Genomic DNA, 70784 nt, shown 5'->3' with positions numbered 1-70784 from the left:
GACTAATGAGACAATCTTAAACTTATCTCTATACCTAATTACCTAATGATGTACATTGTTTAAATTTTTTAGAAAGTTAGATAACTAATAATATATTTATTTAAATTAGTAATGATATAAAAATTATCTTTAACTATTTAATATATTTATTTCATGATAAAATTATTTTATACGAGTCAAATTAATCATTTGTTTAATGATGAAATCTTTTTTTACATATCTTAATTATTAAGTATTTATTTATTTATTTTACATTTGAAATTAGTATTATATATTTAATATAAAAGCTATATGTAGATAATTATATTTTTTTATTAGCTATCTTCTAATCCTTTACTCTCTACTTGTATAATTGTATAATGATTCTGATCTACTATTAAATTATTGACAAAATAAACTAATACTCGTGATAGCTCTATGTTTCAAATTGAAAAGGTATCCGGATCCGAATCCGGATTCGAACTACACTACGGGAAACAGTGGGTTTGCCGTGTGCCAAAGCACACGGCAAAGACCCAAAAACACTCGGCAAAGGATTTGCCGTGTGTTACACATGGTAAACAGCGCACGGCAAAACTCGACCGGCAAAGACAAGTTTGCCGTGGGTCATTGTGCGGGCACTTGGCAGAGTGTTTGCCGTGTGCCAACTGACACTCGGCAAAGAATTTTCGGAATAATGAAAAAAACTAGCCACCAGCCGCCCTGCAGCAGCCCCGGCTGCACCCCGCTGCGCCGCCTGCAGGCTATCGAGGGAAGGCCAGAGCCGTGCCATTGCCGCTGCTCTCTGGGAGAGGCGGTGGCGCGCCGCCGCAGGCCAAGGAGGGGCGGGGCCGCCACCTCAGATCGGGGCCAGGAGGCCGCACTACAGGGAGGGGGAGACGGCGGCGGCACACAGAGAGGGGCGAGGGCGTGTCAGTGCTGCTTAAGGAGGGCAGGAGGGAGGGAGGGGCGACGCCAGGAGAGCCTTGCCGACTGCCGGTCGTGGCCCCCGCCGGCCGGTGCTCGAGGATGCGCCGCCGTCGGGGCCGATGCTCGAGGCCGAGCCTCCGCCGGGGCTGGCCGTCCGCTCCCCTCCAGGGCCGGTCGCCGCTCGAGGACCCTGCCGGCCGGCGCTCGAAGACGCGCCACCGCCAGCGCCGGCCATCCGCTCCTGGCGGCGGCGGAGCGCAGGGAGGACGGCGGGGGAGATGGCGCGCGTGGAGCTGGCCATCCGCTCCCGGCGACGCGGCGGGGCCCCCGAGCCCGACCCCGGCGTCCGCACCGAAGGGCGGGGACGGCGGCTGACCCCCTGGGCGGCGGAGGCTGCTGCGCCGACGTGAGAGAGAGAGAGGGAAGGGGGGTGAGAGGCTTTGTCCGATGGGGGAGGTAGAGAGATGATCTGAGGTATTAATTGGACCAATAGGAGAACACCGTTTGAGGAGTTTGGATCGATGACGTGGCAAATATTCTTTGCCGAGTGCCACGAAAAAAGCACTCCGCAAATAGCTTCTTTGCCGTGTGTCAGACAAGTAGCACTCGGCAAATTATTTTTTTTCATTTTTCTTGTTCTCTTCTTCTTCCTTTTTTGTTCTTCTAAATATATTATGATGCACTTTGAAAATACTAGATCAAATTCACTCAACAATATGTATTTAATTTGCTACTTCTATTATTATATTATTTATGCAGTTATATCTCAAATTAAATTATTCTATAATTGCATTTGACACATTAAAATTATCAAATGGTTTCAAAAAATTACCAAAATTTCACATGAAATAACCTATGTTCTCTATTGTCTATACAAAAGGTTTTGTAGTCAAACCACAATTTAACTGCCACGTTGTCTCAAAATTTGATTAAATCATTCTTAACGCTACTAGTCTTCCTTTGAGATGCTTCGATTTGTAAACATTGTACGTGACAAAATGTGCGAAACTTTCTCAAGTTTTTACCATAGCTTCCACATATGATATCATGATATATTGGTAAATTTCATAATTTTTAGCCTTTATTTGACTTTTCTAGAATTTTAAAATCATTCACACACACGTTCGTGGTCATGTTTTCTGAATAGGATGTTCGAAATTTCATTTCTTTTCATGGATATGGCCTCAAAATAGGTTATATAACATGAATATTATTTTTCTACTAATTTTATTCTATTATTTGAATCACTTGTAGTTCAAATTTGACTTAATTGAAAAAATTGCTAGAAATGAAATTAATTAGTTAAATATAGCAAGTAATAATAAAAATATACCAAATTTTAACATAAAGTATCATATGTCGTATGTGAAGAGTAGAAAAAATTTCGAGGTGGGAGGAAATTTTTTTTATTATTTTACCGTGTGCAAAAAAAAGCACACGGCAAATTTAATACTTTGCCGTGTGCTAAAAAAAGCACACGGCAAACATATGTCTTTGCCGTGTGCCAAAGTAAGGCACACGCCGTGTGTTTATTTGTAGACACTCGGTAAAGTTGCTTTTTGCCGTGTGCCCGAGAAATTGCACACGGCAAACTCGTTGGCACACGGCAAATGCAGAGTTTCCCGTAGTGCTATCCGTTTTGTATTCATATCCAATAAGATCCGCATTCACATTCGTATTCGGATTAAAATATGGTAAAAGATGATATTCGAATCCGATTTCATTCGTATCCGATCCGAATCCATCCTTACAGCCAATGGAATCGTGGCACAGACGCACACTGCTCTTCGCCCGCTTTTTGCCGGCGTCTAGCGAGTCACTCTCTCCATGGGACATAACATCTCGCCAACTCTGCGCTGATCATAATACTTGCTCGTAGTGGCAGCGGTGGTCTCTCTGCAGATGCATATGCTGCCTCGTGAAGTAATCCGGCACGTGCATGACCGGGTCAACCACCTAGTGCGTGACCACATGGCCGCCGGCTAGCCGCTGCAGCAACAGGCAACTGCCGGGAAAGCACGCGCTGCTGCTGCTCCGACCTCTAGGCTGCCGACCTAATCAATGCGATCCGTTGGGGAGGAGCGAGCGAGCGAGGCCCATCTGCGATCTGCCCAAGGAATGAATACTTGAATAGAGAGAGAGAGATCTCGGCAGCCATGCAGCGCGCGCGGCAGGCTGGCCCGGCCTCCCGTCCCCATCCGGCGGCCATGTGGTCCGCAACACGGAGGCGAGCGCAGGCATCGCGCGGTAGCGGAACAGGCGGCGGCGGCGGACTCGGAAGCGGCGGCCACACGACGACGACGCTCTCCGATCCCCTTCGGCATCCATCACCTCCGGCAGCCTTATCGCCAGTAATAATGCCGGACGTCCTCATTTGCCTTTCCCTTTGCTCTCGCGATCTTACGAATATTGGTTCGGGTGTCAATTCTTGATTTCAAATAGTAGTGATTGTCCCCACCGGCTGTATCAGCGCCGAGCTCGTCCACCTCAAGTCCGGCTCATCTCCGACGCCATGGCTGCCTCCACACGAAGCGGTGATGCCTCCGCTCTCAAGTCTCAAGTGCCAATGGCAGCACTGCATCCATGCCCCCTGCTGGTTGAAATTCTGAAATCTAGGTGTCCAGGTGCGATTGGTTCTGATTAGATTTCTTGATTCGTTTGTCGCGGAGGCTAGTGTGAGGCTGAATCTTGTTTGCTTGCTAGTCGTAGCAGGTGGCATATCTGGGACTGGAACTGGGGTTACGGTTCAGTTCCAATAAACTCTCTATTAGTTTATTTGTGCGTTGCCTTCCTATTCATGTGGCGTGAATAAACTGAATAGCATATAAGGGTGGGAATGTGGAAATGGTTAACAGAATTTTTTGCATCCGTATCCGTATCCGCATCTAATATGGATATCCGTATCCGTATCCGATTATAATGTGGTACTAAAATAGATATATCCGAATTCTTTTTTCCTCATTTTTCTCTATCCGATTCCACATCCGTATTCGACAATATCCGCAACATCCGTATTCGAATAAGAATGAGCACATAGAAAACTATTAAAAATTATATATATAACTAATGATTAGTGATCTTTTAGTTTTAGTATTAATAATAATGTATTTTGTGGAACTATTTAAGAGTGATCATGAATAAATGACATGTGCTACTAGGTTTAATATTACTAATGATATATAAAGATTAAGTTTAATTAATTTCAATTTAATTAACTATATTTTGATATGGATAATCATATTGATTTTAATTTACTTTGGTTTATTCACTTATTGATAAAATTATAAATATACTTTATTCCATTTATTCTTTATAACTAATGATATTTCCATTAAAATATTTATTCATTTGCATTTTATATCTTTATATTATTAACTATTTAAATATTTATGGATAAATATGTTTTGATGAGATGTTTTTTTTCTTAACTACAGCGGTTACATACTTTAATCCTTATTATAGAATGACTTAGTGATACATTCCAAATATGTTTATAATGAATAAAACAAACGAATATAACTATGATCCAAATCAAGTAAATATCCGAATCCGTATCCAAATTCGAGACATCCATTTTGCATCGTATCCGACAACATCCGAATCGTATCCGTATCCGTATCCGTGTTAACATGTGGTAAAAAGTGCTATCCGAATCCGATTTCATGCGTATCCGATCCGATTCCATCCTTAATAGCATGCATCTTAAACACACGCAATAGTTTCATCTTGCTATTCTTGTGATGTTATCCAATCATTGTTGATGTCTTTTGGGATCAACACAAGAACGCACTCAAACGTGCGGCGCGAAGAGGAGCTCGCTGCAGCGCCTCCTGCGTAGACCGGTCAGACCGGTTGTAGCGAACGGTCAGACCGGTCACCGCCGGCGAAAACAGTAACAAACCTACGAACATTAGCCCGGGAAGACCCGTCGGGGCAGGCGCACGCAGGGTTGTTCTAGGGTCGGCAGGCCACCTAGAACGCCCTCAATCGACGTAGAGACGAAGGAGGAACAATAAGTAGTAGATTGAAAAGGCTAGGGCAAGAGAAAATAAAAAGATAAAAACTATATTGATTGATCGATTGGATACACTCAATCGGCCGTGACCCTTTATATTTATAGGGTGGGGTGGACTTATCTCGCAAGGAATCCTTTTACAGATCTAAATCTACAAGAGTCCTAATTGTACTCAGATTCTAGGTAGATCGGTCTGACCGGTCAGACCGGTCGGTGTTGCCAGACCGGCTACACGGTCCAGACCTGTCAGACCGCTCGCAGGCACCGGTCAGACCGGTCTGTTCGACATGTGCCAATTTTGGTCGTCAACATATAACCCCCTGTTTTTTGGTAATACTAGCATGTCAAAAAAAACAAGCCTCTGGACCAAAATTGTCTAAGGGCGATGATAAACATGCATCGGCCATATTTTGTTCTAAGGGCGATAAATTCTATCGGCCGTATCTCGCTTCTTCTTCATGCTGATGATGAAACAACTTGATTAGGCCTCCATACTTGCTTCATAGTCGTCGACTTTGCTGGTACAACCTCCGCTTGCTGTTTCATGGACTCTTTCTTGCGCATCCGTTGCAGCCTTCTTTTTTGGGTGTGAGACAAGCCTGAGGGACACCACCTCAGCTGTAAATACTGGTTATCTTGCTTCACGTTCTGCTCTCTACCTTGGCTACAATTAGGCTTGCTTTTGACCAGATTATTGCTAGCAACAATCGGTCTTTGAGATGCATCATAACTTGGATATGTAGAAGAATATTGAATAAAGTATGGATGCATATACATTCTACTATAATCCAAAGGTGTGTAATAGCAAGGATATGACCAGAACCATGGAGCAACCGGCCCACCAAATGAATATGGCACAAAAGTATTATTACCTTGTTGCAAATAAGAAGCCGATTGCTCACGATGCTCCAATGATGGATTTGTATCTTTAGCTTGGTTTGGTCGCTTCTCCTGTTTCTGAGTAGCTCCTTTCTCCTCATACTTGGCCAAGAGTTGCTTGAAACTCGGCCTTTTCTTTTTGGCGTTTCTGGAATTGTTTCCAGAGCTCTCAGGATGACCGGTTAGACCGGTCTCCAGACCGGTCTGTGCAGATCCATCCTTTTTATAAGCTTCAAAAAGCCTTGTATGGTTTGAAACAAACACCTAGAGCCTGGTATGCGCATTTGAAAAACTTTTTGCTTGAAAAGGATTTCAAAATGGGATCTATTGATAAAACTTTGTTTCTCCTCAAGCAAGGCAGTGGCACTCTTTTGGTTCAGACTTACGTGGATGACATTATCTTTGGTGGCTCGTCTCATGCACTTGTATCCAAGTTTGCAGATCTTATGAGCAGGGAGTTCGAAATGAGCATGATGGGAGAGATGACTTTCTTTCTGGGGTTGCAAATCATCGAAATGAGCATGATGGGAGAGATGAGTTTCTTTCTGGGGTTGCAAATCAAGCAAACCCAGCAAGGAACATTTGTGCACCAAGGCAAGTACACAAAGGACATACTGAAGAAGTTCAACATGGGCGAGGCCAAGCCTCTCTCGACGCCCATGTCGACCACGACAGCTCTTGATGCTGATGAAGAAGGAGAAGCCGTGGATCAGAAGGAGTACCGCAGCATGATCGGGTCTTTGCTGTATCTAACGGCGACAAGACCGGACATTCAATTTGTTGTTTGTCTCTGCGCCCGCTTTCAAGCTTCTCCGCGCACCTCTCATCGTCAAGCAGTGAAGATGATCATGAGGTATCTCAAATATACTCCTGAATTTGGACTTTGGTTCTCTGCTTCTTCTTCGCTGTCTCTTTGCGGTTACTCTGATACGGATTTTGGTGGGTGTCGTTTGGATCGAAAATCCACATCGGGGACTTGCCAGTTTCTTGGTTCTTCTTTAGTTTCTTGGTCCTCTCGCAAGCAATCCAGCGTAGCCCAATCCACAACAGAAGTAGAATATGTTGTCGTTGCCGCTTGCTGCTCTCAATTGCTTTGGATGCTAGCCACTTTGAGAGATTATGGCTTAGACTACAGCAGAGTGCCATTACTGTGTGACAGCACCAGCGCCATTAGTGTAGCCAAGAACCCTGTCCTTCACTCAAAGACCAAACATATTGATGTGCGCTTTCACTTCTTGCGTGATCATGTTGAGAAAAGTGACATTGACCTGCGTCATGTCGACACCCAAAACCAGCTTGCAGATATCCTTACCAAACATCTTAATCAAGCTACCTTCTCCCGCTTGCGAGGGGAATTGGGTGTTTACTTTCCTTTCTAACTTGTAAAGGTTTTCTTGTAGTGTACAGTAGTTTTAGTCTCTTGCTTGGATTCAGTTTGCTTCTTTTTCTATTTTTGTATCATATTGCATTGCATCTCATCATGTACACCAGACACTTTTGAGCTTCATGTGTATAGTGGTTCAAATGAAGTTATGCTTTTTGTAGTATGTTCTATGTGATCAGATTGATGCTTGTGCTAGCTCTTGGCTTATTATGTTCATATCGTACAAACTTGTTGAGCTACACCTATTTTCTAAATTGTGAACATTCTAAATACTTCCTAACTATGAAAATCTGTTCACCGCTGAGATTGGCAACTAGCATGTGTAGGATGTGTGTATCGTCTATGTGCTTTCACTAGTATGCTAGGTTGTTCTATCTCATGCTTTGAGTTGCTTACTGTCTTGATAAAAATAATATCCTGCTAAAATTTGATTCTAGATAAGTGAAAAGAAAAGATCGAGATGGCTTTGCACTTGCCACCACATCATTGTATCAAGACTGTTTCTCTTTGCACTTTGAGTTGAACTTGAGCAATGTAGTGGATGATCGAAACCGTTGCCTTCAGCTTCTGATTACTTTGATGTATAGGCTGCGCACGGTTGAAAAATTAGACTTGGCTGTGCTTACAACCTCTCGCACTCACATGTTATGACAAAATCTTGTGCAAAACTGAAATTTTGGTTACATAATCTTGCTCAAACACAAGTTTTAGGTTCATCTTTGACATGTTGAGTGATTCTTGTTTGGGGTAGTTCACCTTGCTTACTCTTGTTAGCACTAGTTTGTACTCATGCTTACATTTGCTATGTGCTAATTTGGTGGTGAACCCCTGTTTTGAGAAATGCTTAAATCTGACCTTGCTACTTCGCTCACATTTTTGTGCATATGATCGTCTTGAGCATTTGCTAGTACCTGCATTTTTGTTGCTCACCTAGCACTGCATCACTCAGAGCATCTTTTCATTTTGATTGCTATACTCCTGAACCTCCTGCCCCTAGTTGCAATCCTGTGCATCCATGCATTTTCTGAGGGGGAGTTGCAGTTCTTTGGCTTTTACCTTGATTTGTGCATGTATCAACAAGGGGGAGAGTGACACAAGGAGAGTGGAAGTGTGCATTCATTGGTATGCATTTTTTCGCATTTTGCACTTATTTTGGCTAGCGGTGTTGAGCCCGTTTTCTACCTGTTCTTGAGGGCTAGCCGGTTTGCACTTATTTTGGATCTTTTGGCTAGCGGTGTTGAGCCCGTTTCTGCTTCTTCTTGAGGGCTAGCCGGTGTGGTTATTCTTCTTTGTTTCTTCTAATTCGGTGTTCGTGTCTTGGTGTTGACAATGTACTCGTCAAGGGGGAGATTGCGAACACAAGGTTGATATGTGCCCTTGTGGTTCGAACTTGATGATGAGTGATTGTCAACGGACTGCGTGAGTTGTGTCGTGCAATGTGTTTCTTGGCTTGAGGTGTGCAGGCGTGGAAGTCGGAGGCGGTGGTCAGCGGCGAAGGTGAAGGTCATGCGGGTTCGTGCTGACGGACCGGGAGCGGTGAAGGATGGATGCTGGGCTTGGACTGAGGGACCAGGTGGCCGGGCGACTAGCTGTGGTGACTGATGTCTGGGGGCATTGACAAGCGCAAGAATACATGGGGTGACCGTGTTGACCAAGTCAAGACGGCGATCGTGCAAGTCGAACGAGGCTCGGGAAGACTTGGCATCCGGGCGGTCGAGGACGGTGGTGACACGCGTCGAGGATCGGAAGATCGGTGGACGGTTTTCGGGTTTGGCCCTCAAAACCTGGGAAGGATTCCGGCAGGAATCGGGGCGGAGTGCCCGAGGAGGTCGGAGGACAGGTGGCGGGATCACGAAGCTTGCATCGAGGCGAAGGAAAGTCGTGAAGTCGCCGGGTCTGTTCGATGCTCAGAGAAAAAGTTGGACGAAAATGCCCTCATGCGTGTAATAGACCTAATTATTGTTGTAGGGGTATTTTAGTCATTAGGATGGAGACTTGGAGAATAAGAAGAAGGGGTGGGGAGAGATGGCAATGGGTACCCGATACCCGAGTACCCAATGGGTTTTACTCGATACAATCGCGGGTATGGGATGATTTCTCTACCCGTGGGTACGTTAATGGGTAAAATTTTATACCCGACGGGTAGACGGGTACGAGTACGGGTATACCCATAGACCCGTGGGTAATTTTTACCCGCATCGCACCCGCATTATCTATACTAGGTCATATTCAATTAAACCTATATAAATATATATTTACACGAAATAATACTAGGATTTGTTATTAGTATATTATTTTTATTGTCTTTCTTTTACTTAATTATATTTGAGGTAATTTGTGGTTTTTATTATGCCATATACTCAATAATTAGTGCTTTAAAGAGAGTGTTATATCGGGTGCGGGTTACCCGATGGGTTTTTTTACCCGCGCGGGTACGAGTATGGGTAGAATTTCATACCCGTGAGCAGGTATGGGTATTTTCGCGGATACAAATAATTTTCGCAGGTATAGATATGGAATAGAACTACCCGACGGGTTTTTACCCGTTGCCATCCCTACGTGGGGGTGCTGGTTCAGCTCTCTTTTCCTCTCCCGTGCTTTTGTTTTCCTCTTCCCCTTCTTCTCCACCAGGGTTAGGATCTTAGGATTAGAGAATTATGTTGGAGATTTTCTGAAATTGGATCGGGAAAGGAGGCCCTTCCTCCTTGTGCCCTCCGTGGTTTTGATTTGACTCGTTTTCGTGTCTTGTTCATCTCTTTTGCTGGTGATTTTTGGAGCTCCTGTTTCTTGGTGCTGTGTAGTTCAACAGGGAGCAGAGAGGCCCAGCGCTGGTGGTGTTTGGCCCTTTGGGGTGCGCACGCAGGGAAGCGGGCAGGAGGCCCCAGGCTTGCTCGAGTCAGGGCGGCAGCGGCAAGGGGTGCTCAGCACCTTGGTGCAGGGACGCCCAGCCCCCAACCCAGGCAAGCTGCGGCCTGCAGCAGCTGCTGCACTTTCGGCCGGCAAAGCGGCGCCTTGCAGCAGGCCCGTGCGCCGCAGCCCAAGCAGCAGCGGCCTGCAGCAGGCTTGCAGCAGCAGCGGCCTGCAGCAGCAGCTGCGCCTGCTGCCGGCTGAGGGCGGCGGCCGGCAATTGGTCCTGCGCAGGGCCGGCTCGGCCAGCAGGCGCGCAGCAAGAGGCAGAGAAGCGAGCGGTGGTCAGCAGGGGCAGGGAAGTTGCTAGCAAATTAATTCTAGTGCTCACTGTTGTGTAATTGCTGTGAATTGGCCTTCGAGTCATCGCTTGGTTCTTGATTGTTTTGCAGGCGCTTGAAATCGAGTGTGTGTAGGAAATTCCGGCTTTGATCGAGTTCGTTCTTCAACAACAACACTGCGGCCGCAAGGTGTTCGATGGAAAGCTTCACTAGATTTGTCTTTTCCGGTTGGTTTTGCTAGAATTGTTTTAGATCCTAATTGAGTAGCTAATCATGTTCTAGGGCTGTCTTCTTGTCATTGTATCTTTGTTCTATCTCTAGATTTATTTTCTTGCTCTAGAGTCAATTAATTTCTCGCTTAATTAAATCCGGAAAAAGCAAAACAAAAATTAGTTAATTAGTGTTTTTGCTAGTTAGTTCTTTTCAAGCCTTTCTAGCTTATTGATTTTACTGTGCACTAACCCCTCTGCTGAGTCCTTGGAGTGGTTTCTTCTCGATGGTTCAACCTTGATCGGTTTTCGCGAATTTGCTCAACGGAGTCTTTATTCTAGTTTTTTCACTACTCTGCTTCTGCGAGTGAGTTTTGGATTTCGGAGAGTGAGTATTCCTAGTGCCGATAGCCGTTCTGAGCTATGCGGTACTAATACTCATTGTTCGAGGCGTGTCGGGTGTAATCGAGACTTTTTCTCTCCGGTTTTTCGAAATTGGGTTTGAGACTCCCATTCACCCCCCTATTTGTCGTCTAGGTCCTTCATCATCCCTTCACCACTCGTGCGCAGCAGCCCCGGCGTCCCCGGCTGCGCTGACCGTCGGTCCGATCCGGGGAACGCACGCATCGAGGGCAGGCCGCCGAGGCTTCAACCCCGGTGCCGTGCGTGCTCAGGTTGCGACACTACTGCGCGCGCGCGTCACCTACTGCTCCTACTGCAGCCGCGGCCGCCAGAGTGCTCCTGTAGCTGTTCCTAGCAAGTGAAGCTAGCAGCACACGGGGCCGCAGGAGGCAACTGTGTGCAAGTCACCAGCTCGGCCGGGCCATACGTCACCGGTCTTTTCTTTTTTTTTTTTCCTTTGAACGCTGCTGGCTGCTGCTCTACATAGGGACGAGAGACGTGACGAACATGGTGGGAGCCCTCCGTTTCGTCTCGACGTCTCCGGCCGGCCGTTTTCTTGCGGGCGCGGTTGTCCGCCGCAAGCACGCCGCCGGCTGTTTTGTTCGCGGCAGGTACGGTAGTAGGAGGGGATGGATGACCGGCCCCGCGCGCACGTATCAGCCTCCTACCAGGCGGCAGGCAGGCAGGAGCGCTACGTACCCAACGTCGCCGACGACCGGCGGCGGCCTTGGGTCGCCTCCACGGCTTTCATCAGCACGACCGCGGCGCCGGCGCCGCGCCGGCCCCGGACGTGTACGTACGTGGCGCAATGTCTGGAAAGACGTGCGGTACACCGTCAGGAGAGGGAGCGTGGGGCACGCATGCATACACGGGAGGTTGCTCGTCGTGGCATGATGGCGGCTGCCGCGGTGACGTCGTCTCCGGTTAAGCGCGCAAGCGATTGGCGACCCCCGGTCGGGGTCGGCGCCATTACAGTTTCGGCCTTCCGCTGTTACATCCATGGCCAGAGTGAAGTGAGCAGGCTGATCAAGTTCAAGGGAAGCAACCCTTCCGAAGAGCTAGCAGTACTAGTATGTGACGACACCGATGTGGCGTCGAGTAGTACGGGTAAATTCACGGTAACAGTACGATACAACGACGAGATCGTCGCTCAGTTCATCCGGCAAGCCGGCCAATGGCTATCCTATTACACAGTTCTGTCCTTTGCTTGGTGAGGAAGAAGTTCCTTTATCGCGAGAGAGACGTGCAGGATCATGACGCCGGTCGATCAACGCTTCCAGTCTGGGCCGAAAAGCTTGAGGTTGGGCCTCCGAGTGCGCTTCGACTTGGGCCTTGCGTGAGTTGATGTCCTGGATAGTGGGTCCGCTTGGTTAGGAGCTGTGACATAGTACTGATTGAACACACACACACACAGAAGAAGAAGAAAAAAACACTGAAACGGGTCACCATCTTCCTTTGCTCACACGCAACGGCGGGTTTAGAAGCACAAGCAAATGTAATGTACGGCCTCTCGTGTTCTTCTACAATCATACGGTTTCTCGCATTGTGTAGCTGTAGGTCCTATAACTTGTCTGTATCATTATATGAGTCGATCAGCTGTTATAGGCAAAGAAATATGATAGAATTGTCTATTAGTGTTGCTGATCTATCTTAAGCCATGTCATAACAGTTTCGTACGATTGATGATCTCTCGGGTTGCTTTAGACTGTCCACAACGGCAAGAGCAAATTTGCTCCTCTCCCTCCTCGATTCCCACACCCCCTCACATATTTACTGTCTACAGTGTGTCTACAGTGTCAAACAGTGCATCTACAGTACAAATGCTCCTCCATTTGCTCCATCCGCTGTGGATAGCCTTAACACACCAAATTCAAACTAAAATCCTCTTTAACACGGCAAAACCGTGAACCGTCCTCCAACACCTACTCCAAACGCCGTGGCAGGAAAAAAACGAAATATTACTACTAAGTACTACCTTTAGAAGGTAGTACGTGTGCTCGCCGAGTTGTCAACAAGCTCTGTTTGGCACCTCTGTTTTGCACCCTCTGGCAGTGCAGCACGGCAAGCCCAAGAACGGTTCAACAGCCACACTGTTCGTGTCGCAACTCACGGAAAGGAACGTCGTCCTTCCTTTGGGTATGTAACGAAAGGCGCCCATGCATCCGCCTGCCAACCCGTGAAGCTGGACAGGAAAACCGACGTGCACACCGGAGTGCAACCAAACGATTCAGGGTTGTTTAGTTGGTGAAAAAGTTTGGGTTTGGACACTGTAGCACATTTTGTTGTTATTTGATAATTAATATCTAATCATGGATTAATTGGACTTAAAAAATTCTTCTCATCTTAATCAGTTAAACTATGCAATTAGTTATTTTTTCTAACTGTATTTAATGTTTCATGCGTGTGTCCGAAGATTCGATGTGATGGGTATTGTAGTAAGTTTTTTTTTTTTGATCTAAACTGCCACGCCCAGCCCGGCACTAGAGCATGGCAGCGGTAAGCCGGCAAGACCACGACAGCCCAGCGCACGTCGGCGCCGTAGGCCGCAGCACCGCCGCGCCAGCGCGCGGCAGCTTCGCGGCCAGGCCCGTGCCAAGACCCCGCGGGCGCACGGCGGGCGCCGCGCGTCGATCGTCGGCAGGCCGGCGGCCAACTCGCCGCCTGCCCCCACTGCCACGCGCATTTACTACTTGCTCGGGGCGGTCGAACTGAACCCCCCTCCGCCGCCACCACCGTCTTAGGGTGTGTTTGGTTGGAGAGCCGAATGGATGGAGCAGCTCGATGCTTCGTTTGGTTTGCGGACAGCTGAACGGAGCCAACCCCGCTATGTGGGATAAGCTCGCTCCATCAAAATCATCGAACGAGTTCGCTCCAGTTCAACTCCGTCCCAGCTCCGGCTCCCACTGGCGGCACTTGCGAAAGCTGCCTGCGACGGTGGATCGAGCAGCGCTGCTTCGATTCGGGTAGCGGTGCAAAGAATTAGGCGGCGCGCACGAATAATCAGGCGGTAACAAATCAATTTGGCCACCGGCTGGTCGATTTGGGCAAGAGCGCTGCGAATCGAATGAGGCGGACCGATTTAGGTGGCAGCAGCCAGCAGATCGATTTGTCTAGCCGATTTGGGTGGCTAGCGTATTGATTTGGCTAGCGGTAGTTCAAGTTCAATTTGGGCAGCATCTCCTCGATTTGGATTGGAGTGGTCTGCAAGGGAGCAGCCCCTTGCTGCGGGGAGCACTCGCCGAGCATGCGGCGGTGGCGGCAGACAGCTGCAGTCCGGAGGAGAGGGGAAGAAGAAGGATAGTATGCATGACAGGTAGGCTCTACAAAACGGGCGTTAACGGCATAAGAGCCGTTTGACAAAAAAAAAATAGATCCATTCTATCCCTCTAACCAAACGCTACTTTAATGGTCGCTCCGGTGGTTGCACCCACCCAAACCCTTCGCCACGCCCGGCCCGGCGGCTCACCGTCTTCCCTTCTTCCCCATCCTCCCCGGCGACCACTATATATACGCGTCCAACCTCCCCGCCCCACCTTCCAAGCCCACACCGTCCCTCCCCTTCCTTCCCTCCTCGACTCCACCCGGCAGCTCAGCTAGGAAGCCTTGCCCTTGCCTATCTGGCCGCCTCGCCACGCTAGGCCGGGCACCATGAGCGGCGCCGCCCAGCAGCAAGCGGAGCCCGCCGCCGCGGCTTCCCTCGCCGGCGCCACTGCCGCCGGGAGCACTCCGCCAGCGGCGGTGATCCGCAACGCGCGCCACCGACCCAGCACCCTCAAGCTGTGCTACCACCTCGCGGTCTCCAACTCCCTCTACCTCCTCCTGGCGCCCTTCGCCGCCGCCCTGGCCCACCGCCTCTCCCGCCACCCGCTCCCCGCCCTCGCCGCCGCCGCCCGCTCCGCGCTCGCCGCGAACCCGCCCCTCGCCGCCGCGCTCCTCGCCCTCGCCGCCGTCCTCGCCACAGTCTACCTCGCGCGCCGCCCGCGCGCCGTCTACCTGCTCGACTTCGCGTGCTACAAGCCGGGGCCCGAGCACGTGGTCACCCGCGAGAGGTTCATGCGGCAGTCGGCGGCGGCGGGGGTGTTCACCGACGAGAACCTGGCGTTCCAGCGCAAGATCCTGGAGCGGTCGGGGCTGGGGCAGGAGACCTTCTTCCCCCGCGCCGTGCTCGCCGCGCCGCCCAACCCCTGCATGGCGGAGGCCCGCGCCGAGGCGGAGGCCGTCATGTTCGGCGCCATCGACCAGGTGCTCGCCAAGACCGGCGTCCGGCCGCGCGACATCGGGGTCGTCGTCGTCAACTGCAGCCTCTTCAACCCGACGCCGTCGCTCTCCGCCATGATCGTCAACCACTACAAGCTCCGCGGGAACGTCGCCAGCTACAACCTCGGCGGCATGGGATGCAGCGCCGGCCTCATCTCCATCGACCTCGCCAAGCAGCTGCTCCAGGTAACCGCCGGCCAGCCTCATCCATCACCCCTTGCTTCGATTGGTTAGGATTTTTTTTTCTTTTTGGGCCTCTTCTGCGATCGAGAGGCTTCGAGAGACGAGAGGTGAGTGGGTTTTGGTGGGTTTGTTCAGCGACCGCCGAGCCAGAGGTGGGTTTGGAACTCGATCGATCTCCACTGGTGATCCGGGAACGGACGGTGGGGATGGGGCCGGGGTGCTTTTGACTAGCGTTGACTCTGCATGCGTTTGCACGGGTGCACGATCTATGTCAGGCGTCTCGCTCGTGCAGTGGTCACGCATGGAACTGTGACGAGCCCTGGAATTAATTACGTAGTTAGTACCAACTAATCATTCTTGTTTTTTTATTCATGTTGCACTGATGACTGCCTCAACGTGCCACAAACCTAGAAGGATATATGTAGTTTTTTTCGTGTGACTATCGATTACTACTCGTTATCGCTATCATGCATTTTTCGTGCAAGTTTTGGAAGTTCAGTACTCCCACAGTTCCAAATTGCAAATCATTCCAACTTCGTAGAGAGTTAAAATATTTCGAGTTTGATCAAATTTATATAATAATAAAGTACTAACTTTTAGGATACCAATATTTACTAGGATACTAAATAAGTATCAATAAATACGCTTTTATAGTGTATGTATATCTATTTGGTGCTATAAATTTCCATAATTTTGATCAACCATATAAAATAGTTTGACACTAGTTCGATCGGAATAACTTACAATTTGAAGAAGCAGAGGGAGTAACTCATGAAGAATGGCAAAGTTTAGAGCAGCTCCAACAGATTCTTTATCTTGATGAATTAGCTAAAAGAAATAGAAAAACCAGAAGAATGGACATCCAACAGCTTAGCTAACCAACCCGGTTATCCATCCTCGTCGCCATATCATCCTTCCCGGGAGGCAAAAATGCCGAAGCGAACCGGGTCGGTATCCTTCCGAGGCCTGTGGGCCCCACCACTTTGCTGAGTCCCCGCGCCGCCCCCGCCGTCGCGGGCCGCCCCACCGTCGCGTGCCGTCGCCGCCCTGCCGTCCCGCCGTCGAGCGCCGTGGCCACCCGCCCGCCCTCGTCGTCGCGCGCCCACCCCGCCTTCGAGCGCCATCTCTCGGCGAGCTGGAGGCCGCGGCCGACGCCCGGCGGAGCTCACCCTCGCAGCCGGCGGCGCACCCCCCACAGCCGGCGGAGCTCACCCTCGCAGCCGGCGGAGCTCACCCCCGCAGCTGACGACGCTCCCCCTCACGACCGTCGGAGCTCGCCCGCACGCGGACGCGGTTGAGCCTAGGGCGGCGGCGGGCCAGATCTCCCCGCCTCCCCTGCGTCCGCGTCCCTGTCTCCGGACATGTGGGCGCCTACGCCGATGAGGATCTTTCGCTGGTCGCGCGCGAGGGTGGCGCCGCGCCGCGGGCCTGTGCGTTGTGCTCGTTGCCTCGCCGGACGCCGGGTTGTTACGCGCTGCTCGCTGAGGCCGAGGGGCGCCATCGAGGTGCGTTGACTCTGCATGCGTTTGCACGGTGCACGATCCATGTCAGGCGTCTCGCGCGTGCAGTGGTCATGCATGGAACTGTGACGAACTTTGACCGACGAGCCCTGGAATTAAATACGTAATTGGCACCAATTAATCATTCTTTTTTTATTCATGTTGCACTGATGACTGCCTCAACGTGCACAAACCTAGAAGGGTATGTAGTTTTTTCGTGTGACTATCGATTGCTACTCGTTATCGCTATCATGCATTTTTCGTGCAAGTTTTGGGAGTTTAGTACTCCCTCCGTTCCAGATTGCAAACCATTCCAACTTTTTTAGAGAGTTAAAATATTTCGAGTTTAACTAAATTTATATAATAAATAATTACTAATTTTTAGGATAGGATACTAAATAAGTATCATCAGATTCTTCATTAAATATGCTTTCATAGTATATCTATTTTGTGTTATAAATTTCAATAATTTTAACCAAACATATAAAATAATTTAACACTCTAGTTGGATTCTTCCTTGCACCTCTCCCTTTCTCTCTCCCGTAACGTTAATGGCGACCGGCCGGTAGGTGGGTCGTCCACATCAATGCAGTTCTGGGTCGCCAGCCAGCTGCTGCCCTGCTGCACGTAGCGCCTGCAACTGCAACCACAGGGGTGGTGGTCTCCGCACGGGCGTCCAGCAGGGTCCCTGCGGCTAGCTAGCAACCCTAGCCGTCAGGCGTCAGCCATTGATGACGAGGACAGCTAGCTGACGGAAAGCTCGCGGAGTGAATGCCCCTGTCTCGCCCACCCGTGGCCGCCATAAATTGTGGTGGTTGGGGACGCCGCCGGCGACGCGAACGTTGACGACGACGACGACTACGTCGACTAGCCGTGATAGCTTATCTGATCATGATGATGATCATCATCATCAATCTGACCGACCCACCATGGCTGATGGCTGCGTGCAGGTGCACCGGAACACGTACGCGCTGGTGGTGAGCATGGAGAACATCACGCTCAACTGGTACTGGGGCAACAACCGGTCGATGCTCATGTCCAATTGCCTCTTCCGGATGGGCGGCGCGGCGGTGCTGCTGACGAACCGCGGCGGCGCGGCGCGGCGGCGCGCCAAGTACCAGCTGGTGCACACGGTGCGGACGCACCAGGGCGCCGACGACCGCGCCTACCGCTGCGTGTTCCAGGAGGAGGACGCGGCCGGGCGCGTCGGCGTGGCGCTCTCCAAGGACCTGATGGCCGTCGCCGGCGAGGCGCTCAAGACCAACATCACCACGCTGGGCCCGCTCGTGCTCCCCATGTCGGAGCAGATCCTCTTCCTGGCGTCCCTCGTCGGCCGCCGCGTGTTCGGCCTCCGCGCGCTCCGCCCCTACCTCCCGGACTTCAAGATGGCGTTCGAGCACTTCTGCATCCACGCCGGCGGCCGCGCCGTGCTCGACACCATCGAGCGCAACCTGGGGCTCAGCGCCTGGCACATGGAGCCGTCGCGGATGACGCTGTACCGGTGGGGAAACACCTCCAGCAGCTCTCTGTGGTACGAGCTCGCGTACACGGAGGCGCAGGGCCGGGTGCGCCGCGGCCACCGCGCGTGGCAGATCGCCTTCGGGTCCGGGTTCAAGTGCAACAGCGCCGTGTGGCGGGCGCTGCGGGACGTCGACCCGGCGGAGGAGAAGGTGGGGAACCCATGGGTGGACGAGATCCACAGGTTCCCCGTCGAGGTGCCCAAGGTCGAGAGCGTCATCGTCACCGACGGGGCGGCGCCGGAGCCGGAGCCGGCAGCGTCGTCGTGAGGCGGCGCTTGTGTTTGTCCTGTTTGTTTGGAGAATGGTGAAGTGTGTTGTGTCCGAGTCGAAGTGTGGGTGGCTGGGGGTAGAGTGAAGGTGTTGAACTGTGTAAACATACAATAAATTTGGTTGTTGATTGATTGAGATGTAGCTGATGACCTAATGTTGATTCTTTGGGCCGGGTTCATTTGGCATTGGGAAATAAAGACGGACGGGCTGCAAAATTGTACGAACTGGATGTAAACGGATCGAATACGAATGAATATTATTAATATTATATTTATTTTTAAATTTTTGTTCGAATACGGATCAAATATGGATAGTGTTAGTTTTTGTCGGATGAGATTGTAATGGATATCGACATCATAAAACGTAACTTTTAATATCCGGATACAGATCAATTACAAATATTGAATATCCAAAATCGGATTTGAACAGATAAAAACTCTTTCAAACCAGACCAATTTCGAATACAGTCGGGAAATATACGTACCATTTACCTCTACAGTACTAATCCAAAATTGATCATGGTGTAAAACATGGGCTGTGTTTGGTACTCCAAAATATATGTGCTTCAAAGTATATGGATCAGCCCAATTGTGAGAGCTAACCCATTTGGTGATGCTTGGGTGCCAATTTTTCTATCCATTGGGCAGCCCAGCTTGGCCCAACAAGCACCTTGGGCTACAAAGTCTTTTTGCCTAGGATCTCATATATAGTAACATGTTTATCAGGATTTTTTAGTGAATGTTTATCGGGCCTTGTAACTTTATTAGCAACAAACTAAAGCCATGTTTGTTTCAGCTTTTGGGTAAAAAATACTCCTGAAAGCTAGAAGCCAGAAGCAACTTACCATGGGCTTTCTAGCTTCTGAGTTTTTAGTGCATTTGATCTTTGGAGCTCCCAAAACCAATGATCTAAGTGCCTAGAAGCTCATCTTCAGCAGAATACCCATATCTTATATCCTATATATTCTCTCTTTGCAACGAATATTTTTTTATTTTAATAGGTGGTAACATATTACTCGATCAATTAAAAGAGTAAATGGGTGTATTTCCTATTTTTGAGTAGGAGAGGTGTGTTTTGATAATCACTAAAAATACTTTGGTATTGCAGACGAAATTGGTAATCTAATGGAGCACCTTCCATTATTAAAATAATTTGTTAGTAATAAAAAATTAAGAAGAGAGATAAGCAGTCTGTTGGAAATGTTCTGATGTTTTTACTCACCTTCACCTCTAAAATCTCAACCCCTCCGAGGTTGTGAAGGAGGTCGGACCAACAATGGCTGAGATATTACTAGTGGGCTTTTCAAAGTCAAACCGTAGGGCTCCACCGATCAAAGGAAGAAAGAGGAAAAGGAAAAGAAGGAAGCTACGATCAAGCAAGACCACGGGAGTAATGATTTGGTTCATCCGATGCACCTATCATGGATCGTCAACATCTACTTAGAGCAATGTTAATAATGCAATCGACTGCTAGTTGTAAGAATCTTTATAGTCTATCTTTTTGCCTACTAATATAGTGGTTAGCTCATCACTATTAATATTTAGCTTATTTATCTGCCTCACAAATTTTAGATAAAGTTATGACATGGGCACCTGTCGGGTACCATGATTAGGGGCACCCTAACCAAGGAACTAAAATCGCACTAAAAACACAAACACATGGTAGGCAACCGGGCCCACGAAGGTCTAAAGCCTCCTTTCAATCCGGAAGAAAGGAAAGGACTCAAAGAAGCCTAATACGCGGCCCACGTACACAGTGCGGCCCATCCAAGCCCCCTCGAACCCGCAGGGCGATCTCCGCCTCGCTCGAGGGCTCCCCGCCGAGGCCCTCGACCGCGCCCCGCGTCTCCGCCTCGCTCGGGGCCACCCCTCGGCAGGAAGGACAAACGACCTTTCCGCTCGCCCGCCCGCCGTACGGAGGCATTAAATGCCAACCACTCCTCCACAGCATCCGGGTCGGACGGCGTCAGGCAGCCACTCCGCGTAGTGGCTGTGACCGGAGTCCCGTCCGCCAACTCCGGTCACTGCTCCGCCATTCCGGACGCTGTGGCGACACTGTGGGAACCTGCGACGCAGCGCAAGACGTACTCGGCACTGCTCCAGCCACTGTACTGCCAACTCCCCGTACCTCCTTCAAACTTTCCCCTCCGCGGAGCCCTCGAATGGCATAGGCACGACCCTCGGAAGCGACTCCGACCTTGACCAGGACAAGACCCTGGCCAGCAGGACCCTCGGAACGTCGCCACGCCACGCCTGGAGGACGGTACCCCCTACAGCAACGACCACGCCGCCCGCTGGATCTACAAGGACGCCGGCGTGATCTCCGTAAGGCCAAGGACGACGCCCAGGACGACTGCCACGCCAGACGCCATACCCCGCAGTATACTTTCTACAGTGCTCGACCACTGCACCCCCGTGATTCGGGGAGAAGACGACGACTTCCACGATCTCCTGTGCATGTGCACCGCCCCTCCTTGTGTCTATAAAAGGAGGAGGCGGGCTTTATCTTAGGGTGGTGGAACCATCCGGTAAAACACAACACTCAGCACTACTCACAGAGCACATACGCTCTTCTGAGCCCCGATATTGGCACTCGCCTCAATCAACTCTTCCTCTAGTAGAGACCTGGGAGCTTCCCTCCTTCTCTCGCCTCGCTTGTACCCCCTACTACAGGCACCCGCGGTGCAAGACAGTATAGTGCTCTCGCACACCCCTTTGCTGGACGTACGGCCCCACGGCCGGAACCAGGATAAACCTGTGCGTGACTGTGTTGCCTCTTGCATCAACCATCTGGGACGAGGAACGCGCAGCATCATCACTAGTTGTGTCCGAACTGCCGGGTCAGGACACCGACAACACCCATAAAAAGCCAAGTAATGATATACTTTGTTGCTCATGCAGAGAAAGCGCTGCCCCATAATATGGTTCCAAATAGGCCAAATAATAGTTACAGTAGAAATATACATAATATGACAATACCTTTATATTTTACTATAATATCGATAACCATATTTCACCAATGTCAATAGATGGTCAAAAAAATAAATTTAGAATTTTTCCATTTTGGTATAATGCTTATCCCCTCTGTTGAAAATTGTAGATCATTCTAACTTATAAATACATATGATTTGCTATGTACCAACATGTCCACTATGTCCAGTACCTAGCAAAAATTATACTCCTAGAAAAATCGAACAACATATAAATTAGAATGAAATATCTTATGCATAGAAATAAGAACTTATGTGTGTAGTAAGAATGACATTTAAATCAACCAAGCTCGATCAAAGGATGAGAAGTCCTAATTACTAGAAAAATAAGAGCTAAATGATCATTGGTTAACTTAAATAACTAGTAATCAAGTAAATTCAATTTTTTTTGTACTGCCAGTCCGGCTTCTCTTTTCTCTCCTCCAGCACATTATAATACTTATCGTTACAATTTTTTTCTCTAAATGAACTCCGTGGACTCTCGATCCTCCCGCTAGATCGGGCGCTCGCCGCAGCGGTGGGCAACTGCGCGGCACGTGCGGCCGTAGGTTTCCGAGGTCGTCGCCGTCGTTGATCTTGACCGGGTCCGCGCACGGTCACGGCAGAGCTACGCGAGGCATGAGCATGTATGCGCTGGCGCTGGCGTGCAAGCTCGCCCTCTGTCTGGACTCTGGAGTGCGCCATGGGTCGAGTCCATCTTGCTCAAAGGTCCATGACAGCGTGTAACGTTTAATTACCAGTCGGTTGCTAGCTAGTAGGTCCTAAACAACTCATTAAACCATAACCCTAATCCCCTGTGAGCATGACTACTTTTTTTTCTCTCTTTTCGACGACAATATGGGCACATGATTGATCCTGTGCGCGTCTGACCAGCAGTAAAGGAATCTCGATCTACCCGGCCCGGCAAATTGTACTGCTACGATACTATACTGAGACGTACATGTATCTATGTTAAAAAGTTAGTACTCCCTTCATTTTCATTTACCTATCGTATTAGATTTATTCTAAGTCAAATTTAGCAAACTTTAACTAGCCTATAGAAAAATATCGTAACAACCATACTACTCAACGTATGCATTATCAACATATACTTATGGTGAATTCAATGAATCAAATTTGATATTATAAATATTATTATTTCTTTCCATAAATTTCGTTAACATTTCAAGTTTGACTTAGTACAAAGCTAATATGGTATCTAAATAAAAACAGGAGTATGTAATAATACTACCCATGACGTGTCATACTACATATATAGTAAGCACCATCTAAGAAACTAGGTGATACCCCGCGCGTTGCTGCGGGATTTCTTAAATAAAACTTTAAGGTGAAAATTTGAAAGTAGAAACACTAAGGTGAATGGAAGGCAACATTCATAGAAAATTGGTGGAAGATATAAATAGATGGTTCTAGAGGATAGTGATGTGGCGTCTGATATAATAGGTTCCTATATGATGTGGATATACAACATAAATGTTGAGAGAAATAGATGATATAAATTTTACTTACATGCTACTACCTCCGTCCCAAAATATAACAACCTTTTGACTTTTCAAAGTCAAACATTTTTTTCTTTGACCAATAATATCTCAAAAAATAATTATTTTTAAATAGAAAAAATTACATGTTACAATAGTTGGTTTCATTACGTATAAACTAATATCACTTTTATGTTGTCAATCTTTATATTTTTTTTACCATCTACGGTCAAAGATGAAAATATTTGACTTTGAAAAGTCAAAAAGTTGTTATATTTTGGGACGGAGGTAGTATTTTTTATCAGATATGGTAAAAATCGTAAGCTGGAAGCATAGCAAGTAGCAATATACAATAAATAGGGAATGAGGGGGCGTGGAAGTCTTTAGTATTGCTGTTTCTATCGTCACCTTGACGGCAGTTTGCGCCTTTCTGACTGAAATGGAAGAGCTGGTCTCTTGCCTGGGAGATTTGTCCATAGAAGAAACACTAATAGAACATTTGATCATATTAATTATAGAAGAATAGATGATGAAAAAAGTAGCGTATGTATATGACTTTATGTTAATAGATTAAAGATTAAAAATATTGCACATCATAGATGATATGGACATTTTTTGTTTATTGGATCTGGTAACAATCGATGAGATAATACAAGAAACACCAATAGAATATTTGATCACACTATAAAAGAATAGATGATGAAAAAAATAGCGTATCTATATGACTTTACATTATTAGATTAAAGATTACAAGTATTGCACATCGTAGAGATGATATGGATATTTTTTTGTAATTAATAAGGAATCATAAATAAATTGCATGAAAGGATTGTTCAAGTTAGTGCGACACTTAGTGGGGAATGATGTGGACACTTTGCATGAAAAGAGAAATAGTTAGTGGGTACCATCTATATAGTATATATAGGTAGATTCCCCTCCTTTAATATTGCCAAATTAGCAAAAAAAAAAGTCTACTCTACGTGATAATATATTGAACTAGGTGATTCTCCACGCGTTGCTGCGGGACTTGAAACATAGAAGGAAAATTATTTTAGCTAAATAAAAGATTAACGACAAAATAGCGCTCGTAAAGTATGAGACAATTTTTTCTTTTTATTTCTATATACTTTTTTTCTTTTTCTCTCTCATTTTATTTTTTCCTGTTTATTTTCTCTACCTTTTCCTTTTCTCCTTTCTTTTCTTCTTCTTTTTCTTTTTCTCCCTTTAATCCTTATCCTTGTATTCTTATTATTATATTATTCTTTGCCCACCTCTTTTCCTCCCCATCAGAAAACCATAAAAAAAAGATTGAAAACCAAACACCTTGAAGATGAGCGTAAACACCACCAAAGACTTTTCATCTTCTTTTTCCTAGATGCTGCTCTGGTTGGGGAGCGGACGGCGGGCATGGAGGTTGCAGCCCTGTAGCACGGCGGTGGCGTTACCGAAGATGAAGTCGACAGTGCCATTAGCTACAACCGTGCCGAGTAGGGCAGGGCATGCCGGAGGTGAAGTGGAGTTATTTAAACTCGATTGCATGGACAATCTTTGGGTTCCTTCATATTGCAGTGACGGCTTTTGGTTTTCTCAGCTCCTTTCAGGTGTGTTTGTTGTGGTGGAGGAATTATTTGCGCTAGAATTGAAGGCTTACAATAGTGACTTGCGGTTGTGCACAGAAAATCAGGAGAAGGCATAAATATGAAAGTTCTAGTGGATGATGACGTGGATAGCTTGTATATTGAGAGAAATAGAATTAATGACTTTTAGTGAGGACTAACTTTATAGTTTTTATAGATGTTACGGAAACTATCAGGACTAAGTGTGTAATGTCGTCTCCACTTAACCTCAAAAACATTTCCTCTCGTTTAACATCTCTAACTATTTAATTATATAGGAGAATGGTTCACGCCACCGCCAGACCAATAGCCGCCGCCGCCGCCGCCAGCCCCTCCCACTGCCTCCCTCTCGGTCCCCCTCCTCTACCCTTCGGTGGCCTCGCCGACTGGTAGGTGGAGGAGCGGGGACTCGTTCTTTTATAGATCTATTTTAGTTTTCTTTAGGGTTTAGTTCTCCAGCGACATCGACAAGGTGGTGGCGACGATAACGCTTTGGAATAAGGTCTCTCCAGCCTTTCCCTACCTCGACGACGTCCGTTTCGGTGCCAACGATGGCCAAGTGAGAGCTAGTTCTGCCAGATCTGAAGATTCTCTCCAGATGGAGATGCAATCGGCTGTCCTTTGTTGTGGCGACTTCGACCTCTTCTTTCGATATTTTCTGCGTCAAGATCCGGTTTCTTCAACCATCTGTTTTGGTGGTGAAGGATTGCAAGCCTGTGTTGCTTGGGGTGTTCCCTCAGCTGATGTTCTTCCTGCGGTTGCTAGATCTCGTTGTAAGCAGCGAGTGGTTTTTGCGGTCTTCAAAGCCTTGTGTGGCGATGACGTTTGCAGGTGTCCCTTTCCCTTACTGCCGTTTCAGTGTATTTCTCAAGCTCCGGTGGACGACGAACAATCGGAAGAAGACAACGACCAGAGATCTCTTCAGTGTAATTTTATTTTCTTTATGTCGTCTTGTGTCAAGTTGCTCTTCCATTGTACTACCAATTGTTTTTCTTGATATGAATCAGATATGAGATACCTTTTTTGGTGTCTTCCTTAAAAAAACTATTTAACTATATAAGGTCTTCTGTTTAGTGATGAAACACTTCCTTCGTTTTTAGACAATGACCGCTTACGTTTCTAAGGATAATTTGTTTGAAAACTGAGGAAGCATGTCGATATACTAAAACATTTAAGATATCAAAATGCTTAAAAGTTATGACATATATTTCTTGCACATGGTGCACACACCTGCACGCGTCTTGCTTGGAGATGGAGTTTTGTGTTCCATCCTAGTGAAGCAAAGTGGTGAACCCTAGGTCAAGCACATCCGGATCAATTTGTTAATGAATGGTTTTAGTAAACCTAAGTCGTGAGTGTTTGATGGAGTCCAGTTCGTTCCAACCTCCACATGCGTGCAGCGTGCTCGCCAATAGTCCACGCCGCACTGCGCGCCTCGGTTGTGCCACACCACACCTGATCGTTTTGTCTCATCGTATTGTTTTTGTTCTTTCCTACAATTAGTACTCGAGTTTGATTTAATCTTTTCCAAGTACAGACAAACTTAGTTGAGTGTATGTGTGTGTTAATTTGTGATCTTTAGATGTATTTTTAGCTCGTTTTACTTTAAAATTTTATACTAATTTTTCAAAATGAGATTTGATTTTGAAGAATTAGTACAAAGAAAATCACATGATTAATGTAGGTGTCCCTCCTAATCTACAGGTACAGATTCTAAGCTGAGTCCCAGGGTCCCTTACCGGTGGGAACCGGTCCGGTCCGGTTCCGGTTTGGGCCGGTACCAAACCGGCCCAAATTCAAAATTCAAATTTGAATTCAAAAAAATGAAAAATTCCCAAAAAATTTCTAAAAATACTTCAAGGTGCGACGAATTTAATAGTGTCAAATTTTCTCAAAAATTCGTTCATTTAACATACTTTTCGGGCATTTAAATTTAAAACAAAAAAGAAAAGGAAAAAAATGAGACGGCCCATTAAGGCCCACTTGATAAACCGGTCAAACCGGCCGGTAAACCGGTCCAAACCGGTTACACATGCGATTTTAAATTTAGATTTGAATTCAAACAGGTCAAACCGGCCGGTAAACCGGTCAAACCGACCGGTAAACCGGTCGGTATACCGGTACGAACCGGTTAAACTGAGTTTTTTGAATTCAAATTTGAATTTGACCGGTTTCTACCGGTAACCGGTCAAACCGGTCTGGTTTACCGTAACCGGAGTGCTCCGGTTTGGGGTGTCCAGTTGGGAAAAAAACCCTGTGAATCCGTTGGAACTTGGAATTAAGCCTGGAGCCTGTGCACAGAAAAACCAAAATGGCCAGGGACCATCGTACAAAAGATGAGATAAGCCCCTCTCCTCCGGTTCAGAGTCAGGCCCCGTTTGGGAGGGCTTCACCAGCGGCTTCACGAGCGGCTCCAGGTGAAGCCCTCCCAAACGTTTGTTTTATAACCAGCTTCACGTGTGAAGCCGGTCCTGAAGCCATTGGCGGCTTACACAGGCAAGGTGAAGCCATGAAATCGTGGCTTCACGCGACTTACACATCAATCTAACAAGTGAAGCTGTTTTGCCAAACATTTTCTAAAACGACTCCAACTCCATCAGAGAAACCGCTTCATCTGAGAAGCCGGAGCCGGAGTTGTTTTTGGAAGAGCCGGAGCCCAGCCAAACAGGCCCTCAAGCCACCTCCACGGCCACGAGACGGTCATCAGCCATCTCGCCGCCGTTATTTAAGAGCGGCCGGAGGTGGAAGGGGGAGATCCGGCGAGCTGCTTCCCCAGTCAGGAACCCCCCTCCGCCGCTCCCGAATCTAGCTCCGGCGCCGCTACCCCCTCGTTTGCCAGGTAAAGCGGCCTCCTTTTCTTTCTGGGGAAATTTTCTCTCGCCGGCGCTCGGTTCCTACGGCACCGGTTCTAGGATTGGGGCTTGGTTTAGGGTGTGGCGCGCTCGTGCCTTGGCATTGGGTGCCTGTGCCTCGCTCGAGCCGGCGCCGGGAGGACACCAAGGCCGGCGCCCTCCTCTTCTTGTTTTTGAGAGGAACCCCGGCTTACTTGTTTGTTCGCCTGGTTGTAGGGATTGCATTGATGTAGGAGGTTATTGCTTCACCGAGACCAATCAGATCCGAATCTTTCTTGCTGTGTCCATCGCGCAAGATCGACCTGCGTTGACCCGTAGGACGCATTAGGGGGATAGAGGGGGTGTTTTAGTTGCTAGTATGGACTCGTGCAGGTGCAACACTACTAGTTCAACAATCAACAGTGGCACGCTACTGAGTACTTGACTGTTGGAAAATCCTATCAATAGATTCGACTATGTTGGTTGAGACTTGTGTTCCGAGAAGAGCATTGGAAGTTCCCTAAAACGATTGGGGGTTTGTTCTCATGGCCCCTGAGCTAGGTCACAATTGATTCTGCTTGAGTAGTTTTTCATCTTAGTCTTGACCTTTGGCTTGCGCAGAATGGCGCTCAACAAGGAGTACATGTACGCCGAGCTGGAGAAGGAGCCCTACTGGCCATTTGAGAAGCTGCGGATCTCCATCACAGGCGCCGGTGGGTTCATCGCCTCCCACATCGCGAGGCGCCTCAAGAGCGAGGGCCACTACATCATCGCCTCTGACTGGAAGAAGAACGAGCACATGACTGAGGAGATGTTCTGCCACGAGTTCCACCTCGTGGACCTGAGGGTCATGGACAACTGCCTCAAAGTGACTACGGGGGTCGACCATGTGTTCAACCTCGCTGCTGATATGGGTGGGATGGGGTTCATCCAGTCCAACCACTCTGTGATCATGTACAACAATACCATGATCAGCTTTAACATGCTTGAGGCTGCTAGAATTAACGGCGTCAAGAGGTAACTTCTCAACTGCTGGTGGCTCTTTGTTTATCATGTTTGACCCCACTGCTGAAGCTAGATTTTAACTGTTAAGGTGTAATGCTAAATTAGTTAAATGAGAAAACCTTCAAGTGCAAATAAACGGCGCACTAGATTGCTAGATAAACAGATGTCCATTTATTTGCTTTGATCTAAGAAGTCTGCTAGATAACTAGATTTAAGGACCAAATGTTCTTCATTCACTACCATATTCGTGGAAAGTTATTACAATTTCTCTGTGTGTGCATGTGCATTGGCACCTCATAGAAGAATCATTTATGTGGATACAAGGGGTTCAAATCGACCCACAGCCCCACATAGGGGAAGTCTTTCCTGGTTGTAGGAAAGGTAGGATGCGTATAATACGGTCGATGTATTGCATTGAGCCCCTAGGGCGGTATATATAGAGTACATGGCTTGGAGGGCAAGTAGCCTCTCCTAGAGATAAGGAAGGTTATTTCGGGATTACAATCAATCCTAAACTAACCATATCTGGAGTTGCCTAATATACTCTAACATCCCCCCGCAGTCGTAGCGGTAGCAACACGAACGGTCAGACTGGAGAACAATGGAGATGTATCCCCCCTGCATTCGGAACGCCGGTGCGAAAGCTTTGACTGGAGACTCATGCAGATGAAAGCCCTTTAGTGTCGTAGTAGCTGAAGTCGAGGTGGATGTGGTCGAAGCCGTGGAGGGGGGGCGCGGGTCGAAGCGTCGTCGAGGTGCTCGAGTACACAAACTCAGCAGCTTCTTGCCGAAGATAGCAGCAGGACGGTGCGGCGGATGACGATGGTAGACGGCGCGGTTTGCGACTTAGGTCACGCTCAGGACAGGGGTGGCGACGGCGCAGTTTGCAGCAAGTGTCGCGCTCAGATCAGGGGTGGCGACGACGTCTTCCTTCAGGAACATCGGCGGCGATGTCCGCGCAAGAAAGGCTGGAGGCGCGGAGGCGGATCGAGCGCCTGCTTGATGAAGACCGGCGGCGAGTGGCGCCACCGCCTGAAAAAGCGACGACACCGGTAGGGTGGCTTGACCACGAACGTCGTTGCTGCAGCCTGGAGGGCGCAACAACAACCTCGTCCTTCGGGAGAGTCGACGATGGATCGAAGACGAACGGCAGGGCAACGCAAACCCGATAACGAATCGGGAAAAACCTAAGAAAAACACACAGCAGCAGCAGGGTGACCTCCGGATACAATCTCGGGTGCCGTAGAGAATTCCTCTCTCCTCCTTGTCTCTTCCCCGCGTGGTCAACATGGGACAGAGAAAACAGAGGAGATTGGAAATCCCGAGCGGCTCTCCTCCTATCGTCAGGCCAAGATCCGCCCCCGCAGCCGCGTCTTCTCGAGAAGCAGAGGCGGCGCTGGGGGAGGAAGGGCGGCGGCCGATGGTGCAGGGGAGGTAGCCGGCGAGGGAAGGGCGGTGGGGCGGAGCCCATGACGCGGCGGCTCGACAGCGACGTCGACCGGCGATGCTGCGGCCCATCCGCCCGACGGCACGGTCTTGGCTCCTCCCCTCCAGCCGCGCACGCGCGCGGTACGCAGACCATGCGGCGGCACTGGGAGGGGCTCCTCCCCCTCGGCAGCCGCACACGTGCGCTGTCGTGCGGCGGCGGCGACGCTGGGGGGGCTGGCCTGAGGCGCGGAAGGGGCGGGGAAGCCGTGAGCGGGGCCGGGGACGACGACGCAGAGGCAGCGGCGGCCCAAGGCGGGGCCATGGTGATGCCGACGAGCGACGCGGCCACGGCGACGGTAGAGGACAGCCCTCCTGCTGCTTGTGGACGACGACGGCGGCGTGGATCAGAGGGATCCGCGGCGCATCCTAGGAGGGCGCTGCCCCCGGCGGAGATCGATCTCCCCGGGGGCGGCGCGACGGCAGCGGAAGCGGCGGCGGCTAGGTTAAGATCTGAAACCTAGGCGTCTGATGCCATGTAGGAAAGGTAGGATGCGTATAATACGGTCGATGTATTGCATTGAGCCCCTAGGGCGGTATATATAGAGTACATGGCTTGGAGGGCAAGTAGCCTCTCCTAGAGATAAGGAAGGTTATCCCGGGATTACAATCAATCCTAAACTAACCATATCTGGAGTTGCCTAATATACTCTAACACTGGTGTATTTTCAGTTAGGCTTACCTGATGATGCTAAACGACAATACATAAAAATAATATAGTCTGTTTATGTGGGACACATGCTGCAAATAGTTTTTTTTTTTCAGTTAGATTGACATGGCTTGTTGGCGTTTCTGCGAACATGCATTGGTGGGATTTTCCGCTGGGTGTTGAGCTGATGATGCTAGTGCATATGTGTGCCCTCTTTTCTGTGCCTCTGGAAGTACAGGAGTTGACCTTTTTTCACCACTTACTAAGATCTTCCAAACATGAACTCGTATTTTCCCTCCCTTTTAATAATGCATGGTGCAATTGCAAAATTAAGCACAAATTTGGGAAACCTAGAATTTTAGTTAACTTTTGAATTGGTATGAATGTCCATAACAAATTACTACATTAGAGCATGCCAAATTAGAACAGATTGTTATTGAAAAATTGCAGAGTTTCATTTAGGGCTTTTCTCTTGAAACAAGGGCTAATAATTTCTCCATATTTTTCCTTGCAGGTTCTTTTATGCATCAAGCGCCTGTATTTATCCTGAATTTAAGCAGTTGGAGACTGTAGTTAGCTTAAAGGAGTCAGATGCCTGGCCTGCAGAGGTTTCTAAGCATTTGCATTGATTCATGCTCCTGTGTTAATTGTTAGTTACTTTAGCTATTATGGAAAAAATGCTAACTTAAATGATATATAATCTTTAGCCTCAAGATGCCTATGGCTTGGAGAAACTTGCTACTGAGGAACTTTGCAAGCACTACACAAAGGATTTTGGCATTGAGTGCCGGATCGGTCGCTTTCACAACATATATGGTCCCTTTGGAACATGGAAAGGTGAGATTCTATCTAGGAACCAGTAATATTTTGTTGATTTTTTTTCTAAATGCTGTTGACTTATGTTACTTGGTTATTTATAGGTGGAAGGGAGAAGGCACCTGCTGCTTTCTGCAGAAAGGCTTTAACCTCCACAGGGCGCTTTGAGATGTGGGGAGATGGTCTGCAAACCAGATCCTTCACATTTATTGATGAATGTGTCGAGGGTGTCCTTAGGTAAGTAAAACATTATCTATCTTTGGCTGCTTTAGTTCAGTACTTTCCGTTTGTCTCTGCTTGTACATCAGAGATTGGAGTTGAAAAACAGCACAACATAATAGCAATTAATAAGCTAGTAAGTATTATTTATTAAAGAGTAGGTCGTTAGTCAATCTTGTTCCCTTCTTGGCATTACTTCACACATTTTTATAAAGGCATATGTAAGTTCTTATTAATTCACTTTTGGCTCTAATCAAAGTGAAGATACGTCTTTCTGAACAAGGAGATAGCAATAGTGACGTGGAATAGCTTTTGGTTCTAAGGGAAATAATTGTGCCTGCCGTTATCCTTTTACGGTGAACTAAGCTGTTATTTTTTCAAATGCATCAGGTTAACAAAGTCTGATTTCCGTGAGCCTGTAAACATTGGAAGTGACGAAATGGTCAGTATGAATGAGATGGCTGAGATAGTCCTTAGCTTTGAGAACAAGCAGCTGCCCATCCACCACATTCCTGGGCCGGAGGGTGTGCGTGGGCGCAACTCAGACAACACACTCATCAAGGAGAAGCTAGGCTGGGCTCCGACCATGGAGCTGAAGGTACTCTACCAAATCTCACACATAGAACCATTGCTTCAGGTCCTGAATTTATATCTACCTAATCTGATCACTTGGCGCACTGAATTCAATTCTGCCTGCAGGATGGACTGAGGATAACATACTTCTGGATCAAGGAGCAGCTTGAGAGGGAGAAGGCTGAGGGCATGGACCTATCGGTCTACGGATCATCCAAGGTCGTGCAGACTCAGGCCCCTGTTCAGCTTGGTTCCCTCCGCGCTGCCGATGGTAAGGAGTGACCCCACTGTGACGCCAGTCAGTCACTTGAGGCCTCAGCTCAGAGCATAATATACCAAGTATACCTGGTTGTTGCAGTTGCCAGTTGCCATGATTCTTGTCGCCACCTACACCATTTCTTGATTCACTTCCCACTCTACATGGGGACTGTTTGGATGAAGGATATTTTATCGGAAAGTTATGGGATTTAGTCCAAATTTGGAGAAATACAAAACATTCTGATAAAATATTCTGTCCAAACACTTATAGTAATTTCCATGTTTTTTTTTCTCCTCTTTGTGTCTTTCAAATGATAGGATATTACAGGGACAACACATATGTAAACCAGTGTCAGTTTATTTATTTCACAATAGCAATGAATAAAATAAGGTTGAGCATTTCCATTTGATCAGATTTTGGGGGATACCTCAGAGCAGTCATGAAATCATGCTTAACAAAGTTTCCAGGTGAAAGCAAGGTACCATCACAGCTTCTGAGCCTGAGGCACACGGATGAGGGGCTCGGCTCCTATCTCTCTATACCGTCTACCGGAGAAGATAGACGGGACAATCACCTATAAAGCCCATATAAGCCCATAAAGACCCCTAGTAAAAGAAAAAAGCCCATAAAGACCCGTTGAAATGCCCTTCTTTTTTCCTGCCACCTGGAACACTACAGCTAGGGATGCAAGCGGTGCGGGCTATGCCGCAAACCCGCCGGCTCAACCCGCACCGCGAACCTGCATATACCGCGCCGCGAACCCGCATCGTGGAAGCGGACCTCGCGGTATCCAGCGGCGCCGCAAGCCCGCACCCCGTCCCTTCCAACGCGCTCCATGAGCAGCCAGGCAACCTGCAACTCCGTTGCCAGACACGCTATGGCATCTCATCACACTGCGTGGATTAGATCGGACATGTTTTCATAGATTAGCCTCATGCTAATTGCGTTTGTTGCCTTTGGTCACCGTGTCGTCGATGATCTGGCTGCCTGTATGTCACACCGTGAACTAGGTGTGCATGTTAGTCAAGTCACCGGCGGTGACGCCGGCAAGCATATATTGGGGGAAGACGACCTCTCTGCCAAGAAGCTCATCCTCCTCGCCGCGCCGGCAAGCATGTGCTCGGGGCTGACAACCTCTCTGCCGAGCAAGCTCGTCCTCGCCGGCAAGTTCGTCCTCGCCGGCAAGGCCACCTCGAGCTTCCCCGCCCTCGCGCCCGCCTCTGCGATGCGGCCGGCGGCCCGTAGCATCCTGCAATGGCAGCGACGGCGGCGTGGCATCAGCATGGTGTTGGTGCGCTGTGTCTGCCTTCAAGTCTGCAATCAGGAATGCCACCCGCACGACTCACGAGTCTCCGCTATGAAGTGTCCGCAGTAGCTGCGTAGCTGGCGGACGCAAGCGGGCTGCCGCAAAGCCCGCAAAAAGCAAGCGGCGCTATGTGGGCTGCCGCATATGCCCGCAACAAGACTTGCGGCTCGTGCGGATGCGGGGCGGGCAGCCACAACCCGCCCCGCCTGCATCCATAGAAACCAAGGTCATGTTTAGTTACAAAATTCAAAATTTCAAAACAATTACAATAAAAGGGAATTTTACATGCATGGACTATTAAATCTAGACGAAATAAAAAACAAATTGAATACTTTGCTTGTAAATTGCGAGACGAATCTAATGGGTTTAATTAGACTATGATTAGACATTAAATTGCTACAATAATTGCTACAGTAAATATATGATGCCGCCGGATTAATTAGTCTTAATAAATTTATCTCGTAGTTTACAGACGAGTTCTGTAATTAGTTTTGTGATTAGTCTATATTTAATACTTCAAATGTGTAAAGATTTCATTTCAAAAATTTTATGGAGGCAACTAAACAAGACAAGTATTAGTTTTGTTCTTTCCCAAAACTACATATGTAGCGTTGCTTGTGTGAGAGAGGGAGGTGGGCAGAATTTTTTTTTTCTCTGGTCGACCAAATGCATATAGACACGATGGACGACATACTATCTGCTATCTAGTAATAATCTAGGAACTCCACCCTTCATCATATCCTTGCCGTAGAAAACAAGAGCCTAATAATACGATATAACTAATTAGTAATTTCGTATGGTGAATTAACAGGCGGCTTGCGGTAACTCGTAGACTCGTATAAGGAAACTCTTAACATTTTATTACACATGACAAATTATTAACTCATGGTGTATATATGTTATATACACACATGACAAGGACGAGTAAATCTTGTGTTTGCAATTCTTTGTTTATGCATCACAGGTTCCTCCATTCCCAGCTAGGAAAATATGCTTGTGTGCCATCCACTCCGTCCATAAGCTCCTACTTGCATATAGCATCACATGAAGAAGCTGATCGTCAAGACGGCGGTCTCATTGATGCCTTCACTCTCATTGATGTGTCGGAGCAGAAGCAGTTGCCTTCATATCTTGCTTTCAAAGGCGACAACGGGTATTTCCTTGGGGCGAATATGATAGAGGGCTACAATTATCTTCAATTTTCAGGAGAAGATATTGGAGATCCAAGAGTGTTGCATACTATTTACACCAATGACGATGGAGTCGTCCGTATAAAATCCAACTATTTTGACTTGTTTTGGAGGCGCAGCCCAAACTGGATCTGGGCTGATTCATATGACCTTACCCACAACAACTCGGACACATTATTTAGGGTGACCACTGGGGATGACTTCATTGCTCTCCAAAACTCGGGCAACAACAATTTCTGTAAGAGGTTAACCACAGAAGGGAAGACAAGTTGCCTCAATGCTGCTGTTTGAGTCCATAACAACTGAAGCAAGATTGCAGTGCTATGAACCAGTTGTTACCCGAGACATCTACGATGTCGATTTTCGCCTGAGTGAAGCTAGGATGTATACCAAAGATGTTGATGGCCTTTATAGCCAAACTGTTAAAAACCAGACCAGTACAACAAACAAAACCACGATAACCTTCACGTACTCAAGTACGGTGGCGACTACCTGGAGTTCTACTGTTTCAATGAAGATGGGCATCAAAACCAATCTTATGTCCGGGGTCCCATTTGTTTTTGAAGGGAAAATTGAGGTTAGCGCTGAATTCAGTGGATCATATACCTGGGGAAAAACTGAAACTGAACAAAAGCAAATTAGCAAACAAGTTACTGTTGATGTTTCTCCAATGAAGAAAGTGACAATAAAAGCAATCGGATCAAATGGTGTCTGTGATATTCCCTTTGAAAGTGATCGGGTGCTCTAGCCTAAGAGGGGGAGGGGGTGAATTAGGCACTAATAAAAACTTAGACATATGGCTCCAACTAGTTTGCACAAAACTTAAACTAAAACATGCTATCTAGATGTGCAACTAGGTTGTTCTAGTATAAAACCACTATCCCAAAAGAATTTAGTAACATATAGCATTTCCTATCAAGAAACTATTCTATGAAAGAAGACATACAAATTGCTAGTATGAAATGTGGAAGCTTAGAGAGCGGGATAGGAGATATCAAACTTTTGACGCGGGTGTTTATCCCGTGGTTCGGTTAGCCATAAAGGCACACCTACATCCACGTTGTTGTAGCACTCACTAAGAGTATTGCTACTCGGCCACCAAGTCTCTTCCGTGAACACAATCACGGTCACCTTGGCCCCGGAGTTCAGCTAAGGAGCTTCTCCACAAAGGATGGGGGTCTCCACGTCCCCCGCACAAAGATGTCGTCGCCGCTCCACACCAAGTCGGAGGGTCGATGACGTTGCCGGCGAGCTTCACGCTCCAAGGTGCCGGCGCACCACACTCTTGTTTTGGTTCGCTAATGAACCACAGCACAAAGGCTCGAAGCCTTGCAATCTCACTCACTAAGAGCTAATCCTTTACACAACACTCTCAAAGTGTGCTAAGGGCTAAGGATATGATCTTGATGCTTTTGTATGGCTTGGAGATGTTCTTGGGTGTGTGGGATGTTCAGCAACTCCAGCTATCTTCAAATGGCCGGGGTGAGGCGTATATATAGGCCACCAAATCTTGTAGCCGTTGCTCCAACGGTCAGCAGAAAATCTGCGTATCATCGGATGAACCGATGCCTCTGGCAGGGGTAGCGTCGGTTCATCCGGTCACTCTAAGACACGAAGTAGCCGTTGAACTTCTGACTGCTGACACAGTGACCACCGGTGGAACCGATGCTTGCCCGTCGGTTAAACCGGTCACTCACAGCCTTCTTCTCTTCTGCTGACGTCAATACACCGACGCAATACTCCGATACACCATCGGTTGAACCGGTGCTGAAGAAAACTTCTCCTGGGCACTTGACATCGTCTCTGGTACACAGTACGCCCAATGCACCGATGCCCTTTTTTGGACCGTCGGTTCAACCGGTGACTATAGGCTGACTTGGCTTCGATTCCCTCCTGCACCAAACATCATAGCGTCGGTTCTTGCTACGCCTATCTTCTCTTTCTCTTTCTCTTTGCCATCACTTGAACCTAAAAGCCTGAGAATGATCATCTTAACAATCATATTAGTCCAAGTGTTGTGTTGTCATTCGATCACCAAAATCACTCGAAATGGCATAAATGGTGTCATGTTCGTTTCACCCTTCTCATACAAGCAGACCGATGTTTTGATGAATGGGCAGAAGGTTACCAAAGAGTTCACCGATGGCATGTATTTTGGTGTTAAAACCTCTAATATCACGTTCGAAACCATAGAAGAGGACCTGTAGTGAGGACTGAAAAGAGACATGCATGGATCGTGAGAGTTGAAAACTACATCATATATATGTACTAAATAAATTAAGATGTAGTTAACATGCTGCTGTGCATGGATCATGGTTTATTTCTGGTGTTCACAGTCGAGCTAGTTTGTGTTTCCCTTTTCTTGTATGCTCAGAATAAGAGGCTATGCCTGCGTCCATCAATCTAGTGTGGTGTGTGGATGTCTTTGATGTAACATAACCTGAATTCAGTTTGTGTTGGGTTCGATGAAATGACCAATACTACTGTAATGAATTCAGTTATGTGGTTTGCAATGTCAACATGTTTAGAGTGGATGTATATTTATAATCTAGTGCTATTGTCGCATATACTTTTTTTCCAACATGGGGCGAGCCCGAATTTCATTACCATAAGCAACGAAATTACAGCAGGAAAAGGTACCAAACGAAGAGGTAGCACAGGTTTTACAGATCCCAGGTCTCACAGAAAACAAACCACTTCCCAACCAGGTGGGGAACTTGACCAAAACTCAACCCAGTTCACAGGCAGCACTGGGAGACGCAGCAGGAACAAAACTAAACTAAAGCAGCAGAAGAACTTTTCAAAGCAACAAAGCAGATTGCAGAGCCAGCAGCGTCTTTCATCTCCAGACTCAGCAGGGAAGCCTCATGCAGTTGCTGTCTTGGCGTTGTTGGTGAAAGAACAGGGCCGCCTGCTTGAGTGTATCTGCACCAGACTCCAGGACTTCCTTGTCGTTTCCCTTCTGAAGACCTGCCCAATATGAAATAAAAGAGCTTGCTAAGCAAATGACCTCCGTAGGAGATCTAGTTAACTTTCCTTCGAAGGAGAAATTATTTCTGGTGAGCCAAATCGCCCAGCAGATAGCTGAGAGACCAACCATGTAAATTTTTTTCCTTCTTTTAGAACTAAGTATATCCAGATCCAGAATTGTTCAAAAGAGGTAGGTCGGCACGTGGTCCGTAGTACATGAGCTACCAAGCTCCAGATATATTTTGCCAAAGGACATTCAAAGAAGATGTGGAGAATATTGTCGCATATACTAATAATATGTTAATAAGACATCTTAAAATCTGTTGACACGAGTTTGAGTTCCACATTGTTCTGTTCGGGAGCCATTAGAAATTATACAAGTTTAAGAACCCTCTGTCGGAGCCTCAACGCGGATTTCCTATCCTATGGCGCAGCTACCCACCCCTTTGCGGTGCCGTCCGATCAGGTGTCGCGATTCGTGCGGCGAAATAGTGGACACTACGGTTGCGTGGCCGTGTTCCGCAAATGAATAATTATGGCGACGGAACGACGCATTGATTGTGCGCGTGCGTTCACACTGGCAAACTAGTAAAGTGAACAGAACCGCGCCGCCTAGAGCGGGCCCACCGCGCCCTCCTCAAGCGCCAGCGCCACGCCTGCGTGCGCCGCCGCCGCCGCCGCTCCCGAGGACAGACCGCCGCATCCCCCGAGGACTCCCGCGCCCGTCCGACTGTGAACCCTCCGCGCCACGCCGCCAGAGCTCCGCCCTTGTGCATCGCCTCTGCCGCGGCTCAGTGACCCCTCCCCGCGCACGGATGCGGCGTCCGTCGCAGGCGGCATGGTGGACGGAGATGCCTAGGCAGAGCCCGCGGCGGGGGAAGACGGTGGCCTGCATGGCGGCGAGCGACGCCAGCACGCCATCGCTGGGTCCGTAGTGACGCATTTCTCCCCGCCGAGGACGCCAGCGCCGCTGCCCTGCCCCACCGCGCCCCGCAACGCCGACCCCGGCGCTGTGCAGGAGCTCTTCACCATGTCGCCCACCAAGTGCTCGACAGATTTCGTGAGCCAGGTATTTTAGGCACTGAAGCATGTTTGTCTTTAGTGTATGTGTATGTGTATGTGTATGTGTATGTGTATGTGTATGTGTATGTGTATGTGTATGTGTATGTGTGGTGGCACTGAAGCGCGGCCAATCCGCTGGTGGACCCATGGCTTGTGTTCTGCTAGCTTAAATAAGGGTGCATACACATAACTAAGGCCGTTGCTTTTCCTTCCTATGGAATGTTACTTTGCTTAATTTGTCCAGGTTATCAAAGTTGATCCACCTTCAACGGCTACACTACTAGAAAACGAACCTTCGGTCCAGACCAAAAGTACCAGCTGCAGCTGCAACCGGTACTAATGCAATACTTTTGGCCTGCACCGATAGTCTGAGATGTCTAAAGAGAGCTATTGGCATCGGATGATGGCACGACCCGGTACCTATGATTAAGAATTGGCACCGGCTCGTGATATCAACCGGAACCAATGAAAGCGACACCTTTTAGTCCCGGGTGATAGCATCCACCGCCACTAGAAGGTTAGTTTTAGCACCGGTGCAAACGATCGCCCGGTATCAAAAGCCGGCCTCTCGCTTCTCGATATTTCCAAGTCCCTGACGACTCCTCACTCTTATCTCTCTACTCCTCTCGTTTCTCCACCTCTCATCTCTCTCTGCCTTATCCTCTCTCGCTGAACAAGCCGGGCGTGGATAGGATTCCGAGCGGCGGGACGCCACTGCCGCGGAGCGCGAGGAGTAGCCGGGCGTGCGGGCAGCTAGCCGCTGGCTGCTGCCGCTGCCAGGCGCTGCCGTGGTGCGCCGGCCGCCGCCGCCGCCGCAGAGCGTGCGGGCTCCGCTTGCCGCCATGCAGAAGATCCTGGAGTTCGGCACCGCCGGTTAGGTCCCCAGCTTCATATCGGAAGCTATCCATGCAAGCTATGTATGCACTCACGCGGCCGTTGTTCTTGCTTGCTTTCCTCTTCGTGGCAAAATTAATTGGTTTAATTTGTGACTGCAGCTCCGCGTGGGAGACGGCCATGGGAGCTAGCCCCCGTGGGGCGAGTAGCTCTACCCAGCGGCGAGCGGGTCCACCCGGCGGCGAGCAACGACGAGCGGCTCCGCGTGGCTGGCGAGGAGCTCCGCGGCGGGTGAGCCGCTCCACGCGGCCGGCGAGGAGCTCCGTGGCGGGCGAGCAACTCCCGGCCGGCGAGGGTCTCCGCGGCGGCGAGCAGCTCCAACAGCGTCGAGCAGCTCCGCGTCGAGCCGTGAAGTGTGGGCGGCCGCCGAGGAGTCCCAGTGGGCGAGCGAGAAGCCGCCGCCGTGGGTGATTTTTTTTCTTTTTTTCGTACTTTTCTGAAATAGAGATGCATGTGGAATTGTATGGATTGTATCTATCTTGTGATCGATTCTTTGAATGATTTGCGAAATCTATGGATTGTATCCTCTATATTTTGTGGTTGATTCTTCGAATGATTGGTGGGGGGTGCGAGGGGAACGGGAGACGGGGAGAGGATGCGAGGGAACGGGAGAGGACACGATGGAACGGGCGTGGTGGCCTTTGGTACCGGTTGCTATTTCAACCGGTACCAAAGAAGAGCTTGGGCACCGGTTGAAAAACCCGGTGTCTTAGACCGACGCCTTTAGTCCCGGTTTCGGGGTACCGGTTTGAAATCCGGTACCTAAGGCCCTTTGGAACCGGTGCCAATGGCTCTTTTTCTAATAGTGCTACTGGCCATGCTGTTGCAATTCTTAGTGATGTCAAAGCTACTATGAATCATATGAGTTACATTTGAATGTGTACATATTGTGATCCTAGGAATCAGATGAGTTCCATTTTAGTCACTAAATTAGTGTGGATGTAGGCTTTTTGTGGCTAGCCTCTTGCTTTCATGTGCCTTGTCCACTTATCCACTTATTATTCAACAGCACAAGCAGTAGAGCAGCTGCATTATTCTCTGCACAATTCTCTGCACAATAATTCTTACAGTTAAATGTAACCACATGTGACTCTCGTCCTTCTAACATTCCAAGTAACCTGGACTATATGGCAGAGCTATAATCTATTGTGTAAGTATAAGATCCCTTAAACTAATTTATGGATGACGATTATATGACAGAGCTATATTCTCGAGCTTACTGTTTTTAAACATTTATGGATTTAGCCATTACAGAGTGAATATGTCTTCCTGTAGAACGTGCTACTCCAGTCATGTTCTATTGAGTTCATTGTCCTTGCAGCAAAATGTACTGTAACTGGCAAAATATTTGAAAAACTGCCAGTCTTTGTAAAGATAAAGATCAACCAATTTCAGGTCTGTGTAACTTGTCTAGGTACCATGTAGGCAGCCTTGCAAACTGGTAGCCATGGCTTGTGTTCTGCTAGAATATTACTTTGCTAATTTTTTCTTGGTGATCCAAATTAAATTAGCTTGTTCCATTAGACACAGCATCTCTCTGCATCTTACGCGGTGCCATTTATTATTAGGTTCATTCTCGGATGCTAATTGCATGCTACTCTTTTTTAAGCCTGTTGCAACAGGCATGTCCATTCAAGTACCTTTCTGAATGCTTGTCAGTTGGTAATTTGATGGCGCTCCGAGTTGCATGATTTTTTTTGCTTCTTATGTTCTTTTTTTTACTGAACTTTGCAGGGCATAACACCTGCAGTTTTGCATCGCCAAGCAGGTCTGCGTGATTCTCATCCCCTTTCCTCCTCTTGCCAGCTGCTTGCTTAGTAGGTAACAGATTTTATTTTTTTTTCTCTATCCTTGTGATGCTTTTTTTTATTTATGGTGGTTCATCGTACATTTTTGTGTGTGTGTGTGATGTAACTGTTGCTTGTGAACCGAGTTAGCATCGCTTTTCAAACTCTAAATATGATACGATAGTTATATGCTATAATGTTGTTCACTCTACCAGGTTTTACAGTACACTCCAAAGGAAAAGCCAGGTGCATAGATAATTCATGACATTCTGGAAATCATTCTAGGTACTGAAATTCTTGCAGTTACAATGTGCATAAATGTTGGCCAGTTGTGTTGTGGCTATCTAGAGATATCTTAGAATGAGATCATTTCCTTTGGATGATGTTGTGGGCCAGTTTGGTGGAGTGATCTTATTTTTCTTTACTTTGGTGGAGTGAAATTATCCATCTTATGGTCTGGGCATGCTTCCAAAGTAAAATTTTGACGATGGGGCTGTACATCAGGCAAGTCTTCCCATTCTTTAATGGCATTAGCTCATGAATAACATTTTTTTCAACAAATACAGTAAGGCATTAGTGGATCCAAGAGTGCAATACTATATTTATTTCATGAGCTCGTCAGAACTGCAATACTATAGCTGATACGGGTTTGAACTTATCTTATCAAGGTTTCTTTGTGTTACTATTTTTATCTTGTGTTATTTGGGGAATTTGGAATCAGCAAATTTAATCCTATGCCCCCTGCAGGGAAATCAGATCTGCAGTGTGAGTGATTTTCTGAAATGGTCTACCTGTACCATGCTTCTACATAGGCCGGGTAATCCAGAATGATGGCAGCAAGTAGTGAATTACGAGGATCCTAATCATATGTAGTTTAGTCTCTTGTAAAATGTCAGAGGCTTCTCGTTGCTTCTTTGACAATCTGTTGTTATATGTGTCTTCTGTAAATACATCTTTCTAGTATCTTGTACTCTGGTTGTGTCATTTACATATAAGTACTATGGTGCTGTTTTTTCTATGGATTAATGGTGCTTTATGGTTCATGGTATTTGATATGTACTTGTTATTATTCTGTATAAAACAATGGCATAACCGATCTGCATTGGACTGTACTAGGCTATTTCAACATCCCAGCTATAGCTGTTCCACGTTTCTTTCAATTTGCAAAATAACGATTCTTGCATAGGTTGGTGCGATAAATAGTGTGCTTCATATTCCTCCATTTCATGGTAGAATGTATTGGAATTTCTAAGCGGCAGTTATAAAGTATCTTAAGTTTCCATACATCTATTTAATCTAATATATGGTTATCATAATGTCAGAATTAAATGCTACTCAATGCTACAATACGTTCTTTGGTTTGCTTCAAATACTGATGCAACAGACTACATGACTTCGATCAGTTTCTTTGTTTTCCATCCTTTGGGGTTCTCCTCATCTGTCGATGTATTTGGATTTGTGTCACTCATCTTCTTCTGTCGTTTTCCATCCTTTGACAGCTCCTTGAGGTACGACTTAATCCCTGTGTTTTGGGGTCTCCCTACACCTGTTGGTCTTGCTGGGAAAGATGTAGGTATCTCCTGGTCGTTGAAATCAATGATGGGCACCACATGGGGAAAAGGAAATGAGGCTGCAATTTATGATGGAACCACATGATTTAAGGGCTTTATCTTACGCACTAGTTACTTCTACTATGATGAGCTAATTATAGTAGTCCCAAAAAAGCTTAAGTGTTTTCAGAGCAATAAACGGCAACTTGAACATTTCCCCCCACTGTAAGGTTTAGTTAATTATTGTATTAAGATTGAAGATTTCCAATCTTAAAATTCCGATGATGTACATTCCGATGGTATTTTTTAATTGTTAACTTAAATGCACAAAGTACATTTATAAGTAGCACGTTCAACGGTTAATCTAAACAATTCAGTATATACTGCTGAATGAAAAAAAAGTACCAATATAGCACCAAAGAAATTATATTGTAATAGGTTCATTGCAGAGTCAAAAGACTAGATGAGGGAGTCCTCAATACATTATTTAAGCCTTTCTGAATATCATAATCCGAATAGGCCTCGTATACGCTTAGTCTTCTTATTCGGCGGATTTTCCTCCGCATGCCGGTTTTGTATTGAAGGATCCATTGTAAACCTATCATCCTTCTTCCTCTTCTCGATTGATTTTGCCCACCTCTCCCGGTGTTTATAAAGGCGTTTCAAGAATCTACTTTTGGTCAGGTTGTGCCTTTGATTAGCTTGGCCCAGCAATCCTCGAATTTCTCCTTGTTCGTCTCATTTGTTATCAGATCACTGAACTGAACTCTGCCTTGAATTTCTTGTTTTTCGAATATACTTTCCCTAGCTTCTTCTTTGCACTTTTGAAAACATGCCATCTGCACCATCGATGCATTGTGTTAGGCAGCACCGCCCTTATACCTTTGCCATGGCTGCACATTGATCTGCATTAGTTAGTTAAGAAAAATTAGCTTAGCATACTAGATATTGAAATTAGTGACATTTCTGATCCACACAGCGAAAAAGAAATACCTATGAGCATTGTCCGTGGGGCAGAATGACCATCACTTCTACAAAATTTGTGAATGCCCACTAACATTCTTCTGTGGTCTCGCTGGTCAGCATTACACCCCCAAAAATTATGGACTGAAAATGGTTGTTAATACCCACAAAGAAACCAAAAGGCAAGCTGCATAGGTTGGTTTTGTAAGTTGTGTCGAATGTTATAGCATCGCCAAAGTGCTCATAGTCCACCTTGTTCTTCCCTGTACACCAAAACATGGAGCGTATGGTTCCCTCACCATCTAGCTTAAACCTAACTAACATGTGAGGATCACTTCGTTTCATCTCATCGAGTAGTTTAAGTGTTTTGCCAATATCATCTTGCAAATTTTCTCTTGATAATTTTGCACGCAATGCTCTGATTGTTTCCTTCCTGATGTGCTGAGCAGGGTTAGCATTTGATACCTTTAGGATGCTACATACCCTTCCAATGCTTACATTGTTCTCCCTCAATTTCTGAACGAAATGCTTTGGGGTTGCATCAATGGTGTTGTGTGAATTCCACTGTTTGTTTTTTCCCGTGAAACCTTCCGACAGCTTGTGGTTGTGGACATCACAGATTCTGTTAATGTACCAAGCATGATCACTGGTCCGTAGCAGTCTTATCATTGTCTTACATCATGTCCTTACTGATGCAGCATTTGACTGTCTGTCAAATCCCTGAAGTTAAATTTTTTACAGAAAAGAAAAAGAAGATGTCAGTATTGTAGTAGTATAGAACAGTTCACTGCTTTTGTGTTTTATATCACCTAATATAAAGTTGTAAATGTGCGACGTTGGCTGGATAATAGACATTTGAACGTAATAGTAGTTAAACATTGCTTAAACACATGCAGGAAATTGGAAAAACTAACATACCTCGCATGAACAGACAATGTCTTGCCTTGTTGCGTATCCTTTGATGTTCTTGTTACTTCTACCATACCTAATACCAAATCCAACTTCCCATTAATAGAGGTTGTAGAATTCTCTTGCTTCTTCACAACTGTTGAAGATTGTGCCTTCATCTGGATAGAAAATTGTACCACCAGGGCTTTTTGCAACCACGCTTCAGTGCTAATAAAATAGCCCTCTCCTCATTAGGAGCTATACGAGCACTTGGCCCATCCCTAGCTGATTTCCTGCAGCGTTTCCATGACGTTGAATCATAGATGCACTACAAAAATGAATCTAAAACCCCTTAAAGAACCTACTGCACTAAATTAGCAGTATAATTGATATTCAGATGTAATCTAATTTTGCTATCAATTTATTATGAACAAATTTGGCCAAAAGTTACACTAAACCAAAAACAGGAAGGGAAGTTCAGACTAACCGTCTCCCATGCCGCGGTTCTCCGACGAGCTGGTTGTTTATTGTTTCTCCAGCGATGACAGAAACCACCCCGTGCTCGGCCAGAGATACTGCCCGCGGCGTATGTAGCTCGATTTCGGAGTCGTCCAACAAACGGAGAGGAATAGAGGATCACATGCCCGATTGGCTGCCCCAGGCGAGGAATCTGCAGCGCCCCCGTCAGAATCTGGCTGCAGTGAGAGTGACACCGCTAACCTGGGAATAATTTCTGCATTCCCATCCAATTGATTGAAAGCCGCCGGAGGCGAAAAATGCAACCTCCGGCTCGAATCCACCGGAGCTTCCACGGCAGCCAGTTCTTCGGTTGTGATTGGAGCTTGCATATCTTGATGCACTCGCAAATGGAGATGGTCCTCTTCCTCGCGGGGAAGAAATGGTGATGGGGAAAAATGCGTTGTCGTCTACTGGGGAGGCTTACAGTAGAAGCAACCTCCAACCCAGTTCACACGGTTGCGTTTGACTTTCGCGTCACTGCGTCTACTGTTCCCGAACCTGATTAAATGTTAATCCAATCGTTGCTAACATTCTTGCACGAATCTCCAACCGTAGATCTCAGCCGTCAGTTGCTATGGGTAGCTGCGCCATAGGATAGCAGATCATTTACGGTCGGAGCCTGCGGTAGCCTTCCTCCCTCACCGCCACGACGTGCCGATGGCTGCCCGGCCCTTATCTCCCTCTTCCTCCCTCACCGCCACGACATGCTGACGGCTGCCCAGCCCTTCTCCCTCTTCCTCCCTCACCTCCACGACGTGCCGACGCCCACCCGGCCCTTCTCTTCCACGGCATCGACGCGGAGTACCCAAGCGCTCAAGCGGCAGCGCCCCTGCCACTTCTTCATGGCGTCGAGGTAGAGTCCCCGTCGTCTTCTCCTCCGGGGAGGCGCGGACAGCTCCGACGCGGACCACCATCTCCTCCGGGGCGTGCGCGGGAGAACTCCGGGGTCTCGTTCCTCTCCTCCGGGGGGTGGCTCCAACGTACTCCGTCGCAGACCACCACCTGCTCCGGGGCGGCGCAGGAGAAAGCGGAGGCCGCGTGCACGTTGACCAGCGCTAAAGCAAGTCCATCCCCCGTGTTCCCCTGCTAAGAAAAAGAGTAAATCTGCCACTCACGTTGGATCAATTTTGGACGATGGATAGACAGCCGCCAGTCACGCCCCGAATCCGTCACATGCTTGAAGGCATGAAGCGAGTACAGACTGGCTACCAGAAGTACTAGAAATATTGGCGCGCTAACGCCGCGCCTACAGGTAATGTGAGTGTATATGGTTGTGTGGCATGTGAGAGCTTATTTGCTGCAGCAAAGAAAGTGCTAGACATGGCATGATGGTGGGCGAGAGGACAGTAAGTAGACTGCCATGATCAATGGACAACTCTAATTTATACAATTGAAAATAAATGTGGTAGATTTTTGTTCATATACAGTAGATACGTTTAGAGCCTCGTCAAACTTAATAGATGGCTATATCTAACAGGAAAAAATGCTGCAAATGATCATTTTCCTGTACATTCATACATCAGTAATTTGATCTGAAGCACGAAAAAAAGGTACATGTGGCAAACTATCTTGAACCAGAAACTTTATCCGTCCGATTAGCAAGCAACACAGCATATAGAGAAAAAAGCCTGCAGCAAATGTGAGATTTTCGTGAGATATCCTAAGTAGGAATTATAACACTTTGTAATAACAAAAAAATCAATTAAACTAACCATAAACATATTCTGGAAATTTATCACAATCTAAAAATGATAGTCATCTAAGTCTGTCCAAGTGATACATGGAATCATGAATTACCTTTGATGAACCTGCAACAATGCATGGGTAAACTTGTAATATACACAACTAATGGAACTCAGTCAAATAAGCAAGGATCGAACTACTTTTAGATGAACTTTTACAGTAGTATGCTAATGCCAAACCCTCCAACATCAAATTAAACAATGGAGATAAACATGTTTCAACAATCCACGACTACAAAATTTGCCCCTATGCTTTCTGTACTTTGCAAGAATAGGCTGCTTTAATCACAAAGTAACACAGTGGCAACACCAACTTGTAATGAAAAACTTAAGATTAAGCAGAGCGAATGTGCATATACCTTCCTGAGGCAATTTTGGAACCCAGCGCTTTTCAACTATAGAAAACTATTTGATATTTGAGTGATGAAAGGGGCAAAATGACTGGTAATATTTATAATGCAGGTTACTATCTGCCACTGACAATCATATTCAAAGGCCTAAGGCAGAAGTGCATGAGGAAGCCACTGGAAATAAAATTAGTTGCCAATAGGCCAAAAGCAATTTATTTCTTAAAATCATAATGATAACATTGCCCGTGCATAAAAATAATGATAATTACTGAATATGACAATTATGCCACTGGCATCATGATCACTATCCTAGAGCATCAGTTGAATCCATTCTAATCAGTGAACATAGCACCTCTCATGTGAAAAAGGCATTGAAGATGTGACCACATCTTTGCAAGCACTAAAGCCTAGGAAATAAATGCTTATTTAAATATGAAACTGCAAGAAAATACAATTTGCCAAAAGAGAAACTTTGATAGACTTCTCGTCTGATTAAGGCAAGATATGGTGGATCTTAAACCCTGAATATCATGTTGATAGGCTAGTTGTGCCTAAAGCAGTTACATCTAGACCAAAACTGGTCATATTTGGTATCTCACAAAACTACATGCACTTTCTTCAGGTATGCACATCGCATTTACTCTTTGTGAAAGCAAAATATAAGGAAAAAAAAGTAGAACCAGCAATGCAATTTGATAAAATATAAGGTACAGGTATGCAACTTAATAAATATAGGAAGGTAAATATGATGTTCAAGAGCTACAGATTTATACTAATAACTTTATCTATTTTTAAATAAGCTACCATCATTCAAGAGCTACAGATTTATACTAATAACTTTATCTATTTTTAAATAAGCTACCATCACTGACATAGCTACAAACAAATAATGGGCGAATATCACAGAATGGAAATATAGATGTATATACAGAGAGAACTAACCTTGAATTTTGGAAAGAAGTTGTGCAATAAAAAAATAAGTTCCTGCATAGGAATGAAAGAAAAACAAATGGACTCATACATCGAAATCTAGCACCCAATATGTGACAAACCTAAATTGTGTTACGCCGGCTAAATTTTATGGCAAACAATGAAAAGGAACCAGCTTTTAGTTCTATATATCTCCTTGCCTCGTACCTGCACATTGATGTAACCAAAGTTAAATTTGCAAGTCTGTATCAAATTCACAATCTTTAATTAGTAAATGCTGATACGCAATATTGGCTTAACATGAAACAATAGTCATAACACTTCAATCGTCAATCAATGAGGAATTTCAGCCCCTACCAAACTACGGAAACCCAACAAGGCCACATACTTCAGAATTCTCACATTTCCAATGACATGAAATTGAACTTTTTAACATGAAAATAGAGTTCAGCCTTGTGTATCATTTGACCATGTCCAGAAACATAGCCTCAGCAAATCATCCACGTCTGCAGGCACTGGCACGCCCATATGCACTGCACAACGTATAAGAAACATAACATAGCTCAGGAGAAAGATTTATATGCTGAAAAGTAGGCAGCATAACAACATTTAGGTGTATGTTCTGGCTCCACTCAGAAGGCACACATATAAACGCAAAGGGAAAATCTGAAGCGCAAAGGGAAAATATGAAGTGTAATTGTGTAAATCACAGGATGCACAGGTGGCTAATATATGACTAACGTGATAATACAAATCGGTCAAAGGAAGCATGAAGTTTCTGTAAAGTTTAAAGCAATCAATTTAACTATGCCAACTAAATGTAATGGGACACTAAAGTATGAAGAATCAAGAGAGACTCGCTTGTGAGGAGGGATAAAATAATCACATCAGCAGATGGGGTTGGGGATGGGGCTCGCTCGACGGATCCAGCATTCCAGCCATCGATGGGATCCTGTGATGGGATAAAATAATCACATCAGCAGATGGGGTTGTGCAGGGACGGCCGTCAACGGCATCAACTCAACCTGCCGTCATACAAGGGGCATTCGGAGGACGGCGGCGGCGCTGATGACGGGCAGAGAAGGCGACGGTTGACCGGCGGCCACCCGCCATCGCCGCGCCCCGCCACTCCGCGAGGCCATAGCAGGAGCCACCGCACTGGGACATCATGTTGAGACTCGGGCGGAGAAACAGAGGAGGCGAAGGCGAGGGATTGGGGAGACTCATCCGACCGGAGCAGCGCGAAGAGTAGGAGAAGCTAACGCAGACCGAGTGATGCGCCTCGTGTCCTTGATTTGGTGAAGAGGCAATGACATCACCGCTGGATGCGTAGCGAGGAAGCGGAGGCCGCCGACTTGTCCTGCGCGTAAGGCAGATGCGAGCGGCCGGAGCAGGCTTCGTGGTGACACCTCTGTGCCATGCGGGCTTTTTTTTACGCAATATGAGTCACACGCAGCACGACATGAGTGGACGAACAGCTGAGGCTCCCGCAGGCCTCCCTTTGGTTCAGCAATATAGATTTACATATGAAGAACGGCCCAGCTGAACAATGAAGTGAGAGTTCAGAACTTTGAGATTGGAAAAAATTAATCCATGACTGGTCACGCGGCAGCACGAGTGTGAGACCGCACGCCCATCCGCCTATGGTCTATCTTGCATCAGCGGCCTAGCAACCCACGTACTAGATCATCCATCTTATGTTTTGCTATACCTTAAGAGCAACTCCAACCCACTCCCTTTCCCACCTCCTATTCTGTTTTTAGGAGAGAAAAACCAAAAAAAATCCCCTCCAACCCATCTCTCATCACGTTCCTAACGATGGGAGACCTCTCATCTGTGAGGTCGGACCTCCTACATCTAGGAGACCTGGTCCGGGCTCTCATCCGACTGGAGAAGCAACCGTCGCCCCTTCCCGCGCCGGCTGGGACGCCATTCCCGCCAGGTACACTCCTCCCCGTCGTATCCATCCATTTTTAATTTTGCAAGCCACGTAGTGGATCCAGGGTTTACAAAACCGACCAGTCGGTTCAAACCGCCGCCCTCCGATAGCGGTTTACCGGACCGGTTTGACCGGAAACTGGTGGAAACCGGTTGAATTCAAATCCAAATTCAAAAGCACATGTGTAACCGGTTCCGACTGGTATACCGACCGGTTTGACCGGTTTACCGGTCCGGTCTGACTGGTTACCGGTGTTTTAACCAAAAAATCCGACGGTTTAAAAGTGGTTTCCTTGTTTGACCGGTTTACCGGCCAGTTTGACCGGTTTACCGGTCGCCATATGCGGTGGGCCTTAATGGGCCGGCCCATTTTTTCTTTTTCTTTTTTTGATTTAACTTCATATGCCCGCAAACTATACTAAATGGACGAATTTTTGAGAAAATTTGACACCATTAGATTCGTCGCACCTTGAAGTATTTTTGGGAATTTTTCATTTTTTTGAATTTAAATTTGAATTTTGAATTTGGGCCGGTTTGGTACTGGCCCAAACCGAAACCAGGCCGGACCGGTTTGACCGGTAACCGGTCAAACCGGACCAGTTCCCACCGGTTTGGTTAACCATGAGTGGATCTAGGGTGATAGAGGAGGGCCGGCAGTGCCGGTGGCCGAATCTGCGCTCCCTGCTGCCGGATCTACGCGGCCCCATGCGCTGCAATGGATCCGCGCGCGCCGAGCCCCCCTGTAGCGTGCGGGAGCAGGAGATGGCCGGACCTGCTCGCCCGCCAGTGTAGCACCCTAATTTTCAATTCAGGAACCCAAATAATTTAATTGGTTTTGTTATAGGCCGATAAGGCTTTATTTATTTTATCTTGCATTTTAGAGCATTCATCGGAAATTAAATAATTTATTTAGCCATAAAATAAATATAAGGAAAATAGGTTGTGAGCATTAATGCCATTTTGCATCTTTATTTGTCTGTTGTTCAACTTGAGTTTGAATTCTTTTGAATTCAAATTTAAATTAAATATGTTTGAATCAAGTTCAAAAAAAAGGAAAATCTTTTCTTCCCCTCTCTCTCTTTCCAGCCCAGCCCACTCCCTCTCCTTTCTTTTTTTTTTCTCTTTTTCCCCGCAGCCCAAACCCGGCCCAATCCTTCCCTTCCTTTCTTTTTTCCCGCGGGCCGAACCTCTTCTCCGCCGGCCCAACCCCCCTCGCGGCCCAGCTCCCGTGTTCGGCCCATTCCGCGCCCCTCCCTCTCCCTCTCTCTAACGCGCGGGACCCGCCCGTCAGGGGCTTCCCCTCAGTCGTGCCCGGCCAGGACTCGGGTTCGAGTCTAACCAGGGCTTGCCTCGCCTCCCCTTGGGCCCACACGCCCAGGCATCCGCTGCCCCTATAAATAGAGCCGTGGACCACGCCTTGACCCCTATCCGAAGCCGCCGCCGCCTTCGCCCTCGTAAAACCTAGCTTACGCCGCCACCATCGTCAGGAGATCGGAGCCTGCCGCCGTGCCGTCGTTCCGCCGCCGCTCCGTCGCTCTCGACCGCCGCAAAAGCTTCGCCGGGTGGTGAGAAAGCTTGAAGCCCATTTTCCTCTCTCTCTCTCTCTCTCGCTCTCGCTCGAGCGGATTTGCTCACCGGAGCTCCGCCTCGCCGCTGCGCGAGCCCTCCGTCGCCCTAGCGATCCCCCCCAAACCCCCCTAATCGAGTTCGCGAGCTCGCACTCGAGCTTCTCATCCGAACCACGCAGAAAACCCCGCCCGGACGGCCGATTCCAGCCTACGCCGGCAAGCCACCGCCTCACGCCCAAGGTTTTTTTATCCGACCGATTCCACCGAACCGCCGGCCACCGGTTCCGGTTAACCGGTCCGGTTTGACCGGTTACCGGTAAAAACCGGTCAAACTCAAATTTGAATTCAAAACCCGCAATTATACCGGTTTCGAACGGCTAACCGTCCGGTTAGACCGGTTTACCGGTCCGGTTTGACCGGTTACCGGTCGGTTTGACCGGTAACCGGTCGGTTTAGGTTAAATTCAAATTTTTTTCTTTTTTAGTTTAAATTCAAATGCCCGCAAAATATACTAAATGAATGTTTGTATAATATGTTTTAGCCTAAATGAACCCTCCAACCTTCTTTTGTACTACTTTTACATTGTATTTGTATACTTTTGTATGCACGTTTTTTTGTTTAACTTCAAATGCTCGCAAAGTATACTAAATGAACGAATATTTAAAAAAATTTGACACCATTAGATTCGTCGCAATTTAAAGTATTTTTAAAATTTTTTTGGAATTTTTCTATTTTTTGGAATTCAAATTTAAAATTTGAATTTGGCCCGGTTTGAAACCGGCCAGAACCGGAACCGGTCCGGGTCGGTTAGACCGGTAACCGCGGTAACCGGACCGGTTCCGGCCGGTTTTTTTAACCCTGCTCACGCCTCGCCGCCGGCAATGCAACGCCGCCGCCAGCCGCCCCTTTTCAACCCGAGCCGCTAGATCTCCATCCAACGGCCCATATTAGATTAAACCCCTGTCAATTAGTTAAGTACCGGTCAACTGTGGTAATTTTGCAAAAGAAGCCCCCTGGTTCTCTAAAATTAACCCGCAGTCCACACCAGTACGAGAATCTTTTCAAAATAGTCCTTTTCTTTATGTTTTAGCCCCTGATATTTCAAAACCCTTACAAATAAGCCTTTATAACCTTGTTTTAGCCATAAATTCACCGTTTTAAATCCGTTTTCGACAAATCTTGCGCTCACGCAATCCTTGCAATGCGTAGAATAGTTTTATACTCTTGTTTTGTATTGTTTATATTGTTTGGTGTATTGTTTCTTATTTGTTGCATGTGTTTGCTTGTATGTGCTTGTGTGATGCGTAGACGACACGCAGTTCGAGGGTCAGCAGGAGTAAGGCTTTGAAGATGCTTATCAACAGCAGCCTTTCGAGGAAGGCAAATGTCCCCTTGATCATACTTTTGTCCTAAATAATTCACAATTTATTCACATTTGCTTTATTGTATGCATGTGTCTATAATATGATGGGAACCCAATTAAGGATTTTTACCTAGTTTGTTTATCCATGCCTTGATCAACCCGGGTATTTTATTTATGTTGTGTAGAATTGCTAGTTGCTTATACTTAGATCATGGTTAGAGATATATGATACAAATGCTACCTATGTTACTTCATGTTCTATGGTTATGTTGTTAAACAAGATCATATGTTTTAATCGGAACATGGAGAACCACCCAGGAAAACAGTACAACCACAATAATATGTGGCTCTGGTCTTGGCTAATTAATTAGATGAACTATATGTGGTGTTGGGGTGGCTCGTTTGGTGGTGTTTGGGCTTGTGTGGTGGAGTAGGTGAATGAAGCGGTGTCTTCTAAGGGACTGCAATTGTAGGGACCAACACTTACATATAGGGAGTCACTCACCAAAGGAAGTGTTTAAGAGGCTAGCTACCTCAGGCGACATGGGAAACATGAATTGTGGGGAAAGTGTACAACCTCTGCAGAGTTAAAACTAACCGGTTAGCCGTGCTCACGGTCAAGAGCGGCTTGGACCCTCACATGATAATTAAACTTGAAGATGATCTAAATCGATGCTTTATTTATGATGCTGATGATGGTTACTTATGATGATATTGTTGTTACTTTACTCTTACTTGGGTTAATGGTATAAACTTACATCTAGTTAATGCTTGCTAAGTAAAACTTGATCAATTAAAAGTGCTTATCGCAGTTAAACCATGTCAGCTATTCCTTGATTCAGCCTTGCATGTAATATATAGTTGTTTCCCTACTACTTGTTGAGTACCAACCATAAGTATACTCACCCTTGCATAACGCTGTTCAGACCAAGATAACAATTGCCCGGAGTATCCAGAAGACTTCAAAGATTTCTAGGCATATGTCTCCCAGTCGACTGCCTGTGCTTGAGGATTCCGCTATTACTCTGAGACGCTATTTATTCGCTTAAGACTAAGATATTCGGTTATGTAATAAAGTCTTTAATACTCTCTTTCATTATAGCATTGTTATGATATTCACTTTATTGTCTATCGTATGTGTGTAAACTGATCCTGGCGCACATATGAGAATGCATTCGGTTTCCCTCCTAAACCGGGTGTGACAGCCAGGCCGGCGGGGTTATCCGGACACAGGGAGATAGGGGAGGTGTGGGAGGGGGCGGCAGTAGCCGCGACACGGGCGCTGCACGGAGCGGGCTCTGCGCCGGCCGCCTATGACCTCCGTGCGAGCGCTGGGCCGGCCGCCTGTGGCCGCTGCGCGGGCGCTGCGCCGGGTGGTGTCTGCGCCGCCCTCTTGTGGTGCCGGGCAGGCAGTGCGCCAAGCAGGCAGTGCGCCGACTGCCTGTGATCCGCGTCGCAGGGAGGGAGAGCAACAGAGAAGGGAGGCAGAGGTAGAAGGGAGGGAGGTAGCGCTCTAAGGGGAGGGAGGTCGGGGAGGAGAGGAACATGGGCAATTGAACAACCCTTTTTTGCGTAGCTTCAACAGAGCCATTTGATTTCTAAAATTTTCTTGCAATTTTTATGTGATATGGTTGGATCCGATAATGCAGGGAGCAAGATGGAACCCTGGATGATCAATATGCTTGCAAGCAATGGTGGTGGCAGCCATGATCTGGAAATGCTTGGGACCAATGCTAGTGACAGCCATGATGTGGAAGTTGTTGAGACTCAATATGCTTGCCCACAAGAGGAACAAGTTTTCAGAGAGGCTGCAGCTATTGAAGCTAGCACTGGTGTGAAAGGTAACAAGAAGAGATCCAAAAATTTTAGTGTTAAGGAGGACAATCTGTTGGTGGCAGCATGGTTAGAAATTAGTATGGATGCAGTACAAGACATTGATCAACCTCGTGCTACTTACTAGGAAAGAATTCATGAGCACTACCACTTGCACAAGGATTTCGAGACTGACAGTAATTGTGGTTCTCTTGCTCATCGTTGGGGTATCATTCTAGAAGCAGTTAACAAGTTTTGTTCCTGGTATGGTCATGTCTAAAGAAGGCAGGAAAGCAGATTGACGGAGCAAGATAGAGTATGCATTTTTGTTTTATTGTTTCAGCATTTAATTTGTTGCCTTGCTAACAACAAGATATATAGCAGTTTGAAATATAGCCGTTGGAAATAAATCGTGCAAAAATAAAATGGGGTAATTCAAAATAATCCTCATGGTAGTTGCTTCATATTAATAAAGAATGAGGAAGTTGGAGATATAGGAGTAAGTATGAGAGGTCTGTTGGAGTTCATTGTGAAATAGGAGAGAGAAACAGGATGAGAGACTCTCATATGGGTGGAATAGGGGTGCCAAAAGTAGGAGGTGGGTTGGAGTTGCTCTAAGCTTAGCCGCCCATGACCCAGCGACACCATACCTACACACGCAGCAAGCGTGAAGAGAAAATGGATTTTTTTTGTATGTAGCTATCCGAAAAATATTTTATCTAATTCATATCATCTTCATTTTGAGAACTGATTGCACCAATGTATTCTACTTGATGAGACGAATAAAACAAGACCCTACTTGCATATGTTTTAATGATGTTTTACACTAGTGGCAACTTATGTGATGACTTTGCTCTCTTTTATGTAGCAACTTATGTGTATATCATATTATTGTAGCAACAATTTAGGTGTATATCAACTATTGTTTTTGTATCAACTCATGTGTATGAGTGTATGATCGATTTTATTTGCAGTAACTTGTATCATATATGTGGGGTAACTCATGTGCATAATAGATGTTCTTTTTATGGCAACTTTTGTTTTACATCCGTGGAAAACTTTGTTTTTATAGCAGTTTTGTATACAAACTTATGTGTACAACAATTTACTCTTTTTTTACTACTCATATATATAACATATTATGTTTACGACAACTTATATATATGACTGATTCTATTTTTATGACAATTTATTTTCATAACAAATTAATTTTGTGGCAACTTAGATTGTAAGAAAAATGGAACTAGTTAGGCCATTAGTGATTTTGGTGATTGTGTGTCAACACTAACTCATGGACTAACAACGTTTGCGAGTATACAAGGGTTAGTCTCATGGATGCGAGTAATGGACTTGGGGAATCAAACAGTGATGAACTAAGGTCAAGAAGATTTGTACAAGACCCTAGCTAGAAGACCTTAAAGCAACAAGACATCATGGAAGAGAAGCCCAGACAAAAACTCACGAAGAAACAAATTCAAAACAAGGCAAGAACACTGACCGACGCATTGACCGAATCATTCGGTCAGTGTACTGAAGAAGCACCGATTCAATCGGTCACTGAGGGCACAACAGCATAAGGTTCTGGAATGACGGATCCATTCGGTCATGGCCATGTGAAGGACACCGAATCAATCTGTGAGTAAGGACAAGTAGGAGTAGAAGCTACTGCACTTACCGACTCATTCGGTCATATAGATCAACAGACCACCAAATCAATCGATGGAGCTGCGAAGAAAAACAATAGCTCTGGAATGACCAATCAAGTCGGTCAAGTACAGGAGAGCAGGATCGAACTAGTCGGTCAAGCTTGTGGGGCCCAGAAGTCAGCGACACATCAACCATCCAACGACTCTATTGCACAGTGTGACCGATCCATTCGGTCAGTACAAAATGGAGTGACCGATTTAGTCGGTCAATGAGGGATTTCCTGCCCGTTGGAGCAATGGCTAGTTTCTTTGGTTGGGGCTATTTATACCCCCATTGCCCGGACATTTCAAGGGTGTTAGATCTTGGAAAAGCTATTGGCTTGCATTTCACATTCACACATGCTCTAGCCACCAAAGTGCTCAAGAGAAGATTTAGGAAATTAGCATAAGGCTTAGATCTTGATTAGTGATAGTTTAGGCCTCTTAGCACATTGCTTTAGGGATTAGCCTAGAGTTAGGCGAGGTTTACATACCTCCTTTGTATCGGTGCTTGTGCACACCAACAAGAGTGAGTAGGTGGTAAGAAAGTCTTACGAGACCCTCCAACCGAGTTTGTAGAGAGGCCACCTTGAGTTGTGAGTAGGAGGAGAGGCCCACGGCGAGTTGCCAAAAGCTCTACCGAATAGAGAAGCGACGGGGAGTGTTCGAAAGAGGCAAGGCGGAGACCCACTTGTGCATGGGGAAGGCTCGTTGACTATCCATGGAGTTACTCGACCGGGGAGTTTATGCCCTTGTGCGGGCATTCCATTTGAGAGAGGCTCCAACAACGAGGACTATTGGAAAGCGTTGCTTTCCGATACCTCGGTAAAAATCGCCTTTGTCACCAGGGGAGTTTGCATTCTCTATCTCACTTACACTACTGCAAAAACGATTTGTAGCAACGCCCGGTTTTTTTTTAGGGCGGACCTAAATTTGACCTGTTGTTACAAATAGCCATAGACACTGTAGCAATTCAGCCGCCCCTAGAAACACCATTTGTAGGGGTGGCTCACCCCCCCCCCCCCCCCCCGGCCGCCCCTGCAAGTGGACGCCATTTATAGGGGCGGACGGGGCGGTGAGGCACCCCTACAAATGGTGTTTCTAGGGGCGGCTCACCCTCCCGCCCGCCCCTAAAAATGGACCTATTTGTAGGGGTGAGCCGCCCCTAGAAACACTATTTGTAGGGGCGGCTCACCGCCCTGTCCGCCCCTATAAGTGGTTATAAAGGTTTTTTTTTGTTTTTTTTTGGATCCAATGAACCTCTCTTTGCCTCTCGCTTGATTTAGATCTCGATGGTGTGGATTAGTCAAAGTTCATGTGAATACCAAGCCTATGGAGAGCACATACTTTTGAACTCTTACAGGATGAAATATTGTACTTTGAGTCTACAAATTCTAGAAGTATGGTGGGCCAATAGCCAGAAGTATGGTGGGCAAATAGCCGGTCCAGGTAGCAATCTGTTGTTCACTGACCTTAACCCGATCGACAAATTAAAACCAAGACGCATTGGCTCATCATCCGAAGATTTAACATAAGTTCACAATTACACGAATAGTGTGCAATACATAGTCACAACTCACAAACTACACATAGAGATAGAAGAGTTAACAAAAGTTGAATTGCATGCCTACATTACATCATCTAACGAATATTATTCCGAAGCAAGAGGTAGTCAACATACTTAACATCGCCAATCTTGTACCCCAGGGCATCGTCAATGAAAATCAATGCGCGGATAAGTGCACTGTCCTTTGCTTCACTTCTACGAGGAAGTGCTTTGCCGTAGATGGTGAACATTGGTTCTGCTGTAGGATCTAGCGTGGTTCAAAATTGAAAAGAACTTTGGTAGAGACCTTCCCTTGTCTGTACCGGTCCCTCCTCAGTGGAGTAATAACCCAACTGCTCCACAGCTTGACATAAAATTTCTTCTAAACTCATCGCCACAAAGGTGTTACCAAATATATCCTGCAATGGAGGTGCAATAAAAATTTTACAAATGTGTTTTGATTAACAAAATTCACATACTATGTCACGTAGAAATTATCATAATTCTTTAAATTAACAAAATTCACTTACTATGTCATGTAGATTATCTCGTGAAATGCTCTCACAAATACTTACAACATCATGTTGATTCCGTCGAAGTGCTTTGATTTTAAACCATAACAAATCTGGAATCAGATAACCATAGCTCTCAAGTTCCAGAAGACATGCTTTTATGGCAGTTCTTTCATAAGTCATCTGAACTGGTGATTCCTTCCCACTAGCCACTATTGCCATCATGGTACCTGGATCTTGTCTTAATGGTATCTCGAAAGAGATTGTCATTTTCTTGAATTGTAGGCGTTTTGTGGTTTCCACCTGTAGAGGTGTACCACCTAGGCATTGTAGTACTTCAGTAAGCCATTTAAAATATGATCCGCTGCATTCGAGACAACAAAACATTAATAAGTATCAACCATTCTTATTAATCAAGCCAAAAAAAGGCTCATACTCAAAAGATGGGTCTTACTATGCTTGGAGCTATAACGTTCTGTTGAGAACATGACCTCGGTCTAGCCCTGTTGACTCTACTGAAAATGATGCCAGGAGGGCGAGCCAGCAGCAAAGGGTAATCCTGATGCGGCACACCACCACCAAAGCCACCACTTGCCATATGCCTTCATAGAAAAATTACAATAACTACATTTATTATTGTCTAACTAATTAGCTAATTTCAATAACTACATTTCTTATTCTCAAACTAGTTAGCTAATTCCAATAACTACATTTCCTATTCTCAAACTAAATATCTAATTTCACTAACTAAATTTCTTATTGCCAAACTAATTAGTTAATTTAATTGCACTAACTACATTTCTTATTCTCATATTAAATAACTAATTTCACTTACTAGCCAATGTTATACATAAAAAACATTAAAAGTAAATCAAGAATCTCACCTTAGCTCAGATCCGGAGCGGGTTCGGCAGGGCGGGGGAGGAGGCGCGCGGGCGGGGGGAGGAGGCGCGTGGCGGATCGAGCGTGGGAGGGGGGCGCGGGCGGAAGTGGCCGCGGGCGTGGAGGGCGAGGGCGCTGGAGGCGGGTCGGGCGGCGGCGGCGGCGAAAAGTTACCCTCGAGCTCTCTGCGAATGAAGAGAAAAAAAAGACAAGTGCATTATATATATGGAAACATATTTGTAGCGGCGGGCGATGCCGCAGTCCGCCCCTAGAAATATATTTGTAGGGGCGGGTGACGCCCACGCCTGCCCCTACAAATGTTTTCTCAATTATTTCTAAAAAATCATTTAATCCTACAAAAATAGCAAACGACATATGAAAAACGTGAAATTTTTACCATAAGCGTATAACAACCTGTGCCTCTTGTGAAAAATACCGAAAGTACAATTTAGACTTTTTATTGTTTGAATGTGTGGAAAGGACAAAGTTGCTCTTATATTGTATGAGAGAGTGGTGACTTAGTAGAGGCTAGTATTTGAACATATTTTCTAATTACATACAGTGTAATGTTAGTTTATTAATTTTGCTGTGTTTTACACATCATAATACGTGTATGGTAAAAATTTCAGCATGTTTTGATAATGTTTACTATATTTTCTGATTTAAAACAATATCCAAAATAAATTTTGAAAACTATTTTTAGGGGCGGGCGATGCCGCAGTCCGCCCCTAGAAATAGATTTGTAGGGGCGGGTGACGCCCATGCCCGCCCCTACAAATGTTTTCTTAATTGTTTCTGAAAAATCATTTAATTCTAAAAAATAGCAAACGACATATGAAAAACGTGAAATTTTTACCATTAGCATATAACAACTTGTGCCTTTTGTGAAAAATACCAACAGTACAATTCAGACTTTTTATTGTTTGAATGTGTGGAAAGGACAAAGTTGCTCTTAGATTGCATGAGAGAGTAGTGACTTAGTAGAGGCTAGCGTTTGAACATATTTTCTTATTACATATAATGTAATGTTGGTTTATTAATTTTGTTGTGTTTTACACGTTATTATATGCGTATGGTAAAAATTTCATTATGTTTTGATAATGTTTACTATATTTTCTTATTTAAAAAAAATTCTGGAATAAATTTCGAAAACTATCTGGGGTGGGTTATGCCGCCACCCGCCCCTACAAATAGAGATTTGTAGGGGAACCCGCCCCTACAAATACATTTGCAGGGGCGGTCGTCGCCACGGATGCCCATACAAATATGATTGTAAGGGCGGGTGAGGCCGCCACCCGCCCCTACAAATCGGGCTCCTATAAATATCTAAGGACTTAGACAAATTTTCACACTCCCCTGGTGCGCGCGAGAAGACGCCGGAAGGCTGCCAAAATTTTCTGTGCTCCCCCGCCGCCGAACCATCCCCCCCCCCCCCCCGCCAACCCCGCGCCGGCCCCTACGCTGCTCCCTAGGTTAGATCCGGCGCGCACCCTCCGCCGCACCCGCCACCTCCTCACCGCCGACTCCGGCCCCCTCCGCCCCCGCGCCGCCCCCTCGTAGATCCGGCGCCTACTCGCCGCCGCGTCCGCCTCCTCCCCGTGCCTCCTCGCCGCCACCTCCGCCGCCGCCTCGTCCGCCGCCGCCTCCCTGTGCCACCTCCCGGCCACCTCCTCGCCGCCACCTCCTATGCCGCCTCCTCCCCCCCCCGCCTCCCCGTGCCGCCTCCCCGCCACCGCCTCCTGGCCGCCTCCTTACCGTGCCGCCTCCCCGCCACCACACAGCCACCTCCTCCGCCGCTGCCTCCTCCCCGTGCCACCTCCCCGCCGCCTCCCCGGCACCTCCTCCCCGTGCCACCTCCCCGCCACCCCATCCTCCGGGGACCAACCAATGGCACATGTCAACTATGAACACTTGACAATCTTTGAGGAACATGAGTTCACTCCGCCCCTGCACCGCTCCGCCGCCTCCGCCACCGCCCCCTCGTAGATCTGATGCCTCCTCGCCGCCGCGTCCGCCTCCTCCCCGTGCCTCCTCGCCACCACCTCCGCCGCCGCCTCCCTGTGCCACCTCCCGGCCACCTCCTCGCTGCCACCTCCTCCGCCGCCTCCTCCGCCCCCGCCTCCCCGTGCCGCCTCCCCGCCACCTCCCCACCACCTCCTCCCCGTGCCGCCTCCCCGCCACCTCACCTCCACCTCCTCCGCCGCCGCCACCTCCTCCCCGTGCCACCTCCCCGCCACCCCATCCTCCGGGGACCAACCAATGGCACATGTCAACTATGAACACTTGACAATCTTTGAGGAACATGAGTTCAACTTGCACGCTCCGATTTTTGCCGGCCTCTTAATAGTTACTAAGTTTCCTCCATGTCCGCATATTCAAGTAGAAGTCCCCCATTCTGTCAGTCGCCGCGAGCTACTGCAAGTGGTAAGGGAAAACACTGGCATAGGGCTTCCGCTAGAGAATGTCTTTCGTTTGTTCGGCGAGTATGTGCTGCTAACCCGATCATTCGAAGAAGCCACTTGCATCATGAGCTGTCCATACATGCATGTTGAGAACCATGTCCTTGCGATCCTAGGATGGACGCCTAACCATGGTTCCACTACTTTATTCTTGGATGAGTCTATTCCAGTAGAGCACCAGATAGAAGGTAGACAACAACGTCCACAAGGAAATAACGTACCACTCAGTCTTCTCATATCTGGATTGCCACCACAAATATTTCTGCAGTGTCCCGCGATATTACATAGAATCTTCGCGAACATATGTATCCTTCGCGACACCAATACGAGGCAAGTGGATTTCTCAATCAGGGCGCACACATTAGCTCCAAGGAACGTTATACCTAGTGTTGTACATGTAGCCATCCGCAAAGTTCAGAAAAGAGGGGGTTCCTACTTGAGCATATGGCCAATTTGGATTCGTGCTGATGTTCTTCCACCGGGCGACCCAACGGCAATCCAGTTAGCCGCGAGCATGAACGGTAACTGCAGTTACAAAAGACCTTTGCTCCATTAATGTGAAATTGTTTCGTCTAACAATTGTCACTCTTCCCTTCAGCATCGAGCAACTTTCCACTCCGATACACACTGTACCCGCAACCCCAAGGTTACCATGGTGCGGGGACTTCTAGACAAGGAGGTGGACATGAAGCACGTCGTCTGCAATTACGTATGGTTCAACTTGTCTATACATTGCCTCTAACTACATACTTTAGCACCAAAACAATCCATAAACTGCAATACCTCATGCGTATTCTCATGCACATCTGATTGAAGAAGAAGATTCTCCTCCTCAAGAGATACGGGGATCTGGTTCCACCGAAGTAATGGAGACACCACCGAGCACACCATTGGATCACACACAGCCAATGAACGTTGCGGAGGAGGACCAAGAAGAATCCAACCACGACGAAGACGAAGAATTACTATGGTACAGTTATTACTTCAATCCTTATGTATACAACTATCCAACTAAAACAAAATAACTACACCAGCTGTCGTTTTGCTAACACAATTCTTTTACAGCTCTGGAGAATAATAATTACAAAGATGAGGAGACATTGGAAGCGGCAAGCACTCAAGAAAGTTGTGCCTGAAGCCACAACTACATGCCCATCCTCTGTCATACGCATGGAGCAACACCGCAGTCGCCGCCGTTAGACTCTCGTTGCACAATGTGTGCTTGTATCATTTCGTTTTTTATGTGGTAGTAAGAACTAGTAGCTAGTTGTATGGATTGAATGTTATGTTCGTTGTAATGTATGGACTTCTATCATTTACCGTGCAGATTTAATGTATGGACACGTAATTTTTGCCCCTAGTAAGGACTTCTATCTTAGTAATACGCGTATGGTATAAATTTCAGCTTATTTTGATATTGTTTACTATATTTTCTGATTTAAACAATTTTTTGGATTGGTATGGAAAATGATTTTTAGGCCCCTGCAAATAGTTTTCTAGGGGCGGGTGACGCACCCACCCGCCCCTATTAATTCATATTCAGGGGCGGGTGGGGCGGGCCGCCCCTACACGCCCCTAGAAAACTATTTGTAGAGGCAGGTGACCCCCCACCCGCCCCTGATAATGTATTTGTAGGGGCGGCCCTTATACCCACCCCTGCAAACCGATATTTTTAGCTACGAAAACCAGGGGCGATTACGCGGCCCGCCCCAAAAATGCATTTTGGCCCGCCCCTACAAATCGTTTTTGCAGTAGTGTTACTTCCGCATTTACTTTGCGCCTACATTCCGCATTTACCTTTCCTAGATTAGCTTGTGTTGTTTATAGGAGTGGAACCTATGTGCAAAATTCTTTTACGTTAGAGATAGCAACACATAGAGAAACCTAGTGCACATTTAGATAGAAATTGGAATATGTTTTTATATGTGCTTGGAGCCTTAGATTTTTTAGAACACCTAATTCACCATCCCTTCTCAGGATGTCACGGTCCTTTCACAACAGATTAGCGGATAAATGCAAGGAAATTTATAACGAATTCGTATGAGCAAGTGCCTCTTAATTCTATCTTTATTCCACAAGTGAATTTCAAGTGTGGGCTGGTTTGAGATGGGCTGCAACTGCGTGTCTGTGTCTCAGCGCAGCCTTCTCTTTCTCCACATCTTCAGTAAAGGAACAATCACACCACAAATGAACTTTGACTTTGTTGAGCGAGGTGAGGTGCTCCAGACCGAGATGGTCACAGATCCTATTGTTACGCACTAAGCTCCTCATCTATACCTTAAAATAAAGTACTTCAAGGTTTGGCATAATAACGGCAGGTGTTGTGAGGACCAATGATGGTCACCCTTAGATGATGAGTGATTGACAACGTTGAATGAAATTTAATGTACGTGATGGCATGCAGTGAAAGTCAAGCGACAGGTTCATGCTGATGGACCAAGGATGGTGAAGGATGGACGTGAGTAGGCTTGGACTGAGGGACCTGAGGAGTCCGGGCGGAGTCATGGGTGATCCATGTGGTACACGAAAGATCAAGAGTACATGGGAGTGATGAAGATGGCATCGGTCAAGTCAAGGAGAAAGGCAATGGCAAGTTCGAGTAGGCTACCTGTGCTGCGAGAGCGTGAAGGACTTGAAGGCATCGTGGCACTTGGCAAAGGCCAGATACGTGTCGGCATCGGGGTGGCACGGCGATCGAGTGAAGATGGTCGGTTTGGGTGGTTTGGGCCTCAAAACCACCACACAGTCAGGTTTGCCGGTTTGGGCCTCAAAATTGAGGGGCGTGTCCCGTGTGGCCGGGTGGCGTTGATGGAGGGCATGTGGCGCCATCGCAAAGCTTGCGTCGAGGTGAAGCAAAGTCGTGAAGGCGGCTTGTCTGTCCGAGGTCCTGAGAAAAAGTTTGGGTGGTTTTACCCCTTAGAGGTATTTGGATTGTGTGCTTCATGTAAGGGCGCTTTGGTTGTTTGTCGGGTATCTATATATCTGTGGATGAGCTGTTGGGCAGCAATCTCTTTTGTTGGAGATCCTCTCATTTGTTTTGTGGAGAGATTTTTAGGTTTGAGAGGGAGAGAAGAGTAGCTCTTTATTAAAGTTTAAAAAAAGTCTAAATTACTCCCCCGAACTATAGGTAATGTTTAGATAATCCCCTAAACTATTGTTTGGTTCATTTTACACCCCAAACTATGCCCTTTGGTTCAAATTACCCCCTAATAAAATTTGTCTTTTTTATTTCTACATGCATGTTTGGAGTTTTAAGCTGAAATTTTATAAGATGATAGTACACATCATAACACATCTTAGAAAATTACATTATAATTTGTATCATTATTTTGATATGTTAGTATATTTAATAATAAATTAATCATTGGAGTACAAAATTATATGAAAAATAATGATAAAAATTATAACAAAATTTTTTAATATGTATTGTGATGTCCAATACTACCCTGCAAAATTTGAAATTAAATTTCAACTTATGTATGGAGAAATAAAAAAGACAAATTGTATATAGAGGTAAAATGGACTAAATTGCATAGAAGGGGTAAATTGAACCAAGTTACAGTTTAGGGATCGGAGTTATTCAGACTTTATTTATACTTGAAAGAAGTAAATTAGACTTTTTCCTTTTTTTTGCCATCCAAACTTTGAGTGTTGCTAGGATTGGCCTACGAGAGCTCGATGCCCCGCCTCCCTTGCCTGACTTTGATGCCAAGGTAGTAAGAAAGAGCTCCTAGATCGCTCATGTAGAACAGGGACTTCATCTCCGCCTTGAACGTGTCAATCTCCTCGTGGGACTCCCCTATGATGATGAGGTAATCATCAATGTAGATCCCCACCACCTGTTGCTTCTCCTCAGAGCCACGCTTGTACAACTCATGCTCACACTCACTCTAGTGATCCTGGCATGTGCATGCTGGCAACTCGCTTGATGTTCCATGATCGGGGCACCTGCCGGAGGCTATAAAGCGCCTTGTGCAGCTTCTGCACCTTGCGCTCGTGTCCGGCGACGATGAATCTAGGTGGTTGCTGGACGTACACCTCCTCCATCATCTTGCCATTGAGGAACGCCGATTTGACATCCATGTGGTGCATGGCCCAAGTGTGGTGAGCCACCACCGCCAGGAGAACGTGTACGGACTCTATCCTGGCGACCGAGCAAACACCTCCTTGGTTGATTCCTTAGCATTGCACATACCCCTTCATGATGAGCCGTGCTTTGTGCTTGATGATGTTCCAATGCTTGGTGTGCTTGAGCTTGAAGACCCACTTCAAGCCGGTGGCGCATTGCCCCGACAGCAAGCCCACCAGCGACCATGTCTTGTTGTGCTTGGTGGATGCCATCTCCACGAGCATCGCCACGCAACTCCTTGTTGCGCTTCGCCTTGTCAACTGTTGCAGGCTCTTCTCCAATCGACACCATGAGCTCCTCAGCCACTTCCCGCTCAGCAAGTCCGGGAGGCGATGATGCTCCGAGGACATTCTCCAAGGTGCGAAAGCGGAGGGGAATGTCATCATCGTGGTCATCGTCAAGGTCGAGGTCGCCACTTGGCGGGGAAGCGAACTCTATCATCGGATCCGGTGTTGGTATGCGCGGTTCTTGCCCTCCCATGGGGGTTTCCATAGTGATTGACGTCGCTAGTACCGCCAATGATGTGGGAGTTGGTAGCGTCGTGGGCTTCGTAGATGTGGGCGCCACCACAGGAGCCTCATGCCCTATTGTGATCATGACGGTCTCCTCCTGGAACGGCTCGATGTCGTCATCTGGCTCAACCCCCTTCTTTGCGCCCCAGTCCCAGGTGCATTCTTCCTTGAACGTAGCGTCCCAGGAGATTGAGATGCATCCTGTCGTCGGGTTGTAGAAGCGGTACCCCTTCATCCCCAGTTCGTAGCCCACGAACACCATGGGAGTGCTCCTGTTGTCGAGCTTGGCGAGGTGCTCGCCGGTGTTCTTGATGTGCGCCATGCAACTGAAGGTCCGAAGGAAATGCACAAGGGGTTTGAAGTCGTGCCATACTTCACACGGATCTTGCCCCGATGCTCTGTGTCGGAGCACAGTTTAGGATGAACACTACCGTGTTCACGGCCTCCCCCTGGAACCAGCCCGGCAGTGACATCGCCTTCATCATGCTCCTAGCCACCCCCATCACGGTCTAGTTGCGCCTTTCCACCACGCTGTTGTTATCGCCATAAATTAACAGGGTTAATTAATGGGCCGAGAGCAAGTTGGGTTAGTGCGGAAATTAAAGAAGGCTTGTGAATCGGCTGTGTTACCACCAGAATTTGGTCGAGAAGGATATGGGCCGAAGCTGCCGATGGGCCTATACAGATTGTCCAGGGAAGAGGCGATTATGGTCCAAGCCAAGAGCCGATGGGCTCTTCTTATCTGTGTGCGTCGGGAGCCAATGGGCTCTCTTTATCTGTAATCATTAGAGATAGATTAGTTTTCATATTGGACTAGGTTTTATTTAACTTGGTCGTCAAGTCTACAAGACTATAAATATATACCATATGACATTTGTAAAAGGAGGAACGTCATCACATTTTGCAAACAACAACTCTCGGCGCACCGCCACCCCTAATTCTAGGGTTTCCTCCAAGTAAGCGCCATGCTGCCCTGATCGCTTCTTGCGATCAAGGCAGTATTGTTCTTGCTTTTACCTTGGTATTACTCGTACTGAAGTGTTTTTGATGGGGAGTAGTGCTAGTTATCCTGATTTTCGTAGCATGATTTTTAGTAGATTCATCGTGCTTTTGTTGCTTATCATCTACGAACATCATGTCATCTCTGCGTGATCATGTTTTAATCTTATACTAATTCTCGTTGCATGGAATTAGTCGCGTAGAGATGACACTCTGCTCATTTTTTATCTAGTAGATCTAATCTGTTATGGTTAGTTCTTATACTTAAGAATTGGCATAATATCTGCTAGTTTAGGCCTTGCAAACGGGTTGGACGATCCGGCGACGTATTAGATGTTTTGCCTTGATCTTAATAGGTATTGATCCGGGAATCGGCTTTTGCTTGTTCTTAGGCCTCTTTTCTGGTCAAGGTTCAGTTATCTTTTACGCTCGTTAGGCCTAACTACGTGTAGGATGTTCCGATCTAGCAGTGACGCTTTTACCGTCGTGGATTAGATTAGCTAGATTTAATTGAAGCAGTTTTTTCTGTTATTTGCTTTATCCATTACCATCTAGATATGCAGATCCAATCTGACACCGGGACTTGATCGGCTCTTTAAAGCGGATGCAAGAGTCGTCCCGGGGAGCCGACCACGGCTCGGACTAATGTTTACACGTGTCTGTGCTTGTAGGCAAATCGTCAAAGGCACGTTCGCACCCTCCTGATCGGGTATAGATCAGGTGGCACGCCCTGCATCACCGGAAGCGACGGCGTGTGCCAGGATCTGGGCCGTTGACCAAGGGACCGGTGCCAGCCAGCGCCTCGGCAGCCTCCCGGCTCCTCGTGTTGCCTGTCACTACTCGCCGGTGGGTTTTGACTGACGACACATTCTGGCACACCCGGTGGGACCCTCATCAGCAACAACGTCCACCGCCGGAATGACTGGACCTCAGAGCCAAGCGCCGATCACCAGCCCTGTCACGTATGAAGAGTTGACCCCCGAGCACAAGTAGAAATACGATGAGGTCAAAGCTCAGTTCGAAGCCGATCTCATCAGCTCTTTCGAGAGGACCCGCAACCACGGCATCAGGTGGAAGGGGTTCTCACCCGAAGGCGCTCTCGACAACGTTGACTTGTCCGTACCATCAGAGGAGCGCACCAGAGCCCTGCGCCAGAAGATGAACTACATGGTGGCTCACACGCTTCATCGGCACTCAGAAAGCCTGGTGAATGAGCTCGAGCGTGTGGCACATCGTGTCGTCCAGGAGGTGATCAAGAACCAGTACTCCCCATCAGGACCAATCCTGGGGAGTCACAGGGGAGAGAACTCACTTCAGTCTAGGCCGCCAATATCGTATTCGCTCACAAATCCGGGTCCGCAGGCTTCGCCGATCTACGTCGTCTACAAGATCGGCGGTGATCCCGGGGAGGGCCAGTCCCTGAACGAGCCGACTAAGGAGATCCTGCACGGCTACACGTGCGTGTACATACCCGACAGCATCAGTCCAATGTGTGCGGGACATCTGGTGGGTACAAGAGCTTCAGGGGCAGATGCGGAGAAACAGGCATGGCTAGCGAAGTACACTACCGGGCCGAGTGCTGAGCCCTCAGCCCCAGGAGTTCTTAGTGTGGATCAGATCAGCGCAATACTAAGGGATCAGTTCGGCATTCTGCCCAAGAGAAAGGCGATCGGCTATTCCAAGCCGTACCCAAGCGAATACGACTTGATCCCGTTACCACCCAAGTATCGGCTCCCGGAGTTCACCAAGTTCAGCGGGTCAGAAGGGGCCAGCTCCATCGAGCATGTGAGCCGATACCTAACTCAGCTCGGGATGATTTCAGTATCGGATCCTCTGAGGGTCCGGTTCTTCTGTCAGTCTCTCACGGGCTCAGCCTTTGGATGGTACACATCATTGGCCCCAGATTCGATCCGCACTTGGAGGCAGCTGGAAGATCAGTTCCACACCTAGTATCACTCAGAGGCTGCTGAAGCCGGGATTGCCGACCTCGCCCAAGTCAAGCAGAAGTGAGGGGAAAGTGTGTCGGAGTACGTCCAGCGCTTCAGAGAGGTTAAGAATCGATGCTACTCATCGCGCATCACAGAAAAGGAGGCAGTCGATTTGGCAGTTCGGGGGCTCGCTAAGCCGATCAAGGATCTGGCTTTTCAGTTGGAATTCACCTCTCTGGCGCACATGGTACAGAAGCTCACGACGTATGAACACTATCACCCTGAGCTGTACCTGGAAAAATTCAAGCACCATGTGAATATGGCCCAAGCAGATGATTCTGATGATTCTAGCGGGGAACAAGAAGTGGCTGTGGCAGAGTGGACCCGGGGGGCAAACCCCATCCCGTGCAAGTGGGTCAAACAGAAGGGGCTTGTGAAGGGCTTTGATTTTGACGTGGCCAAGGAAGAGTACATATTCGACTTACTGCTCAAGGAAAAGCAGTTGAAGCTCCCAGAGAATCACAAGCTGCCAACGACGCAAGAGCTGTAGGGGAGGCTGTACTGCAAGTGGCACCACTCGTTCACCCATGCCACGAATGACTGCAAGGAGCTGCGTCGGCAGATCCAATCGGCTATCGAGCAAGGCCGATTAATTCTGGCCCAAC

At 47.1% G+C, this 70784-nt stretch overlaps 3 protein-coding genes and 3 long non-coding RNA genes across 9 annotated transcripts; 4 read left to right on the top strand and 2 right to left on the bottom strand.

Moving 5' to 3' along the window:
* Positions 1-14509: 14509 nt before the first annotated feature.
* LOC120686062 (3-ketoacyl-CoA synthase 20-like) lies at positions 14510-18939 on the top strand. The gene is made up of 2 exons (XM_039968222.1): positions 14510-15429; positions 17876-18939. The coding sequence occupies exons 1-2, from the start codon at positions 14635-14637 to the stop codon at positions 18710-18712; spliced, it is 1632 nt and encodes a 543-aa protein (XP_039824156.1). The 5' UTR covers positions 14510-14634; the 3' UTR covers positions 18713-18939.
* An 8532-nt stretch (positions 18940-27471) lies between these two features.
* LOC120685784 (GDP-mannose 3,5-epimerase 2-like) lies at positions 27472-33047 on the top strand. 2 transcript variants are annotated; one of them, XM_039967874.1, is made up of 8 exons: positions 27472-27637; positions 27867-28164; positions 28251-28646; positions 31283-31376; positions 31476-31605; positions 31689-31821; positions 32194-32401; positions 32503-33047. In XM_039967874.1, exons 3-8 carry the CDS (start codon positions 28252-28254, stop codon positions 32656-32658), a joined length of 1116 nt encoding a protein of 371 aa, XP_039823808.1. In that variant the 5' UTR covers positions 27472-27637; positions 27867-28164; position 28251; the 3' UTR covers positions 32659-33047. The 2 variants fall into 2 exon arrangements, with proteins under 2 accessions (XP_039823808.1, XP_039823807.1); XM_039967873.1 differs by lacking the exon at positions 27867-28164.
* Positions 33048-34878: 1831 nt separating this feature from the next.
* LOC120686771 (natterin-3-like) lies at positions 34879-37675 on the top strand. The gene is made up of 2 exons (XM_039968968.1): positions 34879-35852; positions 37210-37675. The coding sequence occupies exons 1-2, from the start codon at positions 35409-35411 to the stop codon at positions 37336-37338; spliced, it is 573 nt and encodes a 190-aa protein (XP_039824902.1). The 5' UTR covers positions 34879-35408; the 3' UTR covers positions 37339-37675.
* A 990-nt stretch (positions 37676-38665) lies between these two features.
* Positions 38666-42899, top strand: LOC120686836. Of its 2 annotated transcripts, XR_005680400.1 has the most exons (4): positions 38666-39170; positions 41792-41878; positions 42060-42129; positions 42592-42899. It is a non-coding gene; the product is annotated as an uncharacterized LOC120686836 (long non-coding RNA). The 2 variants fall into 2 exon arrangements; XR_005680401.1 differs by lacking the exon at positions 42060-42129.
* A 1310-nt stretch (positions 42900-44209) lies between these two features.
* Positions 44210-46281, bottom strand: LOC120686370. Its single transcript, XR_005680150.1, has 4 exons — positions 45733-46281; positions 45276-45538; positions 44388-45077; positions 44210-44299 (listed from the first exon to the last, which is right to left on the bottom strand). It is a non-coding gene; the product is annotated as an uncharacterized LOC120686370 (long non-coding RNA).
* Positions 46282-46991: 710 nt separating this feature from the next.
* LOC120686368 lies at positions 46992-50122 on the bottom strand. Of its 2 annotated transcripts, none has more exons than XR_005680149.1 (4): positions 49812-50122; positions 49673-49738; positions 49144-49319; positions 46992-48993 (listed from the first exon to the last, which is right to left on the bottom strand). It is a non-coding gene; the product is annotated as an uncharacterized LOC120686368 (long non-coding RNA). The 2 variants fall into 2 exon arrangements; XR_005680148.1 differs by having other exon boundaries at positions 49189-49319.
* Between the last annotated feature and the right edge of the window lie 20662 nt (positions 50123-70784).

The sequence above is a fragment of the Panicum virgatum genome, chromosome 8N, assembly GCF_016808335.1.
Source record: "Panicum virgatum strain AP13 chromosome 8N, P.virgatum_v5, whole genome shotgun sequence".
In the NCBI taxonomy this organism is placed as follows: domain Eukaryota; kingdom Viridiplantae; phylum Streptophyta; class Magnoliopsida; order Poales; family Poaceae; genus Panicum; species Panicum virgatum.
The sequence above is the reverse complement of the archived record's forward strand: the minus strand, read 5'-3'. Positions and strand labels throughout refer to the sequence as shown.

What these genes read in the sequence shown, in the direction of transcription:
- LOC120686062 (XM_039968222.1), top strand. Translation starts at nt 14,635, where the DNA reads ATGAGCGGCGCCGCCCAGCAGCAAGCGGAGCCCGCCGCCGCGGCTTCC. An exon ending in TCGCCAAGCAGCTGCTCCAG is followed by an intron (nt 15,430 to 17,875) that starts GTAACCGCCGGC and finishes GGCTGCGTGCAG; the next exon opens with GTGCACCGGAACACGTACGC.
- LOC120685784 (XM_039967873.1), top strand. Translation starts at nt 28,252, where the DNA reads ATGGCGCTCAACAAGGAGTACATGTACGCCGAGCTGGAGAAGGAGCCC. An exon ending in AGAATTAACGGCGTCAAGAG is followed by an intron (nt 28,647 to 31,282) that starts GTAACTTCTCAA and finishes TTTTCCTTGCAG; the next exon opens with GTTCTTTTATGCATCAAGCG. An exon ending in TGTGTCGAGGGTGTCCTTAG is followed by an intron (nt 31,822 to 32,193) that starts GTAAGTAAAACA and finishes CAAATGCATCAG; the next exon opens with GTTAACAAAGTCTGATTTCC.
- LOC120686771 (XM_039968968.1), top strand. Translation starts at nt 35,409, where the DNA reads ATGCTGCTGTTTGAGTCCATAACAACTGAAGCAAGATTGCAGTGCTAT. An exon ending in CAAATGGTGTCTGTGATATT is followed by an intron (nt 35,853 to 37,209) that starts CCCTTTGAAAGT and finishes ATGTTCGTTTCA; the next exon opens with CCCTTCTCATACAAGCAGAC.